This window comes from Diceros bicornis, chromosome 25, assembly GCF_020826845.1.
Source record: "Diceros bicornis minor isolate mBicDic1 chromosome 25, mDicBic1.mat.cur, whole genome shotgun sequence".
Taxonomy (NCBI): Eukaryota; Metazoa; Chordata; class Mammalia; order Perissodactyla; family Rhinocerotidae; genus Diceros; species Diceros bicornis.
The window spans coordinates 5,830,354-5,900,801 of record NC_080764.1 but is presented as its reverse complement, the minus strand read 5'-3'; positions in this window follow the sequence as shown (position 1 = coordinate 5,900,801).

The following is a 70,448-nucleotide window of genomic DNA, read 5'->3' as shown; positions in this document are numbered from 1 at the left end:
AGGGTCACACAGCGGGTCAGTGGAAGCTGCTGCCTGCACTGTGTTAGAGTTCCAAGTTCAGAACCATTTATACCAACGTCACTGTCTCAGTCAGAAAAAACGTGGCCTCGTTTGGTGTCCAGGAGACACCTGTGTCGGCCCTCCCCACCCTGGACCCAGACCCTGTGAGGGGCCAGGCCCTGTGCAGTCAGGTCTGTTCACGTCTTGCTCTACGGTCTCCCCAGAACACGACGCCTGGGGCCCAGGCCCAGCAGAGGGTGGGCTGCCTTCTGCCCCCGGAGCACCATGGCAGTATCCAGGGCACCAGCTGCAAAGAAAGAACCCCAGAACCGGCCTGCAGGGCCACCTTCCAAACTCAGCAGCACGAGCCCCGACTGCAGGTGAGGAAACGGAGCCTCAGAAAGGTCCGGTGACTCGCCCAAGGCCACCAGCACGTTAAGCCTTCTCACCACCTTAACGTCCTATTTTAACGTGAAAATTACAAAATCTGCCCCAGCTTTGGAGTCAGACTTCTGGATCAGCCTCGTCTCAGCAGAAGGCTCTCAGACGAGTCACTCTCCCTCTCTGAGCCCCAATGTCCTCGTCTTTGAAATGGGGACAATAGTTCCTACCTTTCAGGGACCCTGTGACAAGTGCTCAGCCGAGGCCACATTGGTAAGTGCTTTAGCGCGAAGCCTGCGCACAGTAGGGACCCTGCGTGGCTGCCTCATCCTCTACCCCTGCTGATAGCTAGTGCCTCCGTGTGGACTTCACTGAGCGTCATAACAGCTGCTAGATCCTGAGCACCTACCGTGTACAAGGGACCACGCTGGGCTTTGCGTCCTCACAATAAAAATGACCACAGCTAGGGCCGGCCCCGTAGTGTAGTGGTTAAGTGCGTGCGCTCCGCTGCGGCGGCCCGGGGTTCGCAGGTCTGGATCCCAGGCGCGCACCGGCGCACCACTCGTCAGGCCATGCTGTGGCGGCGTCCCATATAAAGTGCAGGAAGATGGGCACAGATGTTAGCCCAGGGCCAGTCTTCCTCAGCAAAAAGAGGAGGATTGGCATGGATGTTAGCTCAGGGCTGATCTTCCTCACACACACACACACACACACACACACACACACACACACACACACACACAAAATGAGCACAGCTAGTGTCTCGGAGCCTTGTGTGGGGGCTGCTCTACACGTTCACAGGCAGCATCTCGGTTAGTGTGACGGCGGCTGCCATCACGCCCATCTCTCAGACAAAGAAACTGAGGCTGGGAAGTAACTTGCTCAAGGCCCCTCAAACCCAGGTCTGCCTGACCCCAAAGCCCAGCCCTCAAACGTGGGCCAGCACCTCCGGTCAGTAAGCTGAAGTCCCGTCCTCCACCCACAAGGGGACGCCGAGCACATCGGTGGAGGAGGGAGAAAGCAGAGTTGTCATCAAACCCAGCAGGAGGAGTGGGGATGGAGGTAGACGGGCAACAGCTCACAGGCTTCGGGGTACCACCCTAGCGGGGGAGTCCACAGGGCTCAGGAGCCACAAACGCCGTTGGCCAAGGCCCCGCCCTGGGACCTGGAGCACTGCAGTCAGAGCAGGATGGGGTCAGTGCCACAGACACGGGGACCTACCCGTGTGGGAACTCTGCCTTGACAGCGTGGGCTCACGCCTTTGCCAGTCGCCAGGTGTACTGGCTTCATCGGGCAGAGCCCCCAGGACCCTCTGCTCCAGCCCCTCAGCTGCTCCTCCCGAGACCCACTGGTGCTGCTGGTTCAAGTCTCGCTGTCTCCTGCCAGGACACGTGCAGTAGCCAGCAGTCTCCCTGACTCCATTCTCCTGCCCAATGGGCCATCCTCCAAATGGGAGCCAAAGGGATCTGTGTGAAGCCCAAATCTGATAGCGCCACTCTCCTGCTCAAAATCCTTCTATGGCTGCCTACTGCCTTCAGGATAAAGTCTGTATTCCGCCTGCCACCGAGCTCCGTCTCCTGCCACAAGGCTACGCTAGGCTTGCTCGGTCTCTTACCTTTTCTGAACTTGCTGTTTTTTCATGACGCCAGACGCCAGCCCTCTCTGTTTTCTCTTCCTGGACTGTCTCTCTTGTTCCTTTTTATCTTTGAGCACCCAGGTCATTTGTCTCCTGCTCCTGGAAGTCTGCTCTGAGCCCAGACTGGGTCCCTGCTTCCTCTGGTCTTCCTGCCATCACAGCCCTGGTCATACTGAGTGACACTGTCTGTCTGTGCTTCTGCTACCACCAGGATCTTCCTGAGGGCTGGCCTGGGTGTGACCCAGCTCCGTGTCCCCAGTGTCGCCCACGACAGGGCCCAGTCCAGAGCGGACCTCGGTGCTAAAATTGCATAGGTGGTTCTAACAGGCCCGGGCTCAGCGAGCCAGCCCGGGAGGGGACTGACACCCCTCCCACCTCCCCTGGGATGCCCAGTGCACAGTCTGCCCTGTCTGCTACTTGGCACCGATAGTTTATTAATAAGCACGCTTGGCTCTTGCCTTGCACCTTTCGTCCTCAGTTCTCCAAGCATGTCCCCAACTTTAATTCTCCCCACACCCCAAATAAGCTGCTCTTCCCACAGCAGATAATGATGTGCCAAGTTTTTTCTGTAAAGGTGCCATGATTAAATCCACAGTGTAATTAGGATCCTCTCTTCTCCATCTCCTGGGCCCTTCCCAATTCTTCTCCCTCCCCTGGGCCAACAGGAGGACTAGGGGCTGCCACCATGGAGGGTTAGTTTATTATTATTTTTATAAAACTGTGCACAAGATTGCTGCCTCAACTGTTTGGTTTTATCATCAGAAAAAATAACGAGATCTTTTTTGCAGAGGTGACAGAGGCAACCCAGAGGGGCAGTGGGTGGAGTGGAGCAGCTTTGGAGGTTGGTTCATGCAAGCTAGCTGGGTGTGCTGGGCTTGGGGACGGCCCTGGGGAATCACAATTTTAGACAGCTCTCCCTCCTCCAGGAAGCCTCCCCTGATTAGTCGGCTCAGATTGGCCTTTTCTGCTTCCCTCTGGCCTTTAGAGGAGAGGCCCCTGTGCTGATAGGTGATTGCTCTGTGTTGACCTGCCCTTCCCAACCACACTGAGAATCTCTGTGTCAGATTCATGTTTCCATGTCTGCATCCTGGGAGATAAGCAGAGGACTGGGCATTCAATAGACGGGTACTTGTGGATGAGTGGAGGACTGTGGAATGAGTGAAAAGATGGTGGGTGGTTGGATGAAGGATGGATGGAAGGATGGATGGATGGATGAATGGATAGATGGATGGATGGGTAGATAATGGGTAGGTGGGTGGATGGATGAATGGATGGATGGACGATGGGTGGATGGATAAGTGGATGGATGGATGGACGATGGGTGGATGGATGGGTAGATAATGGGTAGGTGGGTGGATGGATCAATGGATGGATGGACGATGGATGGATGGATAGTGGATGGATGGATGGATGGATGATGGGTGGATGGGTAAGTGGATGGATGGATGGATGATGGGTGGGTGGATGGATGGATGGATAGATGACAGGTGGATGGATAAGTGGATGGATGGGTGGGTGATGGGTGGATGGATAAGTGGATGGATGGATGGATGGATGGATGATGGGTGAGTGGGCTCACAGAAAGACTAATATGCGGGTGGACAGAGAGCTTCATGGAGAGATTAGTGAAGGGATGGGTTGAGGGGTTGATGGATAGATGGATAAGTGAGTGAGTGATGGGTGGGTGTGTGATAGATGTGTGGCTAGAAGGGTTGATGGGTGAATGATGAATGGATGGGTTTTGGATAGACAATAACAGTAGTAATAATAATTTACCCATAGCTAATATTTACTGAGTTACCAAGCACTGCTCCCAGCACTTGTTCCAAGTGTATTAATTAGCTCATTTAATGCTTGGAGTGATGACTAGGGGGCCATACATGGTGGACTGGGGCATGGGGAAGCTTGGAAGTATGTCTTGGGTAGAGAGATGAGCAGGTGGCTGGCTGGATGAGTGCTCCGTGTTGGAGAGGCAGGCAGGTGTTTGACCAAACAGATGGGGTGCTGGGCGGGCTGGTAGGTGAGGGGTGGAGGGGCAGGGGACAAGAGGTCAAAATGAGTGGGCAAGAGGCTTCGTGCGGAGCCAGGGTGTTTTTCTATGGTTCCCACCTCCATTCACTAGACACTCACGTCAGGAACCTGGTGTCACCGTTAGCCGCTGTCTCTGCCTCACCCCCCACCCCCCACCCCTCTGAGATCCAACCGTCTACACCCCAGACTTCAGACCCCACGTCTCTCAGTGGGTTTGGCCCCCAGCCCCCCTTAGCTGTCCTGGCCCTTCCCATGCCCCCTCCACACGGCAGCCAGGGGGATCTCGGCAAAACACAGTCGTAATCCTGTCACCGGCCTGCCCCAAGCCCTCGTCTGGCCCCTGGACACCCAGCCTCCTTGGTGCGCCCAGAGCCCCGTAGCCAGTGGCGGTGGACACACCGAGGCCCCTGGTTTCCTCCATGACAGGGTCTCTCAGGCTGCGGGTCATGTCTTACGTCGTGCTTCTCCCGGAGTGCCCGGCCCCCCATCCGTCTCAGGGTCCAGTGAACTCTCATCCCTCTCTGGAGCTCCTCTCACAGCCCACCATCCTCCGGTCAGCACAGAGCTGTCCAGCCTGGGGTCTGGGGTCTGGAGTGACCACCGGGTGACACTTGGCTCCACCACACTGGCTTCCTCCTGTGTCGAAGAGGACAAGCCAGACTTCCGGTCTCGTGCAGTCGTTGTGAGGACCGGCGAGGTGGGCAGTGCTTGCGATGGCAGCTGACACATAGAAAGTGCCTCAGAAATGGTTGGCTGTGATTATTATTAATAAAGCGTCTGCCTTCCCCACCAGACAGTGTATTTCTCAAAAATAAGATTGGGGCTCCTTCACGGAGGAGTCAGTTCATTCCACAAATATTTATGGAGACTTTCCCACGTGCCGGGTGCTGTCCTGGGTGAGGGGGATGCCCCAGTGAGGTACAGACCCCCGGGGCTCGGGCCCCCATAGAAGAATGGTGATGGGACGGTGCAATGGTCATCTACCCAAATGACAGCAAATGGAACAAATGAAGGGCCTCGGGGCTGGGTTCCCACCTGGCTGCTCGCCTGGCCCGTTTCCTGGACCAGGAGCGGCCCTCGCCTTCCCCAGCAGGGCAGAGCGCAGCCCGGGCCCTCCGTCGGCGGGGCGAATCTGAGTCACTCCTCTCTCGGGGACAGGAGGGTGACCTTGCTCGTGGGCCCCGAGGAGCTAAGAATAGCCTGGCAGCTGAGCATCCGCCGCCCCTCCCTCCTCCGTGTGCAGCAGGAGCGAGAGGACCCGGCCCCCGCGGCGCTGCCAGCTGCTGCTGGCGGCCTTGGGCGCGGCTGAGCCCGCCAGCTTTGGGAGAGGGGAGGAGCTGGGGAGGGGAGAGCTTCCATCTCTGAAAGTGCTGAGCCCGTGCTGTCCTCGAGGTCCCGCCTGGAGCTCCTGGCCCTGCCACTTACTGGTGAGTGACCTTCAGCAAGTCACCGTGCCGAGTCTGTTTCCCAGGCCAGGAAAGGGTCACACACCTGCTTCAGGGCGTGGAGCTGGCTCATGGCCCCACCCTGATCCTGCCCCCCGACAGTGGATCCCCTCGTCCCAGGCCCCTGCCTCCGCCCTCCAGCTTTGCCAAGAGCAGGCTCTTGCCTTGGCCTCCCCTGTTTCCGCAGGAGCAGGCAGGAGCATCTGACAGCTCAGAGCATTGCTCCGGAACCTGCTGGCCTAGGGACAAACCCAGATGGGCCGCTCACAGGCTCCGTGACCTCCAACCAGTCACTTGACCTCTCCCAGCCCGTTTCCCCTGGTATAAAGTTGGGATGATTCCCCATCTCAGAGGCATGGTGCTGTGTTAGGAAATATGCATGTAAAGTGGCACCTAGTAGGTGCTTCTGAAGCACATAGTAGGTGCTTGGTGTTGGTATTGTGCTTCCTTGTGGGCTGGGCTGGGCATGGTGACTGGCACAATGGATGACTTCTGCAGGGCCAAGCTGGGGAGGAGAGGAAATGGCCGTGCTCTTTGTTTCTCCAACGGGCAGAGATGGGACCAGCAGGGGGACCATTTGGGCAGACTTAGAGGAATAGCCCCAACTATTGGGGATGAGAGAGACAGTGAGAATGGGCTGTCCCCTCAGGTAGAGAGCTCCTCATTCCTGGGAGCAATCAAGTGTAATCTTGTCCTCTGCTTTCCAGGGATATTGCAACGGTGATTCACACATACACGGGTCAGTACCTACCCTGGGGTTTCATGATCCAGGGCCAGTAGAGACTGACTGTGGGCTAAAAAGCAGATCTGACCCTGCCAGGCCCCTGCCTCGGACCCTTGTATGTTCCCATTGCCCCAGAGGGTGAGGGAGGGGAGGAGGAAAGATGGGATGACGGTGGCCCTGCACACTCCCAGTCCCCGGCCACCAGAGCCAGGTGGGGGGATGGACAGGAGGCCAATGCTGTGGCCGGGTGAACGTGGACCGGGGGGACTTGATCCCGAATGTGTCAGAGGGCTGCGGGCTTCTGTTTAGGGGCCGGAGAGGACGAGGTAAAGGCCGTGATTGGAACAAATACAACGTTGTACAGCCTGGAGCTCCGACCAGAAACAAACTCGCCACCACTCAGGGTGCCCTTTGATGACCCCGTTTTATAGAGGAGGAGGTGAGGCTCAGAGAGGTTAGGGGACCCCTATGGTCACCCCCTAGCTGCTGAGTGGGACCCTGAGCCTGACTCCAACTACTGCTGCCCCTCGATGTGTCACCAAGGGCTCATTATCCGGCTAACTGGCCAGCACAGGCCGATCATTCCAGGGAAGTCCATGCAGCTGCTGGCCTCTGGCATGGAGGAGATCCCCTGCTGGCCGGGGCTGGCCCGTGGGTTTCGAGCTCTGCAGCCCTGGGCGGGGAAGAGCCGCTGCCTAGAGCATCCCGGCCGTTGCTCTGCGGCCCATTGATCTCCTGGCCCTGAGGCTGCACAGTCCTGAGCTTTTGGCAGATCCACAGTGTTGTCTCCTCCCATGGACCAGCTGGAGCTGAGTGCACAGGTGTTGGCCCCGTGTCCTTGCCCTGCGGACTGAAGGACGGGCTTCCCCGGGTCAGGGCCGCCTTCCCCAGGCGGCCAACCTGTGCACTCCTCCACGATCTCCTGATAGCCAGCGGCCCCAGGGGTGTTGTACACAATCAATGTAATGAGGGCCAGTTTCTGCATTAAAGTCTCAGCTTAAAACCCTCCCACCACGGCCTGGAATAAGAATTCATCCACTCGGCAAGGATACAGCGGCGAACGCCGCATCCTAGGTGTTGCTCTCGGCAGCTCACCTGGAGGGAAGGTGGCAGGGAGGAATTCTCGGCTATGTTATACCCTTGCCACTTCCTTTCCCGCCCTCTCTTGTCCGTCCATGGGCCGCCAAGTCCCAGATCTCTGGGCCCAGATTTCTCTCCCGAGTGCCAGCGTCACCAGCTGCCCAGGCCCCTGGGTCTGCAGGCAGGCCTGCGATGGAACTCTGCATCCTCCTGCCCCCAACCCCCTCCCGCGGGCCCTGGTCCATCCTGCCGTGCAATCACGTGCCTCTCCTAGGCTCCCCCGGGCTCTATGGGTTCCCCCTCACAACCTGCTGGACTGTGTCCACTTCCACCCACTATGACCCCACGTGAGCCACCGTCACTCTCGCCTGGACGGTTGCAGCAGCTGCCCGGGCCCCCTACCCGCTCCCTGCTCCCTGCTCCCCCCCACCCCGGGTGCCACAGGCCAGTGTCCGTCCAGCAAGTCCAGTGGACTAGTACAGCCGAAGGGCTGACCACAGCGTCGACACGTTAGCCAGCCGCGAGCTGTCAGGGAGGCAGGTCCCCAGACGCAGAAAATGAACAGGGAGCCCCTCCCAACTCTCGGGCTCCTCGACCAGATCAGAGAGCAGAGAGGGGACATTTCTTTGGAGACGGGCCTAGCTTCTGTCCTACCGCGAGTCTCCAAGGGGGAGGGGGCTGCTGCCTGTTACCTCCAGCCTGGTGGGACCAGGTGGACCACCTGTCCTGTGTTGCAGGAGCCTGGAGCTGCGGTGCCCGGGGGTCCAGTCCAGGGGAGACCAGTAGACAGGTTGGTTTGGGCCCAGCGGCCCGCCCGGGGTTGTCCTAGCGAAGGTGCCTATAGGAGTCCCATGGACCGGGCCTGGGGCCCGGGGCTGGGGGCGTCCTGCCCAGAGCCCACCTGGGCAAACAGGGACCCCAACCGTGAGTCTTCCAGACATGGCCGTCAGGTACGCAGGGGCTGGGCTTGGGGAGCGGCAGCAGCCAGCGCCAGGGATCTGCATTTGAGAATTCAGCTGTGACGGATGCGCCCGCCGGTTTACTGAAGGATGTGAGTCAGGCAGCCGCTGGGGCGAGGTTTGCGTTAGGGGCTCAGGGGCTGTGGTTCAGCTGGCTCTCTTCCTTGCTCACGGGGAGACACGGCCGAGCTTTGACTCTGCCCAGGGCCCTCGGCCCCTCTCCACCCCGCAAGCTGAGTGGCCCTGGCCCCTGGCCCATCAGGGTGGGACGTGTGGGGCCCCACAGCCTTCTTCCTACCTGGGCCTGTGTTCTGGGTCTCGGGGACCTGGAGGCACCTGTGTCGACACGGAGACGCATGAGCTGACGCTGGAGGTTTCTAGACTATGGGCGGGGCAGGGTCCCTTTCTAGCCTAGAATCTGGCCCCAGGGGTCTAATGAGGGATAGACGCGGGGGGAGGAGGATGCAAGTCTTGTGAAGAACCCATTGCTTGTAGCTAAATCCCTGTTCATGGGGAGCCCAGCGGCCCCCACCCCTCACCCCTGACTCCCCGTGCCTCCCGACAGGTGTGTGGCAGCTGCTCTGTAGGTGCATGTTGGTCCCGTCCACTTTGAGAACTCGCTGGATCCAACCAGTGACGGCCGAGGACTCGTGAAGGTGCTTCCAGAGCTCCGAGAGCCCTCGCTGCTGCACACGTTCCCACCCCTCCCCTGCCTGGACCCCACGGCAGCGATTTACTGACAGGAGCCTCCCGAGGCCAGGTGGCTTGTCCGAGGGGCACTCGGCTGCGGAGCCGCGGGGAGAACCTGCACTTTCTAGACCTTAAGGCAGTGTTGTCTCCCCGACCCCAGGCGCCCTCTGCCCCAGGGAAGCTTTCAGGTCGATTGGGGAGGACCTATGCCTCAAATACCGGCCTCCCTCCAGTCCACTCTCAGCGAGCAGCCCGAGGGACGCCTCTGACGTCAGAGTGACCGTGTCCCTGGACGCCCAAGCCCTGCACCCCCCATCGCACTCAGAGCTGAGCCAGCAAGCAGCCTCCCTGCCCAGCGAGGCTCGTGCCTTAGGATACCCACAGCTACGGGGCCCGCCCCGCCACATCTTTTCTGAAGCGTCAGCTCTGCAGTAGGGCCTCAGCCGGCCTCACTGCCCCCCAATTCCGATTCCCCCATCCTAGTTTTTGCCCCCTACCCCATAGCCTGATAGCCTGAGCACCTCCTGACGGTCTGCACTGCGCTCCTCTGTTACACTCCTACAAATGCCACCCCCCCAAACCCCCCGCCCCCCCCCCATCTGGAAGTTCTGCAACATGATGCCTGGGGTCTCTGTCTGCTTGCCTTCTGCTGCCTCCCCTGGGGCCGGCACACAGTAGGCCCTCAGCAAAAATGTGCTGAGCAAAGGCCCCAGGATCCGGCGGAAACATCGGGCAGAACGCGGGCAGGGAGCCGGGCCTGCTGCTCCCAACTGTGCCGGGTTTTTTTTAATATTTTTGTTTCATTTATCAGAAATCAAGGTTGTGTCGAGCACGGCGCTACATCTAAATTGGTTGATTAAAGCTTAAGGAAGAAAGTGGGACTTCGTGGCAATTAAGTGGAAGCCACAGGAAGATTTGGAAATATTGTGATCCCTGCGCGATTGTTGCAAATGGGGTTTCTATTCATAGTGAGTCCGTCATCTCTATTCAATTGTTTCTGGGGGTTTTCTTCACTGCTCCTCCCTGGGGTTTCATGACATTGTTACATAAAGTGATTTCGGTAATGAAATCACACACTGTCTGTTCTTGCCGGTTCGGGAGCCGGGGACCGGGACTATGATTTGGATGTTGAGGCTTCTCCCGCCACCGGATGGGGAGACTGAGGGGAACAAGCCGGAGTCAGAGATGGGGTCCTGGGCCAGGGGCACATGAGGTGCCCACTCCCCTCCGAGGCTGCCTTCCTGGTCCTTCCCACCCGCCCCTTCCCTCCACTGCAGCTCTGCTGTCTTCCTTGCTGCTCCCAGGCCATGTCAAGCACATGCCTGCCTCAGGGCCTTTGCACTGGCTGGTCCCACTTCCCAGATAGTTCTGCTGTCCCCGGATATCCCCGTGGCTGTCCTCTTCCTTCCTTCCTGCCTCGGCTGACGTGTCATTTTCTAGGGGACGCCTCTCTGAAGCACCCCTCACCTCCTGACACTCCCCACCTGCCTTCTCAACTCACCCCCCACACCCCAGCCATTCACTGCCTTCTGCAATAACATATATGTACCTGCTTGTTTGTGAGGAGAGAATGGATTCAAGAGTTCTTTAGGAGTTCGGGGGTCCGATCTGGGGGCTAAGGGAGAGAGATGGGCGAGGACAACTCCAGGTTTCTGGTTTGAGGAGTGGAGTGGAGTGGGACTGTGGAACCATCTGTCCTGATGGGGAACCCAGGGAACGCTTCCCTCACATGTGGCCGGTGCCCCAGTGTCCCCATCAGTTCCCTCCTCCAGCTGGCCTATCCCCAGTGCCCACCCGGCACTCAGCCCGTCCTCACTGATTCCGGGCCGGCCCAGCTGGCCCACAGCCCCCTTGCCTTGCTGTTATGAGTTGAATTATGTCCTCCAAATTCGTATGTTGAAGTCCTGACCCCCTATACCTTGGAATATGGTACTTTATTTGGAAATAGGATTGTTGCAGATGTGATTAATGAAGATGAGGCCATATGGGGCGTGCCCTAACCCGATCCGACCCACGTTCTTATAAAAAGGGGAAGTTTGGACACAGGCAGGCGCACAGGGAGACGGCTACGTGAAGACAGAGGAGAGATCGGGGTGATGCATCTACAAGCCAGTGAACGCCACAGACGGCCAGCAAACCCCCGGAAGTGGGGGGACAGGCCTGGGACAGATCCCCTCCTCTCAGCCTCAGAAGGAAGCAGCCCTGCCGACATAAGGATCTTCCTGCCTCCAGGCGGTGGCAGCTCACACTTCTGTTGTTTTAAGCACTGTTCCCCCCCTTCCCCGCCACTCACGCAGTGGGGCTTTTTCCCGGCAGCCCTGGGGCCCTAAACCATTGCCCTCCCAGCCCCCACGCCCGCCTGCCGTCGTCCTGTGCCCCCCCTATCTAGCCCCACCCTGTCTAGAACTGTCTCGTCTGGGAGTGACACCCTCCCTCGCTCGTCAAACAAGGAGTCAGTTCTCTGCGTCTCTGCTTCCTTATTTGAAAAATTAGGATAATAATACCCACCTCCCACGGCTGTCACGAGCCTTCAATAAAATACGATGGAAGCTGCACCTGGCCTGTAGTAAGGCTCTGTAATCGGTGGTGGCAGCGGTGCGGTGGTGATTTTTATTGTTGTTATTATTAATAGGATTTTTGCAATTAGCTGTCATTGCCAGGTCTGAGCTGGCCGTCGTGGAGATAAAAGAGCCTGGCAGTGGATCTATGCCCACAGGCGCGTGCGGGAGAGGAGGCTGCCTGCAGGAGAGGGAAAGAGTTGCATGCATTCACGCATTCACTCATTCAGACTTACTGTTTCCACCTCTGTGTTTGGCTCCGCCACCTCTGTCCCCAAGGAGGGAGCTACACCCATAGTGATCACAATGCAGAGTGATCAGGACTCTGATGACAGGACCCCGGCGGGCTTCAGGGGCCACAGGGTGCCTGATCCAGCCTGGGATAGGGCAGTGGATGCAGGGAAGGCTTCACGGAGCAGGTGACTTTTGAAATGGGCATGAAAGGAAGGGAATCGATGCATCTGGGCTCTCAGCTCCCATACCCATTTGCGGTGTGACCTTGGGCTGGCCCCTGGCTTTCTCTGGGTCTCTGTCTCTGCACGAAAAACGCAGCCACCAACGGCCTGTCCCCCAAGAGAGCTCGGAGTTATCACACTTGCCAGGTCTCACTGTCCCCGGGCCCTACTCTTGAAGCCAACCGAGGTAAGGATGCACATCTCCTGATAGGCGCTCAGTGGAGTGGCCGACATTCTGGCCAGTTCCGAGAGCCAAGTGCCTGAGGGTACGAAAAGAACCTCCTGACAAACACCGAAAACATGTCACGACTCCCTGCCCTGCTGGTCCAGCTGCGGAGAAAACAAAACACCAGGCCAGTCTCTCTGAAGACCGGCACCCGCCAGGCTGAGCCTGGACTGGCCAATCGCTCCCCGTTCTTTTATTCAATTTTCCCTCTGCGGCTGCCCACCTGCTGGTCCTTTTGAGCACGGAAATAGAGTGATAAATGGGGAAGCGGAGCTGGGCAGGTGTCACCATCTCTGAGAGTTGCCACCTGGGATTCTGTTTTGCCCGTTGGAAGATGGACGATCTCAGCAACGTGGCGTCTTTCTCAGCTGGCAGATTTCGGGCGTCTTGTGAACAAGAGCCAGAGAAGGAAAAGGAAACGCGCGTCTGTGAGCACCTGTTCTGCTGGGTGAGCTGCCCTCCGTGTTGTGCACGTGGTCTCTTTGCTCCTCTATACCCATTGTACAGATGCAAACTAGAGTGCAGGGAGCAGAGAGCCCCCGCCCGGGAGGGGAGCCGGGCGGTGAGTGCAGGGCTCTGAATGTCCAGCGTGCTGTGACCAAGGCACAGAGTAAGATTTCAGGGGTGAGCAGCTCTGGGGGCATGGCCGGGCTGGTGGGGGCGAAGGGGTGTGTGTTAAAGAGAAAAATTGCACCAGATGCTTGCTGGAAACGGCAAGGAAGACTTTATTCAAGACTGCTGCTGTGGGGTCAAGACTGTTGCAGCAGAGGAGGGGCTGAACTCAAGCCCGAATACAGACGCTGTGGGCTTATGGCCCAGGAGCAGAGAGCGGGTCAGGGGAGGGAAACTTGCTCAGAGGAACTTGAGTAGATGTCAAGGGTAGGGGAGTCTTGCCAACCTGGCCCAAGAGGATTCTGGCTAAAAGGACTTAGATACAAAGGTGGGAGATAAGGATCTGGGGTGGTGGATCCTCGATACATGGGCTTCGCAGGATTCTTTGCTGAGACTGGGTTGGCAGGCCAAGGTCAAAACCTAGTCCAGGAGAAGAGGCCAGCGGAGCCCGAAGCAAGTGTGGTCGAGAAGGGACTCTGTCACGTGGCGGGGGCCTTGGGAGAAGGTCGAGGGCCGTGGTGTGACCGTCCAGGTCTCCCTGGGGACTCGGCAGGGCTCCGAGGTGTTCCGGGATGTGGTGGTGGGGAGGACAGTGTCCAGGGCCAGGGGGAAGGTGACTGGGGGCCGTGCCGAGGACCCAGCAGATGCCGGGACCCGGAACTTTGGGGGGGCCCAGTGTGCATCGACAGAGCTGCGATTTCCAGCCACAGTTTAGGGACAGAAGTGGAGGAAATTAGCCTGAGACTGGGCCGGCAGGGGGAGAGCAGCAAAGGCCTCGGGGTGGGTGTTGGTGGGTTCCTCAGGCCCCCAGCATCCAGAGGGCGACTTGAGCGTCTATTCGGGATGGGGGCTGCCCTTGGCTGTAACTGAGAGCACCTTCCAGGTGGGCGCATGAGGGACTGGGAAGGATTCTGTCAGTCAACAACCCAGCCGCAGCCCGCTCCCTGCTTTCTCCCTAACGATGCAGGTTTTGATCGGGTGGTGAAGGGCCCAACCCCAGAAGGGTCAGCCAGGACAAGTGATGGCAGAGAGGGTGGCCTCATGCTGCTGGGCTGGACCTAGCGTGGGGACTCAGGCTGCCTGGGACACCCACCTGCTCCCCGGGGATCAGGGCGTGGTTGATGCTGAGCACTCTCAGAGCTGCAGAACTGAATCCCAGCTCAGCCACCTCCTGGTGGGGCAACCTTGGGCCTCGCCCAGCTCAGCCTCCTCGTCCTGAACACAGGTGATCAGAGCACCTACTCCCCGGGGAGGGTCACGTGGGCTACGTGGGCCTGAGCCTGGCTCATCACATCAGCAAAGACAATGTTGATGATGATGGTGAAGAGTTAGGTACCTCCACCCCCACACCATGGGCTCTACAAAGCTGGCTGGAGGGGAGAGACCCTCATCTGTGCAAAGCTGCAAGGGAGTGTGTGCAAAGGGCCTGGGGCAGGCTGGTGCTGATACCCCTAAAAGCTTTTCCTGTTTTGAAAAGACTCCGCTGAGGCTCCTTGGGCCGTGATTTGACCTCAGACTCAGTTTCTCCGTCTGTTAAGTGGAGCCTCTGGTGCTGAGTACCACGCAGGAGCAGGGACCGCACATAAAAGGGCTCAATAATTATGAATCCTCTTCCTGATCCCCCGCCCTCTAGCTGGGGTTTCGCACAGTGGGCCCACCAATCAAATGTAATTTGGGAAGAAAACCCCCCTGAGACAAAGACAAATGTCCTTTACCCCTGCAGCTCGCTGCCCTGTGGGCTGTCTCGTTAGGCTGTTTACAGCTGGCAGCAGGCTGGGGACCACAAGCGGCGAGGAATTCAGGGCTGGGGCCAGCGGCTCTTCATTCCGTGGGGATGTGTCCTCGCTGGGTGTCTCTGGTGGTGTGGCGACGGGCTGGGGCCGCCCCACAGGTGGAGGAGGCAGGAACACGTGGGGGCCAGACTGGCCCCCCGGGGAATCCCACCATCTCCGCTGTGACTCAGTTCTGGGACACCCGAGGGCTTCGGCATCAGCTCGGGCCCCGCGAGCGGACGTGGCTCCACACGGCCATCGCACAGAGGTCGGCAGGGCCAGAACCAGGGGGGCACGCGGCCTGGCTCTCGGCTGCGTCCTCGGTGCTCAGCTGCAGGGCAAGCTGCCTTCTTCTGACAGAACCGAAGCCCCGAAGGCATCTTCTGGGGCGTCCAGAACTTTCCCCAACCATTTTAGGAAGCCGTGTGGCACGTGGAAAGCCGAGGGGCTCTGGAGTGAGCCAGGCCTGGTCCGAGTCCTGCCTCAGCCCCTGGCTGACTGTGGAACGTGGCAAGTCACGGTCTCTCCCAGCCTCGGTTTCCCTGTAGGAGGCAGAGCTCTTGGTGTTCGGGGGGTTGTTTTACGGGGTTACTGGGGTAGTGATCCTGGGGCTCAGCGTGACTAGTGCTCCATAAATTCTGGAATGATGATGAATCACCGGTGTCATGGGCTGAACTGTGTGCCCCACCACCATACGTTGAAGTCCTAACCCTCCGAATGTGACTGTATTTGGAGACAGTCTTTAAAGAGATAATTACATTAAAATGAGGTCATTAGGTGAGCCTTAATCCAACATGACTTATGTTCTTATAAGAAGAGATTAGGACACAGACACAGCCAGAAGGATGACCACATGAGGACATGCAGAGAAGACATCCATCTACGCCAAGGAGAGAGGCTCCCAAGGAACCATCCCTGCCGACACCTTGACCTTGGACGTCCAGCCCCTAGGACTGTGAGATAATCAATTTCTGTCGTGTTAAACCGCCGAGTCTGTGGGACTTTGTCACAGCCGAGCAAACGAACACAAGTAGTATTGGCGTTAGAAGAGTGAAACGATGATCACGCCCTCTTGGGCTCGAATCCACCTAGTGATGCACCAGCCCCGGGACCCTCGATGACATCTGGGGAGCGTGGAGGAAGCGGAGCCTCCTGCCTCCCCGGAGCCCCTCAGGGCCAAGCTGAGCTCGTCCAAAACGGTTCTCAGCCCAGAAGATCCCAAACGCTTTTCTCCAAGGAAGTGTACCGTCCCTGACGGGCAAAGCCAGGGTGTGTGGCAACCAGGCCCTGGCGTCCGCCTCCGGGAACTGTTCTCGAGGAAGCTCTGGGCACAAGGATTTGCTGGGCGTTATCAAGGTCGCAAATCATTTGGAGAAACGAACAGTTAAGTGAGCCGTGCGAGTGCGTTCAGTAGAGTCTAGAGTAGCTTAAACCCGGTCCCTGGGAATTGCAGAGGGACGTGGTGCCTGTTGATTGGCTCTCCGAGGCCAGGCTCCGATCAACGCTCCTCATGGGTTATCTTGTTTGTTTCTTTTTTCATCCTAAGTAAGGCAGATATTTTTGTCCCCGTGTTACGAGGCCAAGAGCATGCCCGGGACCACACGGCCAGCGAGGAGCAGAGCTGGGGGGAAGCCAGGGAGGATGGAGCGCGGGACGTGAAGCCAGCCGGTGACGGTGACGGGAGGGGGAGGCATCCTGTCCGGGTCGGGGCGCTTGCAGAGGAGTTCTTTCTCCCACTCTCCTTCAATGCCCTTTTCCACTCACAATAGAGACAAAAAGGACGCGCTTAGTCGTCCGATCACGGGCCGAGGCCTGGTTCAAGGTCCCCTCCTGTGGAGGCCCCTCCCTGGGCACCCACCAGCCTTGGCTCAGGGGTGACCGTGGTTTATGTCCTGGGCATCTTGAAGGTGGGCACTGTGTCCCTCTCACGGTTCCTCCCAGCACCCAGCACTGCTCCGTACAGAAGGTGACCGTGACAGTGAACCGTGTGCCCACCCCACGCTGCCCCTTGTCTATCCTAACACGTTTCCCCCTCATGCCCAGTACTGGCGGCAAATGCTGTGATCAGGCCCATTTCACAGATAAAGAGACCGAGGCCCAGAGAGGCTGAGCAACTTGCCCAAGGTCTGGAGAATGGGGACACCAGGATCCACCTGTGGACCTTTAGCACCAAGCTGGAGCGTGTGACCACTGTGCTACCCTGCCTCTCAGCACTGAGTGAGCAGCTGTGGGCTCCGGGGCGGGCCCTTCGCCTGGCCGGGCTTGTTTCCTCAGCTGCGAGAGGGGCTCCCTCCCCACCGTGAGGCTCCTGGGCGGCCGCGGGAGATGCAGGGGGTGGGTCAGCCTGCACCGGTCAGTACTGGACGCTGGGCTTCTAGTTGTGTGGACTTTGGGCCCCGCGGGGGCAGGGAGGGTGGGGAGGGCGTGTGGGGCCATCTCCGCCCCCGAGCCTGGCTCAGAGCGGGCGTCCTTCCGTGAGCGGCTGATGACTGACCAGCAGGACACGCAGCCTCCGGGCGTGGCAACTGGTCCTGGCCCTTCCGTCCCTCTGTGCCCGTGCCGCCTCCCGGAGCCTCGGTGGGCCACCCGCGTGTCAGCGGGCCCCGAGCGCTCTGAGAAGGCCCGCACCCAGGACACGAGGTCCCCCCGGGAGGGCCGGCCCGCTGCATCGGGGACGCCGGCCTAGCGGGTAACCAGGGCTTCCTGCGGAGCAGGGTTGGCAGCGGCGCCTGGACAGCACCCAGCATTCTTCCAGGGCCTTCCGCAATCCCGCTCCGGCTCCCCAGCTGATGATGAGTCAGCGCTCGCGCCAGCGCCTGCTCCGGGCCGGCCAAGGGACCGCGGCGCCGTGCATCGCAGGAGGGACGGGGCATGTGAGGACGCCGGGGCCCCCTGACCTGGAAGGCGCCTGGGTTAGACGGGCCTGGTTCACGGCTCCCACTTCACAGACGGGAGACTGAGGCCCAGAGGAGGGGGGATGCCTCGGCCGCCCTCGATGCTGCCCACCTGCCCATCATCTGCGTGGCCCTGCTCCTGCGGGGCCCTGCCCCAGCCCTGGCCATCCCCACCCACCCACCCACAGCTGCTCACCACGTCCTGCACTTGCTCAGGACCGAGTGGTGGGACCACCCACACTCCCCTCCTGCTGGGGGCCTGGCGCTGGCCGAAGGAAGGAGGAATTGGGGCCTTGGGCCTCAGGCGTGGGGAAGAGGGCCATGTGAGGCCTCCCAAGGCAGCAGGAGCAGGAGGGGGTACTTCCCACGGGGAACCAATCCCTGGAGACGCACCAGCTGCCTCCCCAGGCCCCCCCACGGTCACAGCTTCCTCGCCCAGGATGGCCCAGCCCCATTTCACAGGGAGCTTTGGTTCCTCACCAACTCACCCACTCAGCTGGTGTTTATGGATCCCCACTGTGCGCCAGGCCCTGTCGGGGAGGCAGCGTCTGCCTTCGAGACCTTTCGGGAACAGTGGTCTCCAGGCCAGGTGGTAAATGCTGAGATGGGGGAGAGCACAGTGTGACGAGGGAGCCCAGGGTGGAGGCATCGGAGGGCGTGCACAGCCCAGCCAGCCTGGCGAGCCCAGGCCCCAAAGGCAGCCGCCACCATGACTGGGGGTGCGAATGGGGTTGGACTCCAGCTGTGCCTCGAAGCCGAGTAGAGCCAGGAGGTCAGCCTGGAGGAAGAGGCCTGGCTGTAATTTGCACAAAGGTGTGATATGTGCTCATAGCTGCTGGAGGATGATGGGTGGGGGTACCAAGCAAACCTCCCCAAGAGTTTCACAAGTGTCCCATGGGGACCTCTCGGGGATATAGATCTGGGACAAGAGGCTACTGGAGTGGAGCCAAGAGGCAGGGCTGTGCTAGGCTCTGAGGGACAAAGGGGCTCATTCTTGTGGCCAAATTAGACCCTGAAGAAAGGGTGGATCCTGGAAGCTTGGGCAGAGGACGGGGCATTGCCCAGGGCACCGCCGGCCGAGGGGCCCATGGGGAGGGTCTCCAAAGACTGCACCATCCAGGAGATCCCCCTGCCCCTCCTCACTGCCCTGCCCTGAGCCCAGCCCAGCCCAGCCCCGAGGAACAAGACCCACACCCAGCAATGGGGGAGGAGGGGGGACAGAGGAGAAACTGACCCTTCCCCTGGCCCCTGAACCACGCTGAGCTGAGCTGGGGCAGGCGGGAGCTTTAAATTCCTCGAGACTCTGAAGTTTTAATATTAGACTATCCCGGACTTTGTATTACCCAAAATTGTTGGAAAAACTACGGGAAATACTCTCGGTGTTCACGCAAGGGTGGGACGAATGAGTCTGCCAGGTGGGAGCACGGTGTCAGAATCGAGAGAGAAGGAAGCTGGTGCCACCCCCAAGCCCCCTACCCACACTGAGTCCATGGTGGGGCTTTCTAGAAAAAGAATGTTCCCCCAGGCGTGAAGAGCGATCAGCCAGGTGACAGGACGTGGGGAGTAGGGAACTGCCCACCCAGACCTCCCACCCAGACCTCCGGGAAGGGGACAGGGTTCCCCTCGGGGTGAGGCTGAGGCTGTGCAGGGGCATGTGGGCTCGGGGACTGACCCAGGGCGAAAGCTGCAGTCACCCGAGACCCAGCCCTCCAGTGGGAGATCCAGAACCGTGCCCTTGTTACAAACATTCCTCCGGATGTCAGCGACCGTTGGCTACCACCCTGCTCCCCGCCTGGCACGGGAGCACTCGCTTCCCCCTCCCTTCCCAGGGCCCTGAGTTCCCCAAAGCTACTGGTTGTAACCTGAGTCTTTCTCCCTGAGTCTGGGCTCTCTTGTCTTCAGAAAGCTTCAGACTGTGTCTTTTTTTTTTTTGTGAGGGAGATCAGCCCTGAGCTGACATCTGCCAATCCTCCTCTTTTTGCTGAGGAAGACTGGCCCTGGGCTGACATCCATGCCCATCTTCCTCTTCCTTATATGGGACGCCGCCACAGCATGGCGTGACAAGCGGTGTGTCAGTGCGCGCCCAGGATCGGAACCTGCGAACCCTGGGCCGCCGAAGGGGAGCGCGCGCACCTTACTGCTACGCCACCGGGCCGGCCCTCAGACTATTTCTAGATAAAGACGTCTTCCTGTGCTGTAGCTGATGCTGGAGAAGGCGGGCTTCGGTGTTCAATCTGCACGTTTGTTCCTTAGCATGTTCAATGCACCAGCGATGACTGGAACGCACGCACACACGTACACACTCACGTCGGGGCACTCATGCACACACAGACTCACGCACACTGCCCTGGTCGCCTTAGCCTGTTCTCTGCGGAGAGGGGCAGCCTTGGCGGAGCCGCCCAAGGGTACTTTAGGAATTCGCGCTCCCTCACATTCTGAGCCTTTTAAGAAATTCAGCAGTTGGGCCCGGGTGGATCTAAAGAGGAGGATCTCAGCGGAAATTAAGTAAAGCCAGAGAGAAATGCTCCTGCCTCAGCCTTTGCTCATGCAGACGGCCACCGGGGTGCCCTCCCCAGGCCTCAGTGGGCGGGTGTCTACACGGCTCCCGGCGGGTGTAGACTCAGCCTTCCCAGTGGATCATTGATCTGCAGGAGGGACCCTGGGGTCTTCCTCTCATGTCTCAGGATCCAGCTCGAGAGTCTCGTGCCTGGCTAAGCTCCCAGCACCCCTGCACCTGACTCCTGCCGTGTTCCCATCCCTCGGCACGACGTGCTGGCCTGTCAGACAAAGGGATGGATGCGTTATTCCCGCCTGTTCCTCAGATGAGAAACGGAGGCCTCGAGAGGAGGAGATACCTGCACAGGGTCACACAGGGAGCTGCTCTGGCCTTCTAAGACCCGGTGGCCCCAGGAGACCTGATGCCCAGAGAAAGGGGCAGGCCCTTGACCAGGTCGCCTCCCAGCCCCAGGCTCCCCGAGTCTCAGTCAGGGCACAGTGGCCTGGCGGCTCTTTACAGTCAGAAGCTGGTCCAAATCAGCTTGTGACCCAGCGACTCACAGGACCCACACCAAACTGACAAGGGGATGAACGAACGGGTGCTTTGTGAAGAGCAGTGATGATAACCAAACAATAAAGCTGACTCCTTCCAGCATCTGAGATGTGCGTGGTCCTCCTCGTGCTGCTCGCTCATCCTCACAGGGCCCTTGGAGTGGAGCCTGTCCTCAAGCCCACTTTCCAGATGGAGCCACTGAGGCACAGAGAGGCTAAGGGACTCCCCAAGGTAAAACAGCAGAGCCGGAACTGGCCCCAGTGTAGGTGACCTCCATCTCCGTCACAACAATGCCAGCCTCTAATGGGCACTGTCTGCAAACCCCGCCACATTTTGCAAGCCTCACATGGGTCAGTCGGTGGGGTCATCATTTACAGACGAAGAAACGTGAGACCTCGGCAGTGACACTTCAGAGGCCCCAGAGAGGCCGGTGGGAGAGAGATTTTCAAAGAGGAAAGCTCCCCATGCCTTGAAGACTTACGCTGCAGGGAGCTGTCACAGGCCAAGGACAAACACAGGCCTGGGAGGCGGAGGCCTGGGTTCGAGCGACAACAGCAGCTAGAATGTGCCAGTACACCTGCCTGCGCCAGGCAAGGTTTTAAGCGTTTTACACACATTATCTCCTTAAATCCTTCCCACAACCCTGGATGGGACAGTGAACGGACCCACCCTACAGACAGGAGGCTCAGCCTGAGAGGTCAAAGGCCCCCCCAAGGTCACCGGCAGTGAGGGGCAGCCAGACGGACGGCAGAGCCCACCCTCCCCTCAGCTGCCCTGGTGGGGCCACAGATGCTCCCATCACGTGCACCTGTGACTCGGTTTCCCCAGTGAGAAGGGTCCAGAGGTCACACAAGGCCTCTCAGGTCTCCGGCATTCTGAGACCCTGCCCCCAGCTCCTTCCTATTTCTCCCTCCCCCCCCGCCCACCTGCACTGCCCACTGCCCAGCACGGCCTCATCTCCTCGCACAGGACGCCATCTTAGGGTGGAGCTGGCTGGGTTTTTCTGTAAAATAGATTCTACTTTTTAGAGTCTTTTAGGTTCACAGCTGTATTGAGCAGAAGGTACAGAGATTTCCTGTATACCCTCTGCCCCCACACAGGCACAGCCCCCCCATTATCAACATCCTGTACCAGAGTGGGACCTTTGCTACAATTGACGAGCCTGTATTGACACGTCATTGTCACCTGGGATCCACAGTTGACATCAAGTTCATTCTTGATGTTGTATATTCTGTGGGTCTGAACAAATGTACATTGACATGTATCCACCATTATAGGATCACACAGAGTCGTTTCACTGTCCTGAAAATCCTCTGTGTCCACCTGTTCATTCCTCCCTCCCCCCAGCCCCTGGCAACCACTGATCTTTTTCTGTCTCCATAGTTTTGCCTTTTCCAGAATGTCATAGAGTTGGAATCATACAGCATGTAGTCTTTTCAGATTGCCTTCTTTCACTTAGTGATATTAGCTGGGCTTTAATGGCGCCTTGGCTGGCACGTCCCTTCCCCCAACACCACCAACTGACCAAGACAGGATGCCCACGGAGCTTGTGAGGACTGCTCTCTGCCCCCTTCCCTCCACCATAATGAGTCCTATCTTCACTGTAGAAGTAACAGTGATCTTAGCTTGCAGAAATGGCCTCGTATTCTTCCCCTCGCTCTTCCTTTGGTTTGTGTGGTCCCTCCCTCACCGACTCTGGACTTGGCCGTGGGGTTTACTTCGGCCAAGGGGACATCAGGGAGCGTGATGCAAGCAGAGGCCTGGAGAGCACGCGTGCCTCGGGGTCTGCCCTCGTGCTGCAGGTGGGTGTTGAGGGCACCGAGTGAAGGAGCCCCAGCCAACCTGCTGGAGAGGCCACGCCGAGGGGACCAGGGTGCCCCAACCAGCAGCCTGCCGACCACCAGACACATGAGTGAGGCCATCCTAGATCATTCTATCACCCACCAACCTGCCAGCTGACCACAGATGCGTGAGAGAGCCCAGCAGAAATGGGCCGAGCTAACCCAGACCCAGAACTTCTCAGGCAACCCACAGAATCACGAGCTAAATAGTCATTCTTTTAAGCCACAGAGATTTGAGATGGTCTGTTACACAGCAGAAGCTAACTGCTACAGTCATTAATATTTGATTTGAGGCGTCGGTACTGGGCACAAGTGCTCAGGACTTCTGTGCATTGGTGCAGCCTGGCCTGGAAATTACTCTTTACACCAAAAGATTCAGTTGTTAAAACCCGCTCAGTGCCCAGCACAGCCCTCAAAGGGCAGCAACGTTGCCCAGTTGCAGGGAGCCCAGGTCGTCCCTGATGACTTGGGTCAGGTGGCAGCATTTTGCAAACTCCGTTAGGCGAGTCTTAGAGATGTGGCTGGTGAATCCTCATGAACAACTAAGGCTGACCGAGGGCCTGAATGTCTCTGCAACGGAAAGTCAGGATCCTGGTGGAGGAAGCAGCGAGTCCAGCAGGGAACTGCTCTGGCAGAGAACAGTGTGGAGTTTTGACCCAGAGGTAATTCTCTTAGCTGAGGTTTCCCCGATGCCTCAGTGGGGAGGGGACACAGAGCCCCACGATTTATTCTTGTATCTTATTGTATGTATCTGTGCATGACATCTGATAGGATACAATATATATTTATACAGATATTTCAGTTAATGGTCTAATAAACCATACACGTAATTCTTATTCTAGAGCAAGGATCTTCAACACACTTTCACCTTCTTCATAAAGTCCTAAACTGAGAAACACCACCAGACGCTGTTACAGACAGACCCACCCCACCCCTGTAGTTACAGTTTCCTGAGTGGGTGAGAAGGTCAGGGCCTCTTCGCCAGATGAAGCCATTAGATCTCATCTGACTCTCATGGCAACGCAGTGAGGCAAGTGGGAGCCCATTTTACAGATGAGAAAATCAAGGCTCAGAAAGAGGAGGTGGATGTTTGAAGTCCTAGCTGGTACAAGTCAGGGCTGGGACTTCAACCAATCCAGCATCTCAGACTGTACATCCAGTGAGCCTTTCCCAGCATTACACGTACCAGAATGGATGCCACCCCTCCCCACACTGGTGGAGGGACAGACCCTCTCTCTGTTGGACCCCTGGCCCCACAGACAGCCCCCAGCTCTCCTTCCCTGCAGGCCCTCCCAGGGAGTGATCAGCAGCAGGGACCAAGAGCCAGGGCAGGGTCTGCATCGAGCTGGCTCCAGATAGAAAGTTGTCAGTAAGACCCTGAGCTGAATTGTTTCTCCGGCTGATTGCAGGGAGATAACTGGGCGCCGGCGGGGGGCCTCTCAGGAGTGGCACGGGGTGGGCCAGCTGAGTTTCCGAGGCCCGCGTCTGCCCAAGGCGGGGAGCTGGGCTGTCCGCACAGCGGGTCTGGGGCTGAGCCTTTTCAGCCGTGGGTACATCTGGCAGCTGCTTCCGACTGATTAACTCCTCTGTGCCTCGGAGGGGCCTGGAGGCCCAGGCAGCAGCTGGGGCCCTTCTTGTTCTCGATCTGTCTGGGCGGAGCGTGCTAGATGGGGGGGCTGGAAGAGGAGCGGGTGAGTGTGCGGGGATCACTGGGGGACGGGGACCACCTCCTCCTCCTCCCTAGGAGGCCAGGGCAGCTGAGACGGAGTCTTCCTCGGGCCGCTTGCACAGACCTGCCTGCAGGCAACACCGGGCAAAGTTGGGCTGCTCACCTCCGGCGGGGGCAGCAGCCAGCAGAGCATTCAAGCCTCTCCCAGCCTCGGCCAGCGCCGGCGTGCAGCCCAGCGTGCTGTGCCCGCGGCCATCTGCCTGCCCCCGGGCCTCTGCCTCCCGGCCTTTGCCCTCGCTGTTCCCTCTGCCTGGAGTGCCCCGCAGTTAGCTTTTTGGTCTTCTTTCCGAAGGCAGTCACGCACACGGCCACACTGGCAGGCAAGAAAGAGCGCCCCCTGCAGGTGTGCAGCGTGTGGCACCTTCACCGAGAGGCCTCCCCGCCCGCTCTGCCCGATGCAGCCCCCTCTGCCGCCCTGGTTCTCACGGCTCTTACCACCAGCAGTTGTTTGGTTCTTTATTGCCTCCCCCGCCCCCACCCCCCAGGTTGTTAACTTCACAGGGACAGGAGCGTTTTCTATTTTGTCCCACTGTTGTGTCCCCACTGCCTGGCACATCATAGGTGCTCCGTAATTATTGCATAAATGAATGAGTAAAATTAGATGATTTTGAGGCTCACACCATCTCTCCAGGAAGGCAGACAGGCCAGCATCAATAACCCCATTCTGCCAGTAGGAGAAACTGAGACCCAGAAAAAAACAATTTGCCTGAGGTCACACAGGAAGTAAGGGGCAGGGGCAGGCTGGAGCGCAGATCCCAGCCTGCCAAGGCCAGGGACCCCTCATGTAGTCGTTCAACAAACGTTCATGGGGCACCAGTTATGTGGCAGGTGCAGTGCTAGTCAGAGGGATACGGTGGTGAACCAGCCTTTTGTGGAGCTTATAGTCCCTCGGAGGGGACACCAAATGGCCACCACCAATAATGTGCAATTGCAAACTGAAGAGGGAGGAACTGGCCTGAGCAAAGCACATTCGCACTGAGAGCCGAAGGGTGGGGAGGAATCAACGAGCCACATGGAGAGGATGGGGAAGAGCATTCTCAGGCTGGGGAACAGCTTGTGCAAAGGCTTTGAGTCAGGACCTCAGGACGTATTTGAGGCAATGAAGGACTTTCGGGGGAGCCAAGCCGAGAGAGGGAGGGGTGCTGGTCAAGGGCTGGGCCAGAGCCCACAGGGCCTTACTGGCCACACTGAAATATTTGGTCCTTACCAAGGGTAATAGGGGCCCTTATCTGGGGTGATGTCGCCAGGCCTGAGGGCTTTAGGGTTGCACACTGGGGACTCTCTCTGGCCACCAGCTCTGGTCTCCTGGCAGCCCAGGCCCCATCAGGCTTCTCTTTGGGCTGCCTTTATGACCTGTTGATGCCTCGAGTGATGGGAAGCAATTTGCAGTCGCTCTGTGACCAGGAACTGGCTGCAGATGGCCCGAGTGAGGACACGGCATGCACAGGGCCCCGCGGGGTGGCCTTGGGGAAGAATCGAGTCGGGGACACAGCTCAGGTTCTCGGGGCGGCAGTGGGCTAGGGCGCCCTGCAGGGCCCTGTGAGGATGCTATGGCTCCTTTGGCTCCATCACAAATCCTCGCTAAGCTCCGGAACTTGGTTGAATAGGGTGCCCCCGAATTCACATCCACCCGGAACCTCAGAATGTGATCTTACCTGAACACAGGATCTTTGCAGCTATAATCAGTTAAGATGACTGCATCACTCCAGTCTCCGCCTTCTTCCCTGTCTGTCTCTCTTCACACAGCCTTCTCGTAAGGATGCTAGTCAGCGGATGTAGGGCCCACCCCCCCAGAGGCAGTGGGCACCCGGGAGGGGATGGGCAAGGGAGTAGGTGGCAGGGTGCTCCAGGTAGCGAGAGGTTGTCCTTGTGGTCAGTTTTGGTCTAAACCCTGCGCCGAGGAACAGGCCGAGTCATAACCAGCAGCGTTTACCCTGAGCTCCTCCAGGCTGCTCTAAACGCCGCTCCCCGCAGCCCCCCACCGCCAGGGAGGGGCCTGCCCCTGGCACACGCCCCCTCTGACCTGAGAGAGGGGAGAGGGGGTGAGAATGTGGCCAGGCCAGGCGTAGGTAAGGGCTGGGGCAGCCAGGAGCCTGGGGGATGGCCTTAGGGATAGCCTTGAGCTCGTCCAGTGACCCAGCTGGGCGTGCCAGCTGCCGGGGGAGCAGAGGGGCTGGGGCCTGGGGAGCAGCTCCCGTGGAACCCAGCCTCACCGCCCATGAAAGCCCGCTGGGCGCAGAGCCGTAGGGCCCAGCTGCCTGGGCACCCAGGAGACACCCGTCTCACCACATCTCATTATGAGACAAATTCATATTTCTTTAGCTAATTCATTCCCTCAGTGACCTGCGACCATCTCAGGGCTGGGCAGCGCTGGGACACAGGGATGAGCAGACAAAGCCCCCACCTTTGGGGAGCTCCCAGCTGGCGGGGGAGGTGGACAAGGACACACGATACCCACAGAGTGGTCAACGCTATAATGGGGGCTGCACAGGGAAGAGGTATGGGCGCCCATGGGGGAGGCCTGTGGGAGCCCAGTGGGGAGCCTGGTGTTGGTGGGTGTGTGCCCGGCATCTCAGAGGACAAACAGTCTGAATTCGTCATCGACTCCTCCTCTCCCCTCTGATAACAGTGACCATGTCTCTCTCCATCCATCTATTTCTGCCTTCTCTGCTGCCACCAGCAGAATTGAGGCCCCCCATTGCCTGTCCTCCTTCCTGATCTCCCAGCAAGGAGAAAAGTGAGCTAAAATGCAGGAAACACCTGTATAATGGCACGAGAGAGCTGCAGAGGCAGCCAGGACTGAAGGGGCCGAGAGCCCAGAGAGGAGGGAAGCTCGTGAGGGTGAGGCTGATGCTCCCCCTGCTCTTCCTCAGAGACACCTGCCAATGTGTCGGCAGCTGTTCCAAGAGGCTGAGGAACCCGCAGAAAAACCAAGCTTAAAGTGGCAGCTCCTCAGAGCCCGTGGAATCTCACGGGGCTGGGAGATGAAACCTGGAGTTCAGGCCTGTCAGGGCATCCAGGACTTGAGGATCTAACTTCCAGAAGAAAAGCACAGAAAGTGAGCCCACACTCTCTCCATTTTCCCTTTGAGAAACTTGCTGATTCCTAAGCAGAATGAGCCTCACAGAAAGTGGCTGCTAAAGGGCTGAAGATCTAAGCAGAACTATCAACAGATTTATGGTCGTGACAAAAATATTGCAGTTCAGGGACCACCGAGAAGGGGAGACACCACAGTCTCTGTTGGACCCCTGAGGGTGGTTACACCCTCGGAATAAAGGTAAGTCAGAGAGAAAGCACGCCTGAGAAATAGACCTGACCCATCTGACATACACAGAACATCGTACAAATCAACAGCAGAGTTCACATTCTTACTAAGTGCACCCAGAACATTTACCACAATAGATCACACGCAGGACCCTAAAGCAAGTCTCAACAAATTTCAGATAATTAAAGTCCTATGTTCAAATGAAAGGGATGGAGAGGAAATCTGTAAACTAAAAAAAAAAAAGGCTTAAAATTTTTTAAATGATCAAAATTAAACTATAATGTTTAGGGATGCACATTTGGGTGATAAAATGATAAAGTAGCCAAGGAAATGATTATTTATGATTGCCAGGAGGGTTGAGATTGGGATGGGGAAAAAAAATCATGTGTTCTTAATCACAGTGGAATTAAACTAGAAATCAATCACAAAAAGGCAACCAGAATATACCCATCATTTGTGAATTAATAAATACACTTTTAAATAATCAATGAGTTGGACAAGAAACCACAAAAAAATTAGAAAACATTTTGAAATGAAAAATAATAAAAACGAATCATCAAAATATGGGATGCAGCTAAAGGAGTACCTACAGGAAAATTTATAGTCTCAAACTTATACTTTAGGGGGAAAAAAGGCTGAAATTACCTAAATATACATCTCAAGACACAAACAAACAAAAACAAGTAAACTCAAAGAAATTAGAACGAGAAAAAGAAAGAGACAAATATTAAAATAATGAAATAGAAAATAAATATATAATAGTGAAAATCTCACAGTGTTAAGTTTATTTTTCAAATGCGTAATAAGACTGATAAGTCCCTAGCATGACTGATGAAGAAAACAGAAAGCCATGTCGAGAATAAAAACGGGCCGTCTCTATAGACCTCATCAACATTCAAAAGGATATAATGAATACCTCTTTACAACACTAAATTTAAAATTTCAGTTGAAATGGACAAACTCCCAGAAAAACAAAACTGATCAAGAAGAAAGAAAAAGTTTGAATAGTCCTATATATATTAAAGAGTTTGATCTGTAATTTAAAACCTTCCTACATGGAAATTTCCGGGCCCAGATGGCCTCAGTGATGGATGCTTCCAAATACTTAAGGAAAAATAATACCGATCATGTACAAATTATGCACAGAACAAAAAAGTGGGAATATTTTCCTACCTGTTTTAGAGGCAGAGCAGAGCCTTCATACTTAAAACTGGTAAGGACATTACCAGAAAGGGGGCAGAAGGTGCTTTCCAAAGGCAGACACACCGGGGTGTTTGCCCCATCCCACATGCTTCTCTCTCAATGGGACTGACACTCCTCTCACTCTCTCTGAATCTGGGAGGAGTCTGGTCACTTCTGGACGAATGGAGAGCCGCAGGTGCGATTTTATATGATTCCCCAGGCTAGGTCTATGGAGGATAAAAGAATGTGGCCTATGTCTCTCTCGCTTTCTCTCTCTCTCTCTCCTTCTCCTTCTCTCCCTCTCGGGACATTTGCTCTTGGAATCCAGCAACCATGTTGTAGTTCCAACAAGCCGGGGCCCCAGTCAACAGTCAGCATCAACCTAGGCGTGTAAGTGACTGAGACTTCATGGATTCCTGTCCCCAGCCTTCCATCTTCAGCTGAGGCGCCTGACGTTGTGGAGCAGAGACAACCTGTCCCAGCTATGCGCCCTCTGAATTCCTGTCCACAGAATCCATTAGAGATGAGATTATTGTTTTCTGCCAGTGTATTTGGTGCAAGTTGTTATGTAGCAATAACTAATACAAAAGAAAAAAATTAAAGGCCCAAAATTTCAGATGCAAAAATCTTAAAATATTAGCAGAATAGAATCTGGCTATATATACAAGGCACAATACATCATGATCAAATTCGGTTTACTCCAGGAATGCGAGATTGACTTGACATTTGACAGTCAATCAGTGAATTTCACCACATTAGAAGAATATAACACGTAATTGTATATTTATCTCAGTCAATGTAGAAGTAACATTTGATAAAATTCAACACCCATTCATGATTCTTGAAAAATGTTTAGCAATCTAGGAATAGAGGAAACTTCTTTAATCTGATGAAAGTTATCTACAAAACCTTCAGCAAATATCACACTTGATGACAGATTGAAAGCTTCAGCCTGGAGGTCAGGAACAAGCCAGGGGACCCACGACCCCGACAACTGTTCAACATTAAGGTTTTAGCCAGTCCAATAGGACAAAAAGAAAAAGTATAAGGACTGGGAAAAAAGAAATAAAACTGTCAGCATGTATAGATGCCACGATTGCTTCTGACAGATAATCCAAAAGAATTTACAGATAATCTACTAGAACTAATAAATTTACCAAAGTTGCTGGATACAAGGTCAATATGCCCAAATCAATTGTATTTCTATATACCAATCACAAGTAATTAGGAAACGAGATTTTAAGAAATTATTTGCAATAACATCAAAAACACAAAGCACCCAAGAAGAAATCTAATGAAAGATGTACGACATTTACACGGAAAAGTCAGAACGTGACTGAGAGAAATCAAATAAGATCTTTTAAAAAATGGAAAGCTATGCCACGTTCGTGGATGAGAAGACTCAGTACTGTAAAGATTTTAATTCTACCCAAATTGATCTGTACATTTAATGCCACCCCAATCTAGTCCCAGCAGGTTTGTCTGTGTGTGTGTGTGAGAAAATTGATAAGCTGATCCTAATATTTACATGGAAATGAAAGGATCTATAATAGTCAAAACAATCTCAAGAAAGAAGAATAAAATCAGAATTCACAGTCCTGGATTCAAGACTCACAGTTAAGTCAAACACCGACACTCGCTTGAGCTTGGTGTGCAAAGGAGGAGGGCGTCGGTGTGACTTCCTGAAGAAAACGGGCTGGGAAAGTGGCAGGCGTGGGGACAGGTGAGGACGGGATGAAAAGGGCACCCACTGTTCGCCGGCACCAGACTGAACACTTTGCAAACGCTCTCTGTTCAGCTCTGCAAAGCGCATGTTGCTACCCCATTTACAGATAAGGAAACTGAGGCTCAGAGAAATGAAAGATCTTGCCCAAAGCCACATAGGGCCATGATTCAAACATAGATCCAACCCTTTAACCTGTGCTTCCGGGAACAGAGACTGGCCTGGGCCAGAGAAGAGACTCAGGAGTGAGCAGGGGGCCGCGCGGGGGTCTGTGTCCTGGCAAAGCAGGGACTCCCAGCCCGGCGTGCGTGGCGTCTCCAGGACGGGGATCTCGCTCTCCTCCTCCTCCCGGCAGGCCTGGGGCTTCCACAGTCCCTACAGCCGGGTCACACGCAGCCCAGATGTTCTCTGCTTACAAACAACGCTGTTTCGGGGGTGGCCTGGGAGGGAAGGGGGTGCAGGCTAATGGCACAGCAGCCGGTGTAGGTGCCAGTGAGTGAGTCAACTCTGGACTCGTCGAGCTGAAGCTCGGCCAATGCTCAAAGATGCAAAATAAAAATTATTTTCAGCAAATTGGGTGCATTCTTGATTCGTCCAGCCAATTCCAATCACGCCAGAAGAAAGCTGACCCAATGTTGGCTCCAAACAGTTTTCTTTCCTTCTGTGTGCCCCAGGGTCCTGGGGCCCCGGGAGGAATGTAGCCAGAGAGCCCTGGGAGTAAAAGGGTGGCTGTTGGTCTGGGAACAAGGGAGGGCTTAACCCCAGAACCCCGGCCGGCAGTGGCAACTGGAGTCAGCAAGGCGAGGGCTGGGTCCACCCCAGTCCTTGTTCCACTCTGATCTGTACCTGGGCAAGGCGGGCCTCAGTTTTCTCTTCTGTGAAATGGGAACATCACCCACCTCCCTGGACTCTTGGGAAAAACCCTTGGGATTGAGAACGGTAACGGGCTGCTCCTGGTGCCTGGCACACAGCAGGTGCGCAGGAAATGGTCGCTCTTAGCCCTGTTAGGATGACGGAGCTGACAGGGCTGCGGACGGGAAGCTGCTTGCCCAAGTCACACGAGAGGAGTTGGCAGCAGAGCCGAGTGTGGGACTCTGAGCCCTGCTGTCCCCGCAGAACCATTTACTGCTGGATTCTGGGAAGTGGGGCAAGGAGGCTGTTGACTCGGCAAATTCTCAGAAAACAAAGGGGTCCCAGCATCACACAGGCCTCCATGAAGCCTCTGGGCCCTTTTTGTAAACAGCTGCCCTGGCAGCGGGAGCTGAGGAGGGGGTGTCAGAAGGCCCCTCTCAGGGACCAAAGGCCCCACGGCTTTCTGGTCACGAGCCAGGGAGAGCAAGTCCCCCGGTCCCCCCACTTGGGGAGCTGTGTGGCCTTGGGCGAGAATCTCCACCTCTCCAGCTCTCAGCTCCCTCCGCAGTAACATGGCATCAGTACGGTGCGTTCCGTACAGAGGGGAGAGGGCCCAGCGTTTGTGCGTGTGAGCTGCTTACACAAGGCCCGGCACCTGCAGACGCTGCACCTGTGTAGCTCCTGTTGTTATTGCCGTCGGTGTTGTCATCGTGACGTCCCGGCAAGGAGTGTGGGCAGGGGCGGAGGGGGAGGGCAAGGACCAGGAAGGGGCAGGGCCCTGGGGCAGAGGAGTCCAGTTGCCAGGCGGCCCCAGCGTGTCGCTTCCTCTCACCCCCCTTCGACAGGTGCGTGGGGCCAGGATGACCCTGGTGGGGGAGAAGGAGCCCACAGGGACGGCTGGTGCTACAGGGAACGTGTGGCTCTTAACTATCGGCTCGGTCCCCTGTGCCTCCTGGGCCGGGCAGGGAGTGACCCTGGTGTGGCAGCAGGGCAGAGACAGAGAGGGGGAGAGGCCACTGTCGGATGTGACGGCCTGACCCATGTGGTGGGTGGTCAGAGCATCCGGATCTCTGTGAAGAATGGTGGTGAGCACCCTGTTGTCAGACGCGTGCAAGCCTCGGTGCTGGATGCAGGGGGGGTGCTCCTGGGTCGGGGCCTCCCCACCGCCTGAGAGGTGAGAGGTGGTTGGGTACAGTGGATGAGCCCACAGGCACCTGTGCCTCAGTTTCTCCACCTGAGAATGGGATAACGGCAGCCCCCATGCTGCGAGGCTGCTGTGGGGACTGAGTGTGTCCTGTGGGCCGAGCCTGGGCAGAGTGCCGGCGCGTAGGGACACCGGCTAGGATTACTGTCAGCCGCTTGGAGGGGCGGGATGGACCTCGGCTCAGAGCTCAGCTGCACGGAGCTGCCTCGCCACCACTGGCGGCCCGGCCAGGAGGCTGGGGGTGGGGAGCGCATGCTGGCTTCTCCGTGGCATTAGTCCTGTTCCCGGATCTCGATTATCATTCCTAGACCGCGGGGCGGCTTTATGGAGTGGAAAAAATCCATTAAGGTTTTCAAAGCAAAGCTCAAGACATAATCACCTCATTGTCAGGGCCCTTCGTGCGGCTGCACTCCCCCGACCCCGCTACCCCGCACATCCCCCACTGGCCTGGCTCAGGCGGGGGCTGTGTCTCTTGGGTGGCCAGGTCCCTGCTGCCAACCTCAAGTGGCCACGGCCACACTCCAAACAGCTCAAACGACTTCTGGGGATGCCCTTTCCGGAGCTTTCTGCCACAAATTGATCTGGCCTCTCCTGGCTCATCCATCCCTTCCAGAGTAACCTTCAAAAGACCGAGTCTGACCTTGTCTTTCTTCTGCATAAAATCTCTGATAGCTCCCCAGTGCCCCCTTGCTGAGGTCCAAACCCTCCGTGACACAGGTCAGCCACCTGCCTGCGGCGTCTGCCCGCCTCCCAGGCCAAGTGCAAGGCCCTCGCCGGGCAGCCCGGGGCTGGAGTCCCGGCTCGGCCACTTCCCACAGGTCACCGAAACTCCCAAACCCCAGTGTCCTCGTCTGTAAATGGTATAAAGCAACAGCTGCCTGGAGGGGGTGCTGAGAAGACAATGAGATGGCACAGAGGGAGAGTCAGCACCGTGTAGGCACAGGCTGACTGTTGGCGACTGTCACCACGGCTCCTCTGCCCACCCCACCCCCAGCTCGCTCACTGCTCAGCCCTGCAGTGCCCCGGTTGTGCCTCATTCCAGGCCTGGCTGCTTTCCAAGGCTCCGTTCAGGGCCTCTTCTTCCAGGAAGCCCTCCCTGATTACCTAGAGCAGCCCCAGATTTCCCCATCACAGCACGGAGCATACGATGTTGATTTTCCTGCCTCTGTGCAAGGATGAGCCCCTCGAGGGCAGGGCTCGAGTCTGGGTCCCCAACACCCAACACAGGCCCAGGTACAGAGGGGCGTCATGAGAGCTGCTTGATCTGAAATGGTGTCTGGAAGCTTCTAACACAGGTCTGAGCACATCCAAACCCCCATGGCCTTCAGGGCTGTCCCCTGGTCTGGCATTTGAGGCCTCTGCAGTTGGGCTCCAAGAGGATCTTCCAGGCCCTTCTGTGTCCCCCGCCCCGTGAGATTGGATTCCATCTGGGTGGTCCACCTCCTTCCTTTGCTCAGGCTGGGCCCCTCTCCCTTCCCTTTTGCCTGTAGACATTCTCTGCCTAAAGACCAGATCAAAGCCACCTCCTCTGGGCAGCCTCCCAGACTCCCCCTGGCCAGGGTTCAGAGATACCCTCCCTTCTCTTTGCCTCCTTGGCCCCGGACTCAGCCGGGGCCTCAGCCCTGAGCAGGAGCATTGTCTCACAGAGTAGCTGGTGGGTGCGCATTGTCCTGCAGGGAGGGAGAGGACAGGGCCCAAAAGCCAGGACACCCGAGGCGCCCTCGGGGTGTCGCTGGGCAGAGGCTCAGACGCAAGGGTCTCACTCAGGGTCACACAGGGAGGAGAGCCCGGATCCAGCCTCGGCTTAGCCCAGCCCTGACGGCTCCCCTCAAGGCCCCGTCTGCTGCCCCCCACTCCTCCAGGCTAGTGTGCAGGGCCGGCGGGGAGAGCAGCCTGGAGGCGCTCGGGAGAGATAAAGCGCACTTGCCTCGAATTGATGGGGATGGACTCCACCTCCTGCCTAATCGCCCTAGTTGCCGCGTTTACAAACTGTTCATTTCCCTGCGCTCCAGGCGGGCTTGTCCGGAAGGAGTGTCAAAACCCCTGGTTTCTGCCAGGTTCCCACAGGGAGTGGCTTCTCTGAGGGGTCAGGTGTGAAGCGGGCAGAGGCTGAGGATAGTCAGCCATGGCCTAGGAGCTTCTAGAAGCTGGAGATGTCTGAGAGCTGGGTTTGAGGAAGAGCCAGAAGGTCTGAGTGGCTGGATCCTGGTTAGGGGTGGGGATGGGGCGAAGGGTGCGGAGAGTGGTTGTGAGATGAAGAGAGGGGGCCAAGGGGAGATCCCGTTGGGCCAGGTGGCCTTGGTGAGCGCTAACCCCTTATCCCGAGTGGACTGGAGGCCGTTAGGGCCACTCAGGTCCTCAGGTCAGGGGGAAGCAGGGAGCTGAAGAAGGGAGGCACAGGAACCGGGTGAGGGATGAGCAGCTGGAGAGGGTGGCCTGGACGGGGTGGTGGTGGGCGGGGTGGTGGCCGGGGTGGGGTGGACTGGCTGTGCTGGTGGCCTGGGCGGGGTGGTGGTGGGCCCTGGAGACAGGCGGATGGATCTGGAATGTGCCGTGAAGGAGGCTGCAGGATGTGCTGGCGGAGGCAGGAGGGGGAGGGGCGGTTTTCGAGGAGAGGGAAAGTGGGGGAGGGGAGATCAGGGAAGAGCTGATACTTGTTCAATGTCATCCCTACCCCCCCCACCCCCACCCCCGGAGCCCGCTGCATGGGAGGTGGAGCCGCTGAGCCTGCTGGGGATGTCACGTCGCCCGAGGTCAGAGGTCGGAACAGCCCTGGGGGAAGGCTGGCCCACCTCCTGGATCTCAGTGGGGCACGGGAACCCCTCCCAGGGTCTCTGCAGTGGGGGCAGCCGCGGGGGGTCTCAGGCTGACACTTCACTCCTCCCCGGTGCTCAGCCAGCCCTCCCCCGGGATCCTGCACTGGCCCCTGAGGCCCGACAGCACCCCGCGTCTCAGACGAGGACGCTGGGGACCAGCAGGCGATGGGACCTGCCCAAGTCCCAGAGCCGTAAGTGGCGGTGCCCCTGGCCACCGCTCCCCATCCTGCGCTTTCTGCTCTCAGGGGCTGGGGTGCTTGTCCCCTCAGCCTGCCCCCCAGGTCCGTGGCAGAGGTCAGCCAAGTCCCCCTGAAGGTCCCCCCACCCCGAGCCCTGCACCCTCCTCTCCCCTCTGTGTCCCACTCCCCCTGGCGAGCCTCCAACCCTGGCTTCACCACCCACCACACGCTGAGGCGCCCACACGTGCGTGTCCACGCTGCCATCTCCCTGAGCCCCAGACCCACGCTGCCCCCGACACCTCCCCCGATGGCCACGAGCATCTCAGAGCAAATGTGTGGCCCTCGCGTCTGCAGCGGCCGCTTCCGCGCGCTTCTCTAAGGAATTGGATTCTCTTCTTTGTGCTTTTCTCTGTTTTCCAAGGGTGCTCTTCCCGCCGGTGGGACACGAACGTGGCCACAGGGTCTGGCCCCCTGAGCATCTCCCTCGCATCCCCACATGCTCCCCAGGAAGGTCTTCAGAGAGAAGAGCCGACTTTCCTAAGGTCACAGCCACAGGCGGTAACGCCGGGACTGGACAGCTTCCTGGCTGCCAGGTCAGTGCCCCTCGGAACACCCCAGGCGCTGGCCGGAGCCAGGGCCGGGTTCCACGCCGCGTGGCCCCTGCCCCTGCTCACCGCCAGCCACGCGCTCTCCCTGCCCTGGTTTCCAGGTCAAGGGACATGGCGGCGTCTGTGCCCCACAGCTCACACACATGCGAGGATGCAGTGAGTCACGTAAGGAAGAGGGCTCTGTAGACAGAACGTGTTGCACGGACATGCCGGATCAAAGGCTGAACAGCTGCAACATCTGGGATCTCCAAGGGCTCCTGCTTCCCTGGGCGTGGACCCCGGGGAGCGGTGGGTACGCAGCAGAGCCAGCTCCCTGCAGCTGCCCCCAGAGCGCCCTGCTGATTCTGGCGCTGTGTGTGTGCACGTGTGTGTGCGTGCACCTGGGTGTGTATTTTACCTGTGGTTCCTGCTGTTGTCAGGGCGGCTGGGCCACACACTCGTGTGTCATGCTCCCACCCTGCAAACTGTGAAGTGCTGCGCCCTGGGAAGAGGGCATCATGGTCGGTGCAGAGGTTGCAATCTGAGTGCAGGAGAGGGTGGGCTGCTCAGTCCGAGTGTCACTGGGCTTTGCCTGGGCGGGCGGCTCCTGGAGGTGACCTCGCCTCCCCCAGGTGCCCAGCTGCCCTCAGCCTCGGGGGTGGGGGGTGAGGACGGGGACCCTGGCCCTGCGCCCGGTGTGCAGCGTGGAGTTTAATCCAAGCCAAGCCTCAGTGCTCAGGGAGGGGAAGGCTGCAGCCAGCACCACCGGCACCATGAGGGCCCTTCCCACGGAGAAATGTGGAAAACAGCCACGGCCAGCAGAGGGGGCGCAGCCCGCACGCGGGCGCCGGTAACCGATGCACCTGAGGACTCCAAAGGCAGGTGAGTGTGTGTGCGTGTGTACTGTGTGTGTGTGGTGTGTGTGCACACGTGTGGCGAGCGTGTGCTTCGGGGAGGGCCTGGGGAGACAGGCAGGAGGGGCCAGGTGTGCTCCCGGAACCGGAGCACGTACAAAACGGAACCCGTGACCTCCCTACCCCAAACCCGTCCTCGCCCAGAGCTCTCGTGGGGGAGCAGCCGCCACCCGTCCACGTGCGCAAACCAGGAACCGGAGCCACCCTGCCCTCCCCCGCTCCAGCAGCTGATTCCACCTCCCGGCCGGTCCCAGACGGGTCACGCTCTCCACCCCTTTGCCCCACGCAAGGCCACCACCACCTCCAGCTGGATCTCGGGGTCACACCGCCAGCACGCTTCTTTCTGAAACGTGCCTGATTGTGTCCGCTCCCTGCCAAAATCACAAGCACCTTCCCTCAGATAAACCCCGATCCCTCTGCAGACATACAACACACTGTCCAAACCAGGGCTTTACTCTTGAGTGTAAAAGGGGGAGCTATTAATGATGTTGGGATAACAGGTGTAAAGGGGACTCTCCTGAGCCACCCTGCACATGTGGTCACCCTCATTCTCAGCCTCCTCATAAGGCTTGGGGGACTGGCCACTGCCTGCCTCTCCAGCCCCATCGCACATCCTGCCCAACCCTGTTTTCTGAGCTTTGCCCTTCCTGCACATTTTAGGTTCCTTTCTGCTGCAGGGCCTTTGCACATGCTGTTCCCTCTGTCTGAAATGCTCTTCCTCCCTCTTCCCTTCCTCCCCTCCTAGTTAATGCCTGTCCATCCTGATGAAGAAATGAAAAGCAATATGATGTTGAAGTATGAGGAAACCATTTGGTTTAAAACTAATTCAGCTGGACCTGGTTTTTCCAGACAGGCCTGATGCGGCCTGTGGAGCATGCAGTGTACATCTGCTTTAAACATTTACCATGTCCCAAAGCCAAGAATGATACCCTTAAAGATAAGGACGTTGCCTCCCCCGTATCAGCATTTCTTTATAGATAAGCATTTCTTCCCAGAAACTAAGGATTAATTACTGACCAACTGTGCTCGTCCTGTGACCACTGACCTGCTGTGCTAGCAAAGCATCTCGTGACTGTAGTAAAAGGGACATTCCTGTCATGTGTGATATATGTTCCTTGTTCCGAGACGGTATATAACCACACTGTACACCCCACTTCTTCAGAGAGCTTCCTTCCTTGGGGGGCATATATGAGGGGGGAGACCCCGAGAGTGTCGAGGGAGCGGCTGGGAAAGGCAGGCGGCTTGGCGTGTCCTGCCCGCAGCATCCCCATCCCGGGAGGGCCGGCCGTGGTTGTGAGAGTCGGCCTCCCCCCACAAGTCGTTTGAAAGTGTTCTCGATTGAAAACAGAACAGGCCAGGGAGGAATTCAAACGCAGCCAAGCCCTGCCGTGGCCGAGATTAGCTGCCAGGAGGGTAATGATTTTCATTAGTACCGTCGGCTTCCCTCAAACTTGATTATAATTACTCTCCGGCCTGCACTCCCCTTCGCGGGGTGATGCTGAGTGGAATGTACATTAATCAAATCCACTGATCACATCTGAACGCTGACAGCCTGACCTCAGAGCCCGCGGCTGACAGGAGAGGCCGGGCGGGGGTGGCCGGCGCCTTCTCTGCCTGGGGCAGGGCATCCATATGGATGGAGGAATGAATGAATACTGATGCAGCTGTGATGAGCCGCCTCCCTGCACAGGATCTGCTCTCAGTTGTCACCTGTGGGGCCCTTGAAGCAGCTCCTGGTGGCAGGAATACTGTTTGCATTCTCAGCCAAGGCTCAGAGAGGTTGAGTGACTTTATGAAGGCCACACAGCATGTTGAAAGTCAGTTTTAAACCAGAGTCTGGTGACCGTTCCCACCTTCTCTTTCCTCTGCATCCTGATTGTTCCTCTGGGAAGCAGAGTGGGTAGGGGTGGGTGCTGGAAGGAAGAAGAGGGCAGAGAAAGGGGCCAGACGGAAGCGGGAGGCGGGCTTCCTGGTCTGTCACTCTCCTCTCTGCACTGAGTGATTTTTAAAATGCAGACGTGATTGTGTCACTCCAGACTCTGAGGACCAAGCCCCAGCTCCCTGGCACGGCTTCCCGGTCCCCAGCCCCGTCTCCGGCCCTGTCCTCTCCTCCACCTGTGGGCAGCATCCCAGCAGCTCCAGCTCTCTGCCGTTTCCCCACGCCCATGCTCGTGGGCGCCCGCCCCAGCCCTGCAGGCCCCTCCCCAGATGGCTCCAGGCGGGGCCCCCTGTCCCCTCTGTGGGGCTCAGGCACTCGTGAAGGGTCTTTACGAGGCTTCAGTTACTTAGACTTTTTGATGGAGCTGAAGGCTGACGGGGGGTCTGGCCCTGTGGCAGCTCTGCCACATGCCTGGCACTTCGGGCACGGCGTTCGTCTCGCTGCGCCTCAGTTTCCTCATCTGTAAGGCAGGTGATCAGAGCACCCAACCTGTGGGGGTGCAAAGGAACCCAAGGAGAGGATGTGGGGATGCTTCTTGGGGTCCTCGGCGGGTGCTTCCTGCCTCGCCCCCACGTCACTCTGGGTAATTTCCCTGAGGACCTGGTTGTCCCTCTGTAGGCTTCCAGGACCGTGAGAACAGGGATCTTTCTGCTCGTCCAGAAGGCATTTTCTGAGCCCTGGGCACTGCACGAGGCCGGAGCAGGCAGGCTGGCCCAGGTCGCAGGCCTCCCAGGCCTCCCCTTCTGTGCGGGAGACACGCCCAGGCCTGCCGCACAGCCGGCCCAGGGAGCAGGCGCTGAGTTGCATCACACGTCACCCAACGGAGGGGCAGCAGGAGGCTCCCCAAACCCCACCCTGGAGCCCGGAGAGCAGGGAGCAAGCCAGCGAGGGAGACTTCGCCTCATCCAGGCCAAGGGCTGCCCGGTGGAGAAACAGCGCAATCACACCGCCGACAGGTCCACACCTGCCACTGCCCCAGAAGAGAAATAAACCAAAGCCACCCGCCTGCCAGCTTCTCGGAGCTGCCAGGAAGCGGGGACCCGCACGTGCCGGACAGATGACTGGGTCCCGCAGGTTAAGCTGGGAGAGAAGCAACGCCTTAGTATTTACTCTAGGGGAAAGAAACAAAAACCCTGTAAATCCACTTGCCAGGAAAGCAGCCAAGGCACGCTGTCAGGGTGGCTTCCTGCCCAAGATGGCACACTGTGCCCGGGACCCTGCCCACCCCTCCCTGGGGCCGCCAAGAGCGGAAAGCCTGCGCCTAGATAGGATGAGCTCCCGGCTGTGCTGGCGGTGAGGGACGGGGCCACCGCTTGGCTCCCCTGCGGGGTGGGCGGCATGGGGCTGGAGGGCATGGAGTGGAGTAAACCTCAGCCGGAGGTGAGAGGCAGGTGGCCTCCCTAGCAGGGCCCAGGGAATCCAAGCTGGGCGTGGACCAGCACAGAGGGGGCACGGCTGGGTGCAGCGGTCGGGGGCCACTGGGGACGGGGCTCGTCTGGTCCCTCCCGGCTCTTGTTAACCAGATGCTGGTGACCATGACCTTTGACTCCCCCGACCCAGGGACAGTGTGCCTGGTGGGTCCCACCTGGGTGCTGGGTGATGAGAGAGCAACAGAGCAACGCGAGAGAATCACTGGGACGTTCGGGATACGGAAGAGCGCTGAAATGAACGCAAATAGCCTAACAGCCAGGGCGGGTAATCACCAGACTCACCTGCAATCAAGTTGGTGTTCTGGAAGACGAGAGAAAGAACCCCAGAAACATGGGACAAAGGCACTGAGAGTCTCAGTAGCATCTGAGAGCAGCTCCCGAGAGAGCACGGGTCAACGGGGAGGAGAAATCAGTGTTTAAGAAACAGTGATGGGAGAAGCGTTTCCCCTGCACTGCAGCAGGAATCACGGCTACGGATCGAATGTGCCCGCTAAGTGTGGAGCAGGACCGGTGACCGAAGACGCCACACCTGGTGGAATTCAGAATGACAGCAGTAAGACACGCCTGAAAGCTCACAGAGGGAGAAAGCAGCCCTGGACAAGGGGACTAGAGCCAGACCCGGAGCAGGTGTCTCCCCATCAGCCACGGAAGCGGGCAGACAACGGAGCAAGGTCTGCTAGTTCTGCAGGAAGAGGTTTGAGCAGTCCCACAGCAAGCCAAACCGCCCACCAGGAGGAGGCAAAGCAGGGACTTCTCCAGACGAGGAGGAAGGCGACCAGCTTACCCCCTCACCCTGCGGGCACACGAGTCCAGGCTATGTGCACATATGACTCCAGGCTGCATACACACGTGTCCAGGCTGTGTGTACACACGAGTCCAGGCTGCACATACACATGCATCCAGGCTGTGTGCACACACGAGTCCAGGCTGCACATACACATGCATCCAGGCTGTGTGCACACACGAGTCCAGGCTGCACATACACATGCATCCAGGCTGTGTGCACACACCAGTCCAAGCTGCACATACACACGCGTCCAGGCAAGTTGCGTGTAATCAAACCGAGGCCAAGGTGAGGGCTTAGTGGACGGGGTGGGGCTGGGGAGGGGACGCAGAGCAGCACTGAGGCCCCAAGGCAGATCGGAAAGCTCCCCTGGAACTCGACGCCAGGCAGCTTCTCCGAGGAGCTGGGGTACACTTCCTCGTCTTCAGGTCCCATCACACGTCGTAGTTCCTCAGGGAATAACATTTACATGACGCTAACACTGTAAGCTCTATTTATTCTTTTCCAACTCGCAGACGTGGCCCACTGACAAAGCGCGGGTGAGTGACGATTAGTTGTTCTACCTGGAAGGCAGATACCCTCAACCTTGACGGCCGAGAGGCCCCCGCGGTGGAGGCAGAGGAGGGAAGGGGCGTGGGCTTCGCCCCGCAATGCCCCGGAGTGAGCAAATCGAGAAGCTGATATCGTGGGACTCTTTGCTCATCCGTTCAGCGGACTCTCTGCCCGGCGCCCACTGAGGGCCGTAAGCACTGGGATCTGACCCATGCGCAGTCAAGAGCACACCCGGTCCTCCTCCCGTGGGAGGACCAGACTAGAAACCCCCCAACATAGGAGGGACACACGGGGGGGCGGCCAGGAACTGCAGGGGGGCGTCGGGTGGAAAGTCTGGGGGGAGGCACCTCAGAGGGGCATGCAGGGAGGCCCTGTGGGGAGGGGTCTTAAAGCTACAAATGAGAGGCCAGAAGGAGCCAGCAGGGGAAGAGACCTCCTGCCCAGGGAGCGGCCACTGTGGGGCCAGGCTTGAGGAATCAGAGACGCCGGTGAGGCTGGGGTGGGGGTCACGGAGGGTGGTGGGGAGGGTGCAAAGTGAGCTAGAGAGACCCCAGGGCCAGGTCACGCGTGCTCTGGGGGCCACAGCGGAGTCTGGACTTGCCCCTAGGGGCCTAGGTGCCGTGGGCGTGCGGTGGGAGCCTTAAGCACGGCAGAGCCCTGACCGGGTGAGCTCCCTGCGGCTGTTGGCCTGACGGGGAAGACACAGGCGGAGGAGGGCCTGAGTCAGGAGGCGATCGTGGGAGACAGTCCACGTTTTAAATCGCGGAGTCCATGGAGCCAGGCCAGAGAAGAAAACACCGGTGGAGCTGGAGAGGCACCGGAGAGAGGGCCGCGTGGGCGCGCGGAGCCTCGCGTTCCAGAGCGGAGCCCGCGGATATTGTGTCAAGACGATAAGACGAGGTGGAAGCGTATCATTTCAAGTTATAAAGGGAATCGCAGAACCAAAAGCAAAGTGGAGAACAGCCGTTGGCTCACGGGAGAGGGTCTGGGCGGGGGGATGGGAGCGGAGGCGGCTTTTACTCTCCATTTTATCGCTTTCCATAAGATTTGCATATACATTATACAGAACCATGTGCCTATGTAACTTTTTTAATTAAAAAGTGGGGGGCGGGGGAGAAACTAGAAGCGAGTGGGGAAGCCCTCTTCCAGAGTGAGAAGCCATTTAATGCTAGAGGAGGAGACGGGGGTCATAGTGGGTGCTGCGCAGAGAAGCGCGACAGCGCGGTCAGCGAGGCCCCTCCAGGAGGTGGCACTGAGGTTGAGCCTGGAGGAAGAGGAGACGCCAGCTCTGGGGGCTGGAGGAGGAGAAAAACAGGGAACAGCAACAGGGGACAAGGAATGTGTGAAGTCCCACGAGGAAGCGGAGTGAGGCCACGGAGGAAGCCGGTGGGCAGGGGAGGCAGGCGAGACGGGGCTCACCCAGGCCCTGGGGCCGGAACTGATCCCTGGGCCGTGGGCCATCCGACGGCGATGAGTCTGGCATTACTTGTGCAATTCAGAGGAACCCCAACAACAGCTAAGGCTGGTGGACACGCGCGCTCTGCCGTGCCGTGCTGAGCACTGCACGTGCATCCTGTCATTTACTCCTCGCCACAAACCTGCGTAATTTTGCCCATTTTACTGCTGCGAAAACTCAGGCTCAGAGGGGTGGATTAGCTCCCCAGAATTGGAGGGCTGGAAAAGGCAGAGCTGGCCTGTGAACCCAGGCAGCCCAGGTGACAGCTCTCCGTCACCGCCTCTGGCGGGGTTGGGGGGGCGTCCCCGGTGGGCCCCTGAGCGCGGCTGGCTGGTCCCGCAGGCCTCACCGGCAGCAGGCAAAGGCAGAGACGCAAGCCCGCTCCTCCCAGGAGAACCAGCTGCATCCAGGGGCTCCCTGAGTCTGAAATTCAATTCAATTATAAATGTATTAACAACTCATGAGAACTCGGCGGCTCTGACCGCAGAGACGGAGCATCGAGGAGCAGGCAGAGGTCGACCCGCCAGCTCCTCCGGGGCTGCCTGCGGCTCTTCGAGGAAATACTCAGCTCGGAAATGCTCACCGAGGCGAAACAAAGCGCCAGCATGTCAGGAAATAATGGACCTGAAACGCTCATTTCTAGGACGGCCCATGGCGCCCACTGCCCGGGGCAGCCAGGCACCTGCAGCCGCCCGAGGAGTGGGGCTGCTCTGGCTCCAGGAGCAGGAAAGGTACACGCCAACACCCCAGACGCTTAACCCCGGGTGGGAATAGCACAGGGTGGGGTCCACAGCCTGCCTCTGCGCCGCCCTGCCTTTGCTGTGTGAACTTCAGCAGCTCACTCTGTCTCCCTGAGCCTCAGTTTCCTCAGCTATAAAGCGGGCATGACACAGGAGGCCGGCTTCACAGTGCTATCAAGCCTGGCACGTCGGAGAGTCCTCGGTGAGCTGATGTGTCCAGGTGCCTTCGGACCACGTTGGACAGCCCCCAGCCTCACAGGCCTCACTTCATTTTCTAGTGATCGCTCCCACCCTGGGTCTTTGCACATGCTGTTCCCTCTCCCTGGAATGCTGTTCTCCGACTCCCCCTGGCCAACTCCAGCAGATCTCAGCTCACACATCACTTCCTCAGAGAGGCTGTTCATTGCCCTCCAATCTATACTGTGGGATTGTTGTCCTTTCTTGCGGTGCCCTGTTCTCCATGGACATCCGCCTCCTCTGGCCAAGCCCTGTGGCCGTGGGGACCCGGGCAGGGGCGAGACTCCAGCCCTGCCTGGTCAGACTGCGTCTGCTGAGAGAGAGCAGAGCATTGACCTATAGGTTGAACACAGCGCTGGGTTACACAGGAGGGCCAATTCCTCCCCCTGTGTCAGGTCTCGAGGAAGGACTCGGGTTTTAACCTAAGACAAAGGGAGAATGTTCCAGGTGGAGGGAACAGCGGGCAAAGCAGAGAGGCGTCTGATTGCACAGGGGTCCTGGGGAGCAGGACAGCGTCCCGTGTGACTGCAGCAGATAGAGGCTGTGGATGCAATGGCAGGGTGGTGGCCTTAACCCCATGGGTGAGGGGGGCCAAGGAGGACAGAAGTCTCCAGAAGGCCTCCTGTGGCGGTGGATCCTGGGAGCAATTGTAGCTTGCAGTGAGAGGGTGGTGAACAGGAGAGGTGGCACAGTGGGTCTCCCGGCCTGACTCCTGAGGGTCCAGGTCACACCTGGGACTTGGGTTTGCTCTCTCACAAATACCACATGGTCAGGTCACCCGGGGGTCCTCAGCCTGGGGACCACCCTCCGCCCGGGCGCCCATCCACACCGCCAGGAGGGTTTCGGGACTTGGGAGCGAGGCCAGCTTGCTCCCCACCCCAACGCGGGCGTCCACGGTTTCAGGGTCTCGTGTGAGCTCCTTCCCTCCGAGCATCATCTCCTCAGCTGCAGATGGCTCTAGTGACAGCGTCGACTGACGGAGGAGACAGCAAGTGTGAACAAGCCCAGGAGGGGCCGGGGGCCGGAGGGGAGAACAGCGTGTATAAAGGCTCCGCGCCGTGGTGTCGCCTCCCTGGATCACAGCCGCCAGTGGCGGGGCCGGGGCTGCAGAGGCAGGAGAGGGCCAGAAAGGGGGTCGGGCTGTATCTGAGCGGGGTTGGGGACGTGCAAAGCGGAGCGGCTGGAGTGTATGGTGACAGGAAGAAGACACCTGCTGAAGTAGGACCAAAGGCCCCACAGAGGAAACACACGACAGCTGCCGTCCCAGGACGACAGCCATTAACGCACATTTATCGGGCACTTGCACAGGGCGAGGCTCTGGACCACTAGTAACTCAAATGCGACTGCTTTGCCATGTTACAGATGAGGTGCAGGTGGGGCACAGAAAGGTTGAGTAACTCACACAAGGTCACACAGCCCAGGTGGTCCAGGTTCACAGCATACCCTCCTAACTACTGGGCCATACATCAGGGACGGCCCACCAGCCAATCAGACACCAGCACAAAGCCTATCTAACCACCAATGACAACCTGGGCCACACGTGTCATTGCTATTATGGCTTCAAGCATCTACTCATGATATTTGCACAGCACTTTACAGTTTGCAAAGCATCTTCGCCATCATCTGATAAGACCCACACAGCAGGCCTGCACAGCATTGTTAGTCCTGTTTCTCAGAGGAGGTCAAGGGTCTTGTCCCAGCTCACGCGGTAAGCAAGGGTTGTGTCCAGGACTCCCGGCCGGGTCAGCTGACTCCGCCTGGCTGGAACGTGTCGCCTATTAACGAGCAGTCGTCACCATTCCCTGAGCCTCTGCTGTGTGCCTGACCCTTCACGTGCCTTCTCCTCTCTCTCTGTCACCTCTCCCATTAACTCCACGGTACGGGCATTCCAGCCTCGCTTTACAGAAGAGGCCACTTGAAGCTCAGAGAGCTTGAGTCACTTGCCCGAGGTCACACAGCCACTAAGTGGTGGAGTGGAGGTGTCAGCTCGATTCGCTCAGGCTATGAAGCCCGCACTCTTTCGCCTGTATCCTGCTGATCAGGCCCTTAAACTGATTGATGGCTGAGCTGGCGTCTTCATGGCTGACCCCTTCATCCCATCGGCTCGGCCCGCCCTGTTCCTTGGTTCCGGCTGGCAAATCCTGGGAAAGCGTGGGTCTTAAAAGCGTGGAGGGTTCCCATTAAAGCGGCTGGATGACACCCAGGCTCTTCTCAGGAGCAGAACAGCATTAACGAGGAGGCACAATGAGCTTTAATTGTCTCCTCGTCTTTTATCGTCTGGGACCCACTCTCTCTGCAGACCTCTGTGGAAGCTAATTGGCGGGCGGGCATAGGAGCTTGCAAGGAACAGCTCGTCCCTTCAAGTGACTGATCTCGGCGAGATCACACAGCCTGGGAGTCGCATTCAGAGGACAGCTTGGCTCTGAGACTCAAACCTCAAAGCGCTTGCTGCAAGACGGGGGCTGCGGCGCTCTGGCAGAGTGGCAGGAGAGGGAATGCTAACATCTGTCCTCCTAGCCAGGAAGCAGGGAGAGTTCTGCTTTGTGGTCTGTGGGCCTGGACTAGAGGAGTGTGGACATCAACCCCAGCAGTGACATTCAGGGGAACAGTGCAGGCTGGGATGCCCCTGGGCAGCAGAATTCCTGGTTTTTAACAACATAATATAACCCAAAGGAATCTTATGGCCCCATGTGGCCCAGTCTCTGCCAAGAGTAACATTCTTCCCCAAATTCCTTTCTTCCTCCTCCCTCATAGCTCTCGGTCTCTCCTGTCACTCTGGCTCCCAGATCATTGGTCTTTGGTTTACTGCCTCAGCCTGTCTGGTTGTTCTAGAAGTTTCTCTCCACTCTGCCCTGATCAGAATTCTCTACAACAAAGGAGACTCAGGAACTGACCCAGTGAGTGGGTTCTTTCCCTTTTTTTCTCTCTCAAATTATTTTCCTAATTCTGTATCTCAGAAATCCAGGGACCAGCTGGCCCCTCGACTTTCGCTAGGGATTTGAGAGACGGAGCGGGGAGAGGAGAAAGACACCATTCTCTGTAGCCGGGAAGAGGTGCTGGACGTTTCCCCACATCTCTGTAGCATTGCCGTGCCATGTGATAATGGTCACTGTTTGAGAAGGGCTCTTTCACATCAGGCTCAATCAGCCACTATCCTGCCCTCAAGGAGTCCCCTCTCGTGGTGGAGAAGGACCCGTGTCATCCGTGGGGCCACTGTCTCTAGTGCCTTCCTGGAAGTCTGCACAGGTCCAGTGGGGAAGATGGAGGAGACCAGGATGGCTTCAGGGAGGAGGTGGTGTTTGAATCAGGAATAGACATTTACCAAGAAAATAGGTGCCCTCAGAACAAAGGGAACAGCGAGAACTGATGCGTGAGAGCAGGCGAGCACAGGGTACCAGCCGAGGCTGGTGGTGGCAGAGGGATGGTGACAGTGGCGTTTAGCCATAGACGAGGGGAGGTGGGCAGGAGGGAAGAGGGTTCCTGGCGGAGGGAACAGCATGTGCAAGCAGCTTGGAGTGAGAAAGAGCCTGCGGTGCCTGGGGAAGCGTGTGCCCGCACGGCCTGCGGCTCCAGCTGGCGTCCTCCTGGGGATGAGCAGCGCTGGCTGCCTCGGTGCCAGGGGTGGAGTTACCATCCTGTCATCCAGCTAAGGACATAGTGGCTTGGCCAAGGCCGCTGTGATCCGAGGGGTCTGATGGGGCTCCATGCCCGGGTCTACTTGCGTCCAAAGCCCCCGAGACCTCAGCCTCTGAGCCTCCTCCAATCCCCCAAGCACCTCGAGAGTGCTGGGCTCCGAGAGTTCTGTCCGTCCCTGCGGCACGCTGCCCGGCTCACCCGGCTCCGGGCCACACTGCGAGCTCGGCGGAGCAGCTCCTCGTGGAAGCTTGGCTCCGGGCCCGCAGAGTCCGTCACTCTGCTTCTAACGCGTCCCTGCGCAGAAGTTCAAGCCCCAGCTTTGCTACATATGCAGGTGGCTTTGGACGTGTCCCCTTGCCCTTGAAGCCCAGTGTCCCACCTAGAGAATGACTGTACCAGTGCCCCAGTGCAGGGCTGCGGAGGGGAGGGCTAGAGAGATGGGCTCCACAGAGGATGGGAGGGAAGAAGGACGGGGTACGGCTTGCTCCTTACCGCCATCACCAGCATTACCACCACCCCCGGGTGATGGGATCCCAGAGGAGCCCAACGCGGGAGGAGAGTTGGGGGGCCTCAGGGACCCCGACGCACAGGATCCTGGCAATAAGTGTCTCCCGCTGCCGAGTGGATAGGGTTAGTGTGAACGAGGAGGAGGACCGGGGCCTCTGGAGGGGGTGGCAGGAGAAGAGAATCAATTAACTCGATTTGGTGGCCTTTGCTGTACCTTTTTGAGAGAGAGAAAGAGAAAATACCCACTCATCAGCTTTTTAAATTAAGAATGGAAAACGCTTAATACATTGAAATCGCTGAAGAGAACGCTCCAGCTCTATTTCAGGGCCGCTCAAAGCTGAGAGAGGGAGACAAGAGGGTCTAGAGAGAGAGGGACAGATGGACGTGGGGAGAGAGATGGGGACTGACCCGTGCAGGGGAAGGGGCGGAGGGGAACAGGCCCAGCGGGGCCCCAGGGACTCGGAGGAACTGCCTGGTCTCCCAAGGAGACCTCTCCAGGAGACCCTGGGGAGTCCCCAGGTGACGACCCCACCAGGCTGACAACTCCTAGAATCCATCTCTATTCCACCAGGTGATGCCCAGTGGGAGCCGCCCAGGGCGGGAGGCAGGGGATGCTCTGGAAGGAAGGAAGGCTGAGGACGGGACACCTGAGCCCGCTAGGCTCTCCTCAGCTGCGCAGCCAGGATTTGGAACTGGTGGGAGGTCTGACTGCCTCCAGGTCCACCTGGGTTTCTAGAGGAGATGGGCCCTGCGGGAGGTTGTCAAACTGTGTCCCCTGGTGAGCAGGAGAGCTCCAGAGATGGGGGTTCCACTGTGGGGGGCCAGTGGGAGGCCAGGGTGGCCCCTTCCCCTGCTCCCCTCCCACTCTTCCAATCAGAGTAGACCCCAGAAAAGGTTTCATCTGAAAACCCGCCAAAGAAAGCTCAAAGCTACAAGGCTACGGTGCCCCCTCCAGGTTGCCATCAGTGCCCCCCAAGGTGACCCAGGGTTGGCTGAGGTCCTTTAGGAGAAGAACCTGGGACGACAACAGCCAGCCCTGGAGAGCAGCATGTTCTGGAGAGCCCCACCCGTGCCCGGCACTGTGCAGAGCGCTTCACGCACGTTGACACATGCCGTCCTCACAGTGACTCAGCGAGACCACATCTACAGGTTGGCAAACTGAGGCACACGGTGGGGAAGCGACTCTCCAAGTCTCGTGGGTGAAGGTGGCGGGGTTGGGGTTTGGACCCAGGCCGTCAGCTCCAGAGCCCCCGGTACACACAGTCGCCCCTCAACCCGGGCCCTCACCCCGCACTGTTCACTCGCCAGGGAGAGCAGGTGGCCACTCTCTGCAGGTGACACCTGTGGTCCCTGGGTCCCTGTTTCCCTCCAGAGTCAAGGCCACATGTCCGTGGTGACCAGCCTCTCTCCACCCTCACCCGCTTCTCCCTCCCCTCCCTGTGCCCCTCTGGGTCCTTCGTTGCTCCCTCCTCCCGTGAGCACAGGGCGGGCCCCTCTCCCTGCATTTCCACAGCGTCTTTGATTCTCTCAGCCCCCCCAGAGGAGCGGCCCCAGCCGGGATCATCTGCCCATTTTACAGATGGATGAATGGAAGCTCGCAGAGGCTGAGGGGTGTGCGTGAGGGCACAGGGCTACAACGCTGAAGCCGTCCTTAAGGCCAGGCCTCTCTGCCTCCTGGTCTACCCTGCCTGGAAGGGGCGTGAGTGGGGAGGGGACAGGCACCTTGAGCAAATGCCACTTACATAGGATTCATTTCCTGAAACGTCCTCTCTGCAGGGTCGTGGAATCTCAGGAGACAAGGCAGCATTTAACCTGGAAACATCATCCCTCTCCCCTGCAGAGTCTTGAACTGCTGGTATTTAAATACCCTCAGAGCTTAAGGGCATTTGGGTTGTGTATTCTTTATTTTGCAAATTGATGTGAACTGGAATATTTGTGAGTGACCTTTAAGCCGCTACCCGGCCTCCTCTCCACACTGCTGGCTGGGTAACTCTCCAGATCCTCGTGTCCCCAGGCTCTGCCACCAGGAATGATTAAAGAGCAGGACAATTACAATTCAAGTAACGAGATCAGAGGTTCTGGCTTACTACTTAATTTAGAGCTGGTGCCAGAGGAGCTGGGAGGAGTTCTCAGGGCCAGTTCTGAAAGGGCCATGGGGCTGCACCCTCCGCGGTGTCCAGGCCCAGAGAGGGCAGGCGGTTTGCTCAGCAAGTGGCAATAGAACCAGCCAGACTACCTCTGGCTCCTGCTTTCCTGCCTCCGGGCCCTTGCCCGGGCAGTGCCCCCTCCCAGGATGCCCTCCGCCCGCTCCCCTCTACCTGCGGAAATCTCTCTATGGGACCACCTCCCCTGTGAAGACTTTCCTGTCCCCTTAGTGACACGTAAGTGCTTCCCTGTCTCTGCTCCATTCCTCTCCCTGGACCCCCTAAGCGGGGGGCAATGTCGTTCCCTGGGTGCTGACTCTCGCTTTTGACCTCGAACTTTACCTTCTCTCAGGGATGTTTGCATCCTCAGGGCCACGTGGTCCAGGGGGAATCAGGCACGGGCCTGTCCTCAGGGAGCACCCAGGCTGGAGGGTGCAGAGTAGAATAAATCAGAGAGGGCATGGGTGGTGTGTGTGGATGTGGAAGACGGGGCCCCTCACTCCCAATCTCCACCCCTCCCTCTACCCTGTGCCTGTGCAGTGCCCCCAGAAGAGCAGGTGGAGGCCACACCCTGACCCTGTCGACCTGGGACCTGGACACCGGATGATGCCAGTGCTGCCAGCAGACACCTTCAATGGGCTGGGGTGGTCTGGCCTGGTCCCTCGCTCTTCTGCCACAACCAAGATGAGCCCACACCCCAGAACGAGAATGTGGAGCAGACCCGAAACCGATTACAGCCTGGAGCCAAGTGCTGCTGAACCCAGCCCGGCCCAGCCCAACCCGACCAAGAGCAGCCAAACCCCAGACCCAGCAGTAAGAAAAATATGCGTGGTTGCTGTCAGCCACTGAGATTTGGGGATTGTTTGTTACAGAGCATTGTCGCAGCGAGAGCCGACCGATACAGCGGAGACACGCACGGGTGCAACCCTTCTACCTGAGGGGCACACTCAATCTGAGTGAAGTGGCAAAGTGCTAAAGCCAGCAGGGCACCCCCAGAAGAGACTCAGCATCAGGAGCTGGGGGCAGTGTGACAGCAGGACCTGGGCTCCAGCCGGGGAGACGCTGGCCTCTGGGGGTCTGGGGCACAGCTTTGGTGCTGAAGGCGGGAGGCCTGTCGCTGTGGCGGGCAGGCACCGTCTCTGCTTCCGGCCTGCATCCTCTTCCGCAGTAGAGCACACAGATAGCTGTGCCGTTTTGCTGAGTTGTGTCTTTTTACAGAATTTTGCTTTTTGCAATTGAGCTGGGTGGTGAGACGTGCAGGACAGCATGGTCAGGCCCCAGCCCCAGCCTGGCACGGAGGGTCCTTGGGTAGTATGTGCAGGAAGGACGTGCTCAGTCTGAGACTCAGTGGCGGCCAGCCGGTGTTTCTCCACTGACCGCCGTGGAGAGCCTTCCACCACAGGCTGCCCTCTTTCCTGCAGCCACATACCTCGACCCAACTCCCCGAGAGCCCCTGCGCTCCAGCTGAGCCGGCGTGCCTGCAGGACTCGGAGTGGCAGAGTGCCACGGTCTCTGCTCCGTTCCTCGATTAATCCCACTCCCTAAGGGACTCTGCTGTGTGCCTGGGAAAGGCTGGGGCAGCCTCACTGGGGTCTGGCCTGTCCCCAGATCCCCCTGTACCTGCCCTCCTCTAATGAACAGAGATGAAGGCAGCCAGCAGGCCGCCTCCCCCAGCCCATCTCCCAGCCTGCCCTGTCCTGGGCACGGGAGGAGATCGAATTAGCACCAATCGCCTCGCCTTTAGGTGAATCTCCTGCCCAGGGATTAGGCACAGAAATCCGTTTAGGCAGAAAGACAGATTTGACAGCCCCTCCCAGTGCCAGGGGACAAAGATGCAGAGCTGCCAGGACGGGTCCCCTCGCTTCAGTTTGGTTCCATCAGACCCGGCTTTACACCCAAAACAGCCCCCACGAAATGGTTTCTTTTTGTAAGCCTTGAAGTATGATACAGAATCCAGGAGCTGGAGAGCCACCCGGGGACTGTCTCCCTCGGCTTTCTCTCCATCTTCCTAGAGGATCTTCCCCAGACAGTGCTCCTGAGCAGGCCACCGCCCACCTCCCATCAGGAGCAGGACCTCGGCCCCTGTCCTTTCCCCACTCACCCCGGAGCAGGATGGGGAGGTGTTTCTCCCCCGAGGGCACCAGGGTCCTTGCAACCCTGCCTGGCACCTGCCTCCAAACTTTTCAACCTGGTTCCTGCAAACCCATTAACCTGCGGCCGGCTTCTAATTAAACCAACGGACTCTGACATTTGGTGGTGGCTGAGAGTATTCAGCGCTGAAAAGGGCAGGCTGTTTCCCCCAGGCTGGGCTTGGAGAGGGGAAGGGAAGTGGCGTCATGGCCCTCCCGAGAGCTGACGCCCACGTCTGGGCTCCCTGGAGTTGAGGGTGGACACAGGAGCCTCCCCACCCCCAGGCCCACAGCCTCATCTCTTCCAGGGGAGCGGACCCTGCGGGACATGAGGAGACGTCCCCTTACCTGTGCTGAGGCTTGTCGCTGTCCGGCATGCAGAGGGCACCTCCAGGCATCCCAGCTGCCCGCCACTGGACCCTTCCTCCGGAGCAGCCCGGGCCACGCTCTGCGGAGCACGTCCCAGATCTGGGCATATGTGTGTGTGTGGGGGAGGGTCGGGTGCCTCCAGGAGTCAGGGGTCAAATATTCCTGGCTGCCACCTGCCACCAGCCTGTCCCAAGGGCCAGCTGCCCGCGAGGGGGGCGTTCTGGCCAGGCCAGGCCGCCGTCATCTGCGAGAGCGTCAGGCGGCAGCTTCTGCTCACCAGGCTCCCGCCGGCTGCTCCCGGGCTGAGGCGAGTGGTTTATTTTTAGAGCCCGGCCCTTCCCCAGACGCCAGGATCCCAGCTGAGATTTCCAGCGGCTCAAACTAGCCCGTTCCTGGGCTGAGTTATCGCTTACTGGGAATGTTCTGGAAGAGAGAGAAGGAGGCACTTAAAGGATGTGGTCCTCAGTGTTCTCATCTGAGAAACCCGGGGCTGGACGAGGGGTCCCTGAGACCCTCTGGCAAGGACGGCCCCTGACTCAGTGGCCCGGCTGGGACTCAGCTTGAGCAGGGTGCTTCCCCTTCCTAGGCTGCCTCGGTTTCTCCATCCGGAAGATGGAAGAAGGCCGGGATCAGAGAATGGCCTGGAACAAGAAATAGCCATGACTGACCACTATGTGCTCCTCCCCCACTGGACGGAGGTCACAGGAGGCAGGGCCCCGTCTGTCTTGTTCACCATCACAGCCCCGGCCTGTCTGTTCCATAGCCGGTGCTCATAGTAGGTGCTCAGGAAACACAGCCAGTAATGGGACAGATGCCCACCCCTGACGTCCACTGTTAGCCTCCAAATACCCGCAGGGCCGCTGGGAGTACACCCATCATGGGTGTGGAGCCAGAGGCTTAGGAAGGTGGGGAGCCTGCCCAGCGCCCCCCGGGAGGTGGCCACACCAGGGGCGTTGGGGTGGTAGCTCACGTCCTTCTCAATCCCCCATCCTGCCTCCCGGTCAGGCAGCTGTGTCCTGGAACGTTCCCCTTTTCTGTTCTCTGGGCTGCACACGGCCCCCCATCGCTGTCCCCATTACTCCCACTGCTCCCTCCCATGTGTTGCCCCCCGTTTGCCGGGCACATCGTGTCCTCTGCAGACCAGACAGCCACTGATGGGCTACTGGGGCTCAGCACAGGGCCTTCTCCTGCCAGGGAAGCTGCCTGGTGTGCGAGGGGAGCACAGACCCCAGTCCTGGCCGTTTCCACGTGGCGTTCCCAGAACACCTCGTGGCCCGCCTGGGACTCGCCCCCCCACAAGGCCATCGCGGGGCTTGCTGCATGGGCAGGGGAAGCAGGAGGCGCAGTAGGTGATCAGTGTCTGCTTGCCTGCTTTGACTCGGCTCACAGGGAAAGACGTGGGCTCACCTTTGTGTGGTTGCTGAATGTGCTGTAGCCAGCAGAGCCACTCAGTCTTAGCAGGCTCTGCCCTCAGTGCAGAGGGTGTGAGCCAGGCCGTCCCCCATGGAGGGGGCACAGCCCCTTTATGACACTCGGACACAGGTGTCCCCCCCACCCCCCACCCTGCTCTGAAAAGCTCTCCCCTGTGCCTGGGACACCGGCCCTTCCTTCTGCAGCCTCCCAGGCCCAAGGCCGCCTCCTCCATACATAGGGACTGGCTGGCCGGTCCCCCCAAGAGGGTTGGGGACTAGGAATTTCTGCCCCGGAGCTTCCACCTGGGGACCAGGAGGCAGGTGGCCTGGAGGCTGTGATGCAGCTGCAGCCATCAGGGTTTCTCCTCCCAGGAGACAGATGTGAGCCCATCCCAGGCCTCCTCCAGGCCCCGGGGCTGCTCGGAACCGGAGGAGGGTCTTGGCTCTCACTCCTTACCCAGAACCGTCCACCCCCAGGGCGGCTGACCAGGCCAGTGTTCCCTTCCAGGACCTGTGCTGCAGAAACGCCGGGTGAGGCGGGGAAGATCGTGTCCATCTGTGCTGCTCTCTGGAAGAACTGGTGCCCCCGCCGTGCCCTTTCGAAGGAGGTCTCCCCTGGTTCTCTTCCGGAGCCTCGGATTCTTCAGGGCATCTGTCCAGGAGGATCTGCTCTGTGTCCCTGACCTAGCTCATGCCCCGCTCTTCCATCAGGGGGAAACTCCCCGAGGGCAGGACCGTGGCTTACACAGGGCTCCAAGGGCTCTTTTCCGCATTCGTTGGTCAAATGAGCGATCGCCTAAGGGAAGGGGTCAGTGAACTGGGGCCGTCCGCATGAGGTCACGCTATGCAGCCATTTCAAACGGTTTTCTGAGTAATATTTCCTATCCTGGGCAAATGTTCACCACCTGAGCTAGGTGAATGAAGAAGATTACGGACTATAACTATGGAAAGATTTCAACTTTGTTGCAGATACACGTTGACAGTTACCGGCTGGAGGGGAGTAACTCCCCTCCCGGGCCCCTTCCTTCCTGTGGGCAGGCGCGCAGCCGACCCATGGTGGTGGTGGGGGTAAATCTTTGGTGAAGGGACGGATTTCATTCATTCCTCCTCGTATTCAACAAATCCTGTGGAGCTCCTACCGTGTGCTGGGCTCTCCTCTGGGAGCCGGGGTCCCAGGGAGAATAGGATGGATGAGAGTCTCACACTTAAAGGAGCTTGCATCAAACAGTGCACAAACCAGATGGTTTCAGAGCAGAGCCCAACAGGTGAGGTGGAAAGGACGAGAGGACGGATTGGGAAGGAAGGAAGTCCCCAGAGAGGACGTGTCCCCGTTTTACAGATGAGGGGCTCCTCCAGAGCTCCTCTGGGGTCTGCAGCCCGGCACGTCCCAGCATCATCTGCTTCGCCCTCGCCACATCCTGGGGGAATCCCCCGCCTCTCCCTGTGGCCCGAGACCCTGCACCTGCTCGCAGGACGCGGGCTGCATCTGGGGGTCTGGGCTCTGGACTGAGCAGCTGAGGCGTCCGGGGGACTGTCACCCTCCAGGGACAGAGCCCAGAGCAGCCCCACCCCCACAAGAATCCCGCCTGCCCTGTGTTTGGGCACCTGGGGGCCACTGCATTCTTCCCCAGGGTACCCCCCACCCCAGCCAGGGCACACCCTACCTGTCCGTGATTTGACGGCCACAGCCCTCCGATCCAGGCTTAAGTCAGGGTGTCGATTACTGAGTCCCCCTTCTCCGGAGGGCTGTGAAATTCCACTCCCCCTAAGATGGAGGATGGAGGCCCCAAGCAGAGGGGAAATGGGTGGTGGCAGTGGCTTCCCAGCTGCTGGTCTAATTCTAGCCCCCCTTGGCTGGCCTGTCACTCACAGGAGGGGTGAAGGGGCAGGATGGGGGAAACACAGCGAGAAAGGAGAGACACACTGACGGAGAGGGACGTTCAGACTCAGAGAGAGGCACAGGGGAGAGGCTGGAACAGAGAGGGGAGGAAGAGGTGGCAGAGAGACCCTAAGAGGGACAGTCAGCCGGGGGTTCTAAAACAGGAGAGAGAAGGCTAGAGGCAGAGGGAAGGGAGACAGGCTGCCCCCTCCTCCAGGGAGCCCTCCCGGCCCCGAGCTCCCATCCCTCTGCCCCTTTCTGCCTTCTCCCCCATGAGGGGTCCAGCCTGATCCCCTCTGGTCCCTGGCATGGGCCTGGCCCTCTCTGGGGTTGAGAGTTCTGTGAGGAGGAGCTGAGAGAGGGAGGGTGGGACGTTGACCCTGCCTACCCGTAGGTGGGCAAGCTTATCCTGAGGATGCTTAGGGACACTGGGGCCTGGTGACGGAGGGGTCTGAGGAGGAGGGCCCCCTGACCCGCCCTGTGGACGGGATAGTGGGCAGCAAGCAGAGTCTACAGCCCAGAAGGCAACAGCAGAGGAACGTCTGCAATGCACATCCACCCAGCCTCCTGCCGTGGGTGAGAGGGTTTTCCAGCTCAGGCAGGTCTGGTGATGATGGTCCCGCCTGCCTGCTGTTCCACAGACGAGAAAACCAAGGCCAGGAGGGTCAGAGTTAGGTGCCCCGTTAGAGTTAGGTGCTTCCCCCACATCGCAGCCTCTCTCGATCGCTTTGTGCCACTCGGGTCCCGTCAGCGGCCTTCTTGTGGGTGGTGAATGCTCGCGCGCCTCCTGTAATGTGGAGCGCACTATCTGCCGAGGCCACCCCTCCACGGACACAGTGCACGCTCTCCAGCTGTCCCTCCCACCCCTGCCCATTTCAGTGGCTCAAGGATTTGCCCACAGCCTTGCAGGCTCTGGTCCATCTCCACGCCCCATGGCCATGTGCATGGGCTTTTGGAACTTTGGGGGGGACCCGCCCTTGTGCCTTTAAGCCCCTTCTCCTGAGTGAGAAAGGCCAGCACTTTCCACCTGCCAGGCATGTTCAAGTGTTTGCGTGTTACCCCAAGCACACCAGCACCAATCCCAGTCATTGTGCACTGTGGGTCTACCCCATTCTGGAACGTCCAGCCAAGAGAGCAGGGCGTGTCTTGTTCACTGCCGTGTGCTTACTGATGACCACGATGCTCGGCACATAGCAGGTGATCAATAGATGTTTACTGCCAATCTGATGGCTTGAGGGAGAGGGGAGGCACACAGCCCCAGCGTCTTAGAAGGGGAGCCATCCTCTTTGCCCCACTGGGCCCCCCACACAGGTGGCCCCTCTCCAGCTCAGGCTTGCTCTATCCTGAACACACCCCAGCTCAGTCAGGATCATGGAGGCCTGATGGGCCGGGGGAGGAGGAGGCAGCAATGCCGCAGCAGGAGCCCAGGGGCCAGCACGGGACTCAGGTCAGAGCAGGCTTGCACCATGTGTTGAAAAGACTCTCTCTGCCCTGTTCATTGTTCTTCGTTTTAAAAAATCTCTGTTTTTAAGTTTGGATGATTTTTACTGATCTGTTTTCAAGGTACCTGTCTCCACCCCCCCACCCCCATCTTCTCTAATAGCCTGTGAAGCCCATCCAGTGAATTTTCCTTGGCAGTTATTGTACTTTTTCAGTTCAAGAGTTTGCACTTGTTATTTTTTTTCAAACATTTCATTCTTCTGTTGAGCTTTCCTATCTGTTTGCTCGTTAATACCATGTCCTTTCACTTCTTAAACATGTTTTTCCTTTCATTTTTTGAACTTATTTACAATGGTTACTTTAAAGTCTTCGTCTACTAAGCCTAACATCGGGGCATCTCAAGTTTAATTTCTCTCGACTGCTTTTTTCCTTGACTGTCAATTGCACGTTTCTGTTTCTTTGTGTGTCTAGTGGTTTTTTGAGTGAATGCTGGGCATTGTGGAGAACCTATTGTAGAGATTCTGGATCCTGCTATCTTCCTCTAAAGAGTGTTTCTTGTTTCACAGGCAGTTAAATTACTAGAGGATCACTTCGAACCCTGCAGACCAGGTTTATACTCTTCGTGTGGGTATGGAGAAAGCCAGTGTGTTTCCTGAGCCCTCTCAGTTGCCAGGAATTACCTTGAGCTCTGTCTTCCCTGCAGATCTTTCAGGGGCTTGGTTTGGGCCGTGTTAGGAGGGGTCTAGAGTAAGTCTTCCACTAAGATGTGGTCCCTGCTCCTAAGACCTCGCATCTCTGGGGCCTCAGCTGGAGGCCAGGGTATTAACAAAGGTTAGTCTCCATTCTGGTGAAGCTGGAATTTCAGTGTCCCCAGCCCTGCTCTCCACCCGGCTCAGCTCAAAACTTCAGTGTTTCTGTGTTGCTTTCAGTCGCATAGAGTCCGCTCTCTGAAAGTCCTGGATGGGCTTGCTCTGGGCGTGCACAGCTCCGGCCTCGGCTACGGACTCCGCGGGAGACCCCCACATCCACCTCTGCGGCCCCTCTCTGCACAGCTCCCTCTGTCATCTTATCTGCTGGTCCCAGCCCCTTCAGCTGTCCTGACCTCTAGTCGCTGTCTTCTCAGCTCGCCACGGCCACTGAGCTCTGCCAGGACCCAGGGCCCTGTGCTGCGCCCAGGAGATTATCCCCTGGACGAGGACCGGTGACCGTGGGTCCCCGTTGTGGGCTTTCCTCCTCTCGAGGATCACAGGCTTGCACCACCTGTTGCTCATTGCCTGCAAGGACTTGCCGCATCCAGTTAACCCAATTTCATGGTTGTTGGCTGTGGAAGAGACAGCCTAGTGCCAGTTACTCTATCTTGGCCAAATGCAGAAGCCCCAAGTGGCTTCATTCCCTGGCCTCTGGTTCTGTGTAGAATAGACTCAAATATCTTATTTGGTCTTCAAGGCTCTGCAACCCCTACTTTCCTCTCAGACCTCAACTTGCACTTGCCAGAATGTTCTGGCCCCAGCTCTCTGCATGACTGGCCCCTCCTTGTTGTTCAGGTCTCAGTTCACAGTCACCTCTTCGGAGAGTGCTCCCCTGGCCGGTCTGTGTGACACATCCACCGTCCTTCCCACTTCCCCCATCACCCGTTTTGTTTATGGGGCTGATTGCCATCTGAGATTACCGTGCTTATTACCAGGGTTATTTGTTTCTTCTCTGTCTCCCAAACAGAACATCCTCCCTAGGAAGCAGGAGCAGGTCTGTCTCCTTTCCCGTCATGCCCTTGGCCCAGCGCAGCCTGGCACACTTGGCTCTTGGTAAATATTTCCTGAGTGGAGAGTCATTTTTCTTGGAAGAGAAGGCGGGGAACCCTCCGCACCTCGTTCCTTCTGCCCACATTTTGCCATCTGCCCCACCGCCTTCCATCAGCAGGCCCCTCCCCCCACACTCTCGCTCTTTTTCCTCCAGGTGGAACTAAACAAACACCCTTCCTGATGGGGCTGTGTCTACCAAAAGCCTTCATCCTGCTCCCACCCTGGGTCCCCGGACAGAGGAAACAGCAGGAGGTCCACAGCCAGGCCCGACACAGGAGAGACCCAGAGCAGGACCCGGGGGCCAGGTGTGGAGCTGGATTCCGAGTCCCCGGCCCCAGGGCTGTAGGTGACTCATGGGAGCAAGGCTGTGAGGTCAGGAAGCGAAGACAGGCAGTGACGTCCCCACAGCCCACATGAGGGGTGCAGCCCCGAGGAAGGGATTCAGGTGGGACCCCCGGAGACAAGGAGGCTGCGGGGGAGGGGAAGCAGGCAGGCCTGGCACCAGTGGGCAGTGGGCAGTTCTTGTCCATCCAGCTTCCCCCGGGGGTCATCAATCTGGCTGCACAGAGAAATCACTGGGGAACTTAATACGCTGGTGCCTGGTCCTCCCCACCTCCCTACCCCTAACCAGTCACACAGAAATTGCCAGAGTGACTGGCATCAGTATTGTTAAGAGCGTCCCAGGTGATTGGCAGGCCCAGGGTTGGGACCCTGAATGCGCCATGGAGCCCCCGGAGGAGTACCCCGCAGCGCCCCAGCTCTGCACCCTGCTCCCTTCTCCCGCTGAGCCTGCAGGAGGTGTTGCTCCTTGCAGCCTTAATTAACTGTTTGTAAATTCTAAGTCGAGAGCGACAGACAGCTTTCTTCCAACGGAGGAATCTGCCCCTAATTGATATCTGTTTTCCTCTGTTCCCAGAGGCAGTCAGGAGATAAGAAATCTCACTTGCTATTACGCCTGATCTTGGCCTAAGATCCCCTGGATCTGGGGGCGGGGGGACTGAGAGGCCTCCCCCCATCCTGCCCCTTTCTCCTCTGCTGTGGCCCGTAGGTGGGCGGGTGTGGACGCAGGCACCCAGGACTGGGTGACGGAACCCTTGAGAGTCCGTCCATCCTCAAAAACTACCAGCTCTTCCTTAAGGAGGAAAATTATGTCTCCTAAAAGCCATTTTCTAGAATGTTCTAGAGAGCCAGCTTCTGCAATGACCACAACCCGGGCCCTGGTCTGGGAGGAGTACGAGGCATGGGTGGCACTGAGGGTGAGGCAGAGTGGATGTCAGTCAGTCCTGGGTTCAAATCCCGCCTCTGCTTCAGGAAGCCGCGTTCTCTGAGCTCATTTCTCCCATCAGGCGTGAGGATGATGGTGACGATGCTCGGCTCCTGGGGGCATCATGGGGGCGTGAGAAGAGATGTGTGAAAGTGCTGAGCAAACACTTACTATCACAGCAACTAGAGGTCATTTAAAGGCGATTTGGACCGGCCTGCCCCTTAGACCCAACAGGCAGCTGGCCCAGGACCAGAAGGGAGCCTGCTCCGCCTGGGGAATTGCTGTGTGTGAGCCAAGCCATCATCACACCGCTTCACCCTCATCCCCACGGCGTTCTCATCATTTGCAGTGGGGAACTTTGGGCTAATTATAGAAGTGGAATAATTACCAGGGCCAGCGACTCCGCACAGCGTGATCCATGAGAAACGAACCAGCAGCTGCAGGGCACCTCCCCCTCCTCGAGGAGTCAGGAAGCCCCAGGCTGTGGGTCAGTCCTGGGAGGGCCCTGACCACTCCAGATGGGCCCCCATTCTCACCTCCTCCTGGTATCTTGGCTCAGCTGGTGAAGCCTGGGCTCTGGAGAGGCCAAGGGCATCATCAGCTCCATCCTAGGGAGACCATTCAACTTTTCTGGGGCACCTTGTGGGGGTCTAGGGTGATCCTCTTACATTAAAGGTGTCCCAGCTTTTCCCCAGCCCAGGCATGGAAAACTCCTGGCACTCGTCTCACCTCACCTCCTCCGGTGCTCTTGGAGACAGTGCCCCAAGCTTCCCAACTGGGTTCCCACTGGGCTTCAGAATCCTTCTCAACACCATCTCAGGCAGCTTCTGCTGGTGGATTAGGGTTGGCATTTGAGATGAAAGCAATTTGCCAGCCCTGTTGAAGTCTCCCAGCTTGGAAAGAAGCCAAGAGAAATGTCAGCTCTGGTGTGAAACAGCCCATAGCTGTATACAGGGGACCCCTGGGCGATGGGTGGGGGTAGCTCTCCTGTGGAGGAGGCTGGAGCCCTGAGCAGAGGGGAAGAGGAGGCATGCTGGGGAGGGAGTGACGCATTGTCCCCCCAGACTCCCCGCCTGCTGCTGCCTGGGTTCCTAACTCGCCTCCTCTGTCCCCATCAAGCCCCTGATTCCCTGCCCCAGCATCATGGTGCCTTAGTGGGAAGAGCAGAGCAGAGGCCCAGACGGCCCCGGGTCTAGTCCCAGCTCTGCCGCACAGGGAACCTGGGCCGTTGTTGATGTCCCTGCGCCTCGGTCTTCTCATCCGTCCAATGGGGGTGACCTTTTCCACCTTGAAGGACAGTTGTGAATAGATGAGTTAATCGATGATATTAAATAGATTCTATGATTCATCTTTTAACACCTCTAAAATCAGAATCCACCTACTATCAATGGTGTGTCACGGCTTGTCAGTATTTTAAAAATTCTCAGTGGTACATAAAATACGGGTGTCTCGCAACTGGCGGCATCTTCGATTTGTTGAAATGGTGTGTAAAGCATGAGAACCACACCTGGCACATAGTAAACACTAAGAAACATTAGCTATTATCGTCTTTAAAATCCAGACCTTGTTCCAACACCCTCTCCCCACCCCTGGTTCAAATAAGGAAAAAAAAAAAAAGAACACTGAAAACAGAAGACCCTGTGCTGGGACTTCCAAAGGTGTGCTCGGGGAAGAGCTCCATTTGGGGATGAGGGGCTGCCCCCAGCCCTGGCCACACCGGGGCTTCCTTTGTTGGCTCCGTGTCTGTGTCCCCTCCCCTGAAGGGGTGCTCTGTGACAGGGACACCATGCTGAGTGTCTTAACTATTTTTCTCATAACAATAATAGTTTCCCGCAAAATGATTTTTATTGGTCGCACGGTATTCTGTCGTATAAATGGCCTACACTTTTCCTAACAAGCCCCTATAGTTGGTGGTCAGGGTTGGTTCCAATTTTCCACGTGATACAGAATTGCCCTGTTCTCAGGGCTCGGCACATCACCAACGATTCCTCAGGATCAAGTCCCTACGGGTAACTGCGGAGAGAAGTGATCAGGTTTATCAAAGCACGTCTTTGGTCCTTCTAATCAGCTTGCAATTTAGGGATTACTGTCCTGCTTTACAGAAGAGGAACACGACCCTCACTCAAGGTCACCTAGACTGCCGGCAGCCGACCAGGATGCCACAGCTAAGCCATTTCTATTCGACCACCCAGAAGATCTCGCCACCGCTCTTGGCTTGAAACACCCGTCTCCAGGCCTCTGGGGGGCCTGAGAAATCTCGGGATAAACCTTAAAAGGTTCCGTCCGGTCGGACTTTACTTGGGTCCCTGCGCTGATGCTCGTGAAGCGGGTCGGAGCCCTGAGGGACCCCCCCTGCTGCCTGCCGGGCCGAGTCTCCTGCCAGCCGGGATCCGTCTGTATTTATTCTGGTCCGTGAGCAACGCAGGTCCGGGCATCTGGGTGATCTCGTTTTCTGCCGACTTTTCTCTAGAGCTTTCTCTCCCAGCCAAGCAGCTGACCGGCCGTGCACCAGGCCATGAATTAATTACGCACAGGCAGCGCAGCCTCTGTCAAAGAACGCAGAAAAGCAATTTTAGAAAAGAAACCCCTTTTTCTTGGCTGGTGGCTTTCATTGTGGGAGAAAGGGACAGTTATGAATGACATCAGAGCTAGTCTGGGGCAGGGGGCAGGGGCTAGGAGGAGTCTGGTCTTGGCTCTCTGCGCAGCTCTGGCTTCTGGGGTGCCAGGCCTCTGGGCATTTCCTCTCTCCGTCCCACCCCGCAGGGAAGAAGGTCTCCCTCCCCGGAGCTGCTGAAGACCCCAGTGTGAATGATCCTGGGGGTGTGAGCACAGTCAGATCACAGGATGCCAGAAAACCCTGAGGAGCATCAGCACGATCTCTTCATTAAAAGCCAGGAAGCTGGGGCCCTGAGAGAGGCGGGGACTCGCCCAAATGCACACAGCCAGACAGGTGAGGGGCTGGACTCTCCTCTCCCGAGCGTCACTTGGTCCCAGAGGTTTGAGGGATGGATGGCGTCTTGGGTTGGGGTCCCTGGAAACCGAGAGGGGATTTAGCACAGAAGGCGGGAGTGACAGAGGGCTCATGTAGATGCCTGCAGTGGACGGCACAGTGGCTCTCAAAAGACGTGTCCACGTCCTGACCCTCGGAACCTAAGAACGTGACCTTATTCAGAGAAGGGGTCTTTGCAGATGTGATCGAGTTAGGGCTCTCCAGGTGAGGTCACCCTGGATCATCTGGGTGGGCCCTAAATCCAATGGCAAGTGTCCTTAGAAGAAACAGAGGAGCAGAGACACAGACAGACAAGAGAAGGTCGTATGGCCACAGAGGGAGAGACTGGAGGGACCTTGGCCACAAGCCAAAGAGCGTGGGCAGCCACCAGGAGTTGGAAGAGCAGGAAGGTTCTCCCCTGGGGTGTCCAGACGGAGCTCAACCCTGCAGACGCTTTGATTTCGGATTTGGGGCCTCCAGAACCGGGAGAGAATGAATTTCTATTGTTTGAGGCCACTAACTCTGTGGGACCTTGTTAAAGCATCAGAGGACATGGACACTCCGTGCCTCTGTCGGGACGCGCAGAGCATCAGGCAGAGGGACAGCAAGGCCTGCCAGTCTTGTGGGGAGCTGGAGGCTGGGGACACCTTCAGCGGTGTCCCCAGAGGCAAGAGGGCTGGGCCTCTGTGTCTCCGCCTCAGCCGACGGTCAGGGGGCTGCCCGCTGGGAGGGGGGAGACCTGCAGAGAGGCAGCTCCCTGCACCGAGGGTGGGTCTCCCCGCAGGCCCAGCGCGGGGACGACAGGAGCGACAACCACACGGGCCCCAAGGCACATCTGGCTGCAGTTTCCACCACAGAAGCTGACAAAATCGTCTGCGTCATAGCAGAAAACTCCTCTACAGCAGAGATGAAAACAAAGTAAAAAGACACATGCGGAGGAAGAGGGAGCGCTTGCGACATACATAACAAAAGCTTAATAACCCTGTTTGCAGAGAGTGCTAGAAGGCAATAGGAAAAACACAAACAACAGAAAAACGGGTAAAATATTGAACTCCAGAAAAGTAAAGAGAACATCTTCAACGTCACTAGGGATCAGAGAACTGAAAATTAAAACAACCGCTTGTTAGTTCTCACTCATCAGATGCCGACAGAGAGTTATAGCATTTGCTCTCGGGGGACCTGGCACTCTCTGTGTTACGGATGGGGTGTGAGTAGCCTCTGCTTTTTTGGAAGATCAGAACCAAAATCGTCAATGTGCACACCCTCTTGAGTGAGAAACTCTGCTCGTTAGGGTCCCTCATATAAATACTCAACAGGTGCCCAGAGACGAATGTGCATTTTGCTCATCATGCAGAGGGGCCGGACGCCCCCGGAGCCCCCCAGTGAGGGAGGCTGTGCTGCAGTCACTCCACGGCACGCATGCAGAAATACGAGATCTGTTTGTCCTACTTGGGAAAGACGTCGTGAGGTGTTACATGAAGACAATCCAGAATGCATTGGACTTAATTACGGAAAAAGGACTGCGCCCCAGCTCTGTCTGTGCACGTGGGAGCGAGACCACGTGATGGAAATGCGCGTCTCCACGAGGCCCGCTTCACACATTCCGCTCCAACCTCCCAGTCCCAGGCTCAGTGGGGACCTGGCCTTATTCTCACTGAGAAACGAGGAGCCCCCAGGCCAGGCTGGTCCTCCCGCTTCCACACGCCCACACACGATGCTGCTCCCAACACAGACCAAGCCCTCCCCTGGGCGCTGCCTTCCTCCTCTCATCCCTGCGTCGTCTGAACCCTCTCTCCGGGATCAGCCCATCTGCACACAGGCATGCTGCGCCTCCTGCCACCCAGAAGAAAAGGGCCCCAGTTATCCAGCCGTTCCTCCGGCGTCCTTCTCAGCCAAGAGTCTGGAAAGTGCTGTCCCCAGCCACTGCCCCATCGCTGCAGTTTTCAAGCCACCTGGTGGCCATCCCGTCACTCTATGGAGAATGCTCTCATCGAGGTCCCCAGTCACCTCCTGGCGTCCCAACATAGCGGATGCTTCTCTGCTCTCGGCCGACAGGTCTCTCTCTCCTCCTTGAAGCACCGGCTGCCCTTGGTCCCCGGGACCCACACTTGTCTGGCTCTCTCCTACTTCCCTGGCTGCCCCCGTCAGTCTCCTTGGCTGGCGCCTCCCCATCTCCCCAACACCTAAACATTGGGTGTCCCGGGGCTTGGTCATTGGCTTTCTTCTCCCTTAATAACACACGCTCCCTGGTCAGCCCATCCCTGGTCAGCCCATCCCTGGTCATCTCATCCCTGGCCATCTCATCCCTGCTTATCCCATCCCTGGTCATCCCATCCCTGGTCATCCCATCCCTGGTCATCTCATCCCTGCTTATCCCGTCCCTGGTCATCCCATCCCAGTCATCCCATCCCTGGTCATCCCATCCTGGTCATCCCGTCCCTGGTCATCCCGTCCAGTCTGGAGGCTCCCAAGTGTCCCCTCCCCAAGTCCTGACTCACCCAGCTGCCCACTCAGCCCTCCACCTGGGTGTCTCATTGTCCTCTAGAGGGACCGCATCTCAGACACTCCTGTACCCCGACCCTGATCCCGCCCCATCCCCCACCGTGCCCTGGCTGTCTGAGCTGGAAATCGAGGTGTCATTGTGGATGGCTGTGCCCCCCCACAACACACCCATGACCTGAGAGGTGGCTGCAAGAATAAGCCAGAACTCCCGACCCTGGTTTGCAGGTCCTTCCTTGCTCCAACCCGGTCGCCTCCAGCTTCACCTCCTATCCTCTCTGCCGGCCTGCAGGGCTGCAGCCTCCGGCCCCTGCTGACCTGCCACCGTGCACTCGACAGCCTGGCTACACCCTGGGTAGGGCCTGGCACCACCTGACACGTGGCTGCTTCATTTTATTTATGGGGAGGCAGGGATGGGTCCGTTTCAGCTCTGTCGAGGCCTTACCGTGAGACCTTCGGCAAGTCCCTTCTCACCTCCAGGCCTCGGTTTCCCCATCTGTAAAGTGGAGATGACTCCGTAATGCCTGTGGGCATCCCCATTCTGATGGTTCAGACCAGGTCTGTACGGAGGCAGTGGCTGGTTGTTACACCCCTGGGTTTGCATTCGACCCCCTTGAGGGCAGTCTTGGCTCTGCCGCTGGCAAGACGTTCCCTCCCGGGCAGCCCCTTCCCTCTCTTTGGGCCGGAGATTCACCATCCGCGGTCTGGGCCTCCCAGACCACATGATACTGAGACTGTCCTGTCCCCATCTGTGTCTACTGCCTTATTACTCACAGACTGTTTGGAGCCAGGCCTGAGTTCCGCGCCCGGGACCACTCCACATTCCGGTGACGTTCAGCAGATGAAGCGCCTGGGGAGACAGATGGGGCGGGGCCGCCTGCGGTCCTTCATGGCCTGGCTCCAACGACACCTACAGAGAACAGGACACTTCCTGACCCAGTTTATAGGCTGCTGGCCACGTCCTTGTGGCCTTCGTCAGCCCAGTGTCCCCACAGCCTCACGGGGGGCTGTCAGAGACCCCCCCAAGCTTCTGCTGGTGACTAGAGCAGAACGGCTAATTGAGAGAGGACTCCTGTTGAACTAGGGGGCTCTTCGAATGCACAGCCAGCTGTGCTGCCTGGGCTGGGGGGACATATGTGTGCTGAGCTCCGGAAACGGCGCCCAGCTGGGGAAAGGACAGACAGGACACCTACCCTGCTGGGCAGGGCCCAGCACCCTGGAACTGTCTCACAGGGCGCTCCGGGGATCACTGCGGCCTCGGAACCTGGAGGCAGATGGGGGTGGGGGATGTGCAGGCAGCCTGGGGTCCCCTCTGCCCACAGGGGCAGCACACCAGACACTTGGCTTCAGTGAACCCTCCCTTCAGGGTCTGAATTCTCACCCCATTTTCACATGGAGAAACTGAGGCTCGGAGAAGTGGCCCAGCTGGGATTTATCCAGGCCCTTGGACTCAGGGTGGCATGACCCTCTTCACGTCTTGTGCTTCCTGCATTCCACCACTGCACAGGCTGCTGCATCTCCTAGATCAAGAAGTCAGTGAGGGCTTCCTGGAAGAAGAGGTGCTTGCGGTAAAGACTAGCAGGAGGCAAAGAAGGGCAGGAAGAGGCTATCAGGCTACACGAACATTTTAAGTGTACGGTTCAGTGGCACTAAGTACATTTGCATTGCTGTGCAACCATCACCACCATCCATCTCCAGAACTTTCTCATCTTCCCAACTGAAATTCTGTCCCCATTAAACACTAACTCCCCCTTTCCTCCCCCTGGTACCCACCATTCTACTCTCTGTCTCTGTGAGTTTGACCTCCTCTAGGGACCTCATATGAGTGAAATCACACAGTATTTGTCCTTTTGTGACTGGCTAATTTCACTTAGCATAATGTCCTCAAGGTTCATCCATGCTGTAGCATGTGTCAGAATTCCTTTCCTTTTTAAGGCTGTATAATATTCCATTTCATTTTGTTCCTGACAAGGAAAACATGCTGCTCAGTCCTTACGTTACTCCACAAGCCCTGATGAGCACTGGAGAACGTGCCAGATGCTACAGAAGAAGCATGGGGTAGCCATACAAGCAGACCCCATCCTGCTGTGTGTATTGGGGACAAGAAAGGACACTTTGCCATAGGTTTGACGTAAGGAGACGAGTTAATACATGAGAGCTCTGGACAGGGCGGCATACAGCAAGTGCTCAATAAGTGTCCATAGTTGTTGTACTTCCTGGGTGCTCTGGCAGGGCACCTGGGCAGCCAGCCTGGTGCTTGGCATGGAGTGGATACTCCCTAAATGCCTGTGCTGAGTGGCATGCTGCGTTGCTCAGGAAAAGTCAGCCCGAGTCCCTCATTTAACTCCCACTGCCTCTGCAGGGGCGGCACGCCATGCCCCACCTGACAGATGAGAACACTGAGGCAGCGAGAGGTGGGCTGCTGGTGGCCTGACGGGCAGGCCTGGCTCTTCTGAGTTCTGTTCTTGTCTTTTGTCCCCATGTCCCCACCCTGGGGCAGCCAGGGGTCATAGGAGCATGGGGAGGGCACACTGCAGGAGGGGACAAGCTGCAGGAGGGGACAAGCTTCAGGAAAGGATAAGCTACAGGAAGGATGAGCTGCAGGAAGGATCAACTACAGCAGGAGGAACACCCCCTCACCCCCCCACACACACATTGCTGCCACCCCTTCCATCTTTGTTGGAAACTGGCATTCAAGGGTGTGGATGTTGGCCCAGGGTTCAGAGGCCCAGGCGTTACTTCCGGAAGTTTCTAGTCCTTGCCCAGGCCCTTGGGTGGCCCAGGATTGCTCAGTAGAATCTGGCCTGGCTGGGGAAAGAGAGCTCAGCCTCTGAGCTGGGGAAGGGGCTGTGAGCCTCTCAGGGAGAGCAGACACTGAGGCCCCCGAGGGGCACCTGGCGTGCCTGGGCAGGGGCAGGGCCCGTCTGGGGGTGGCCTGTCAGTGCCTGGTGAGTCGGAAGGATCCGGATCCCCGACGGGGACAGGGGCACATCTCCCTGTAGTCTGAGAGCTGGGCCTGCTGGCCCCTGTCGCAGTGCGGGGAGCGGAGGCCCGGGAGGTGGGCTCCGGCTGGGTCACGCAGCGAGTGAGAGGCAGAGCTGCGCAGAGCCCCGGCCTCTGGGGACAGCTCCCTGGCGGAGACGGGAGACGGGAGACAGACGGAAAAGGAAAGGAGGCCTGGCAGTCAGGCGCGGCGGGCTGGCCGCAGCGTTACCTGGGGTCTTGTTAAACTGGAAGTGACAAGCCACACGGTGAGGGAGCAGGTGGCAATTTGCCCTGCTCCTCTGGGCTCCCCGCCCTCGAGGCTCGCACTTCACGGGGAGGAACGTGAGCCGTCTGAGTTCTTCTGCCGTGTCCCTGGGCCCGGGGGCCCCTGACGAGGATGGGGCTGTGCAGGAGGGGCTGCACGTAGGGGCAGGGGCAGGGGCAGGGGAGCACCCCTGTGAAAGGTTTGGGGGCGGAAGGCTGGCCTTGAAGCTGCAGTAGGGTTGAGCTGACCCTCAGCTCCTGGACTGTGTCCTCCCCTGGGCGGCGTCCCCTCCTGCCTGCGCCGAGGTGGACCCTGCGCGGGCGTCAGCATCCAGACTCGATGATGACGACGTTGTCAGTCACACTCGGGCTGGCCTTCGCTGGCCTCTCTGGGCGCACGCTGTGAGGACCGTGCACAGCCGAGTACAGGCTCTGGGCGGGAGTGATGGAATCCACCTGGGGGAGACGGTGCCTGGGGGGACTCTGGGGTTCCGCCGACCCGGGGCCGGGTGTGAGGGAGGCATTAAACCACGAGTCGCCAAAGCTCTGTGCTCCCCAGCGAAAGGTTTCCTGGCAGAGCTGCCGTCATGCCACCCCCTTCTGCTGCTTAAGCCTCCCAATGGCTTCCCAGGACGCGGGGAGCGACGTCTGACCCCAGGCGGACCTGGCACCCAGCTCCGGGCTCCTGTCTGACCCTCAGGCCCCAACCTTGCTCCCACCTCTGACCTTCACCCTGCCCTTCCGCCTGCTGGAGGGCCCTTCCCAAGAGCTCTGCCCACTCCGTCCTCCCAGCCATTCCCTCTCGGCAAAAGCATCACCTCTCCGGAGAGGCCGCAGCGTGCCCCCATCACCCCCCTCATTCTCCTCATCCATTGAGCCATCTGTCCATCGACTGACGTGTCGTCTGTGTCCCAGCTCGCCAGCTCCTGCACAGAAACTCCCTGGAGGCGGGGAATCTGTCTGGTGTGCGGGCAGCTCTGAGCCTCACACTCATCAAGAGCAGTGACGTCTGGCGCTGCTGTTCTTTCCAGCTCTGGAATGCCCGCAGGACACCCCAAGTCCAGGGCCGGTTGTTCAGCATCTTGTAAAGCAGGAGCGGGTGAGAGTACGGAGTTCAGATCCTGGCCCTGCCGCCTACTTGCTGTGTGGCCTTGGGTCAGTCATAGAACTCTCTGTGCCTCCGTCTCTCC